The 72,089-nt window shown below is 43.4% G+C and overlaps 3 protein-coding genes across 6 annotated transcripts; 2 read left to right on the plus strand and 1 right to left on the minus strand.

Annotated features, from left to right (window-relative positions):
- The first annotated feature begins 286 nt into the window (after positions 1-286).
- On the plus strand, positions 287-24,047 carry ercc8 (excision repair cross-complementation group 8). The gene is given in 13 exon segments (XM_052479099.1): positions 287-650; positions 1,105-1,200; positions 1,451-1,552; positions 1,722-1,845; positions 7,326-7,407; positions 10,127-10,195; positions 10,671-10,737; positions 11,434-11,529; positions 11,768-11,784; positions 13,973-14,100; positions 15,165-15,362; positions 17,361-17,453; positions 21,506-24,047. Coding segments are annotated over 13 exon segments (1,212 nt in total). The 5' UTR covers positions 287-573; the 3' UTR covers positions 21,569-24,047.
- Positions 24,048-35,569: 11,522 nt separating this feature from the next.
- On the plus strand, positions 35,570-49,639 carry LOC118358518 (elongation of very long chain fatty acids protein 7-like). Of its 4 annotated transcripts, none has more exons than XM_035736442.2 (8): positions 35,570-35,770; positions 44,158-44,246; positions 44,871-45,061; positions 46,058-46,138; positions 46,596-46,652; positions 46,843-46,948; positions 47,183-47,319; positions 47,486-49,639. In XM_035736442.2, exons 1-8 carry the CDS (start codon positions 35,763-35,765, stop codon positions 47,759-47,761), a joined length of 945 nt encoding a protein of 314 aa, XP_035592335.1. In that variant the 5' UTR covers positions 35,570-35,762; the 3' UTR covers positions 47,762-49,639. The 4 variants fall into 4 exon arrangements, with proteins under 4 accessions (XP_035592335.1, XP_035592338.1, XP_035592336.1 ...); XM_035736445.2 differs by having other exon boundaries at positions 35,571-35,751; positions 44,163-44,246; XM_035736443.2 differs by having other exon boundaries at positions 35,572-35,751.
- A 9,992-nt stretch (positions 49,640-59,631) lies between these two features.
- Positions 59,632-64,608, minus strand: LOC118357947 (rapamycin-insensitive companion of mTOR-like). The gene is made up of 3 exons (XM_035735252.2): positions 63,439-64,608; positions 60,583-60,718; positions 59,632-59,875 (listed from the first exon to the last, which is right to left on the minus strand). Exons 1-3 carry the CDS (start codon positions 63,651-63,653, stop codon positions 59,795-59,797), a joined length of 432 nt encoding a protein of 143 aa, XP_035591145.1. The 5' UTR covers positions 63,654-64,608; the 3' UTR covers positions 59,632-59,794.
- Positions 64,609-72,089: the final 7,481 nt, after the last annotated feature.

Here is a 72,089-nt window from a genome sequence, read left to right on the forward strand (position 1 = left end):
TTATACAGGGGATGGTGTAATGTTAACGTTAGCCACAAGTATTTTCCTCTGGCTGCCAGTAGTATTTATTTCCTAAATGGTCAGTGCCCACAATATATGATATATGCAGCTATCGTTCTCGTATACTTCACCATACAACCAGTCCCATCAACGCACATTCAATTGGATTTGTTGTTTACGTAATCTAAAAACAGATAACAGTAAGATATGTTTTGATTGGATGACTGAATCAGAGTAACCAATGAGTGCACTTGTTATACCAGAGCGGTGTTCAAACATCCTGACGTAACAACATGGCCACCCACACGTCCCTTGTTGACTGGGACCCTGCTTGCTAAATGATGTTAAATAAGACAGTGGCATAAAATGATTCGATCGGGATTTTATCAATCCCAGATCACAAATATGTATTGTACACACAAAGCGTTTGAAAAACGAGTTCAGTAGCGAACGATATTGAACGTGTAGATGGGTAACCAACCCTCGAGCTAGCTGTGCTAGCTGGGCACAAACATAAACATTCCTTTAAAGCTAGCTAGCTTCGAAATTGAAAGATTCATTTATTGTGGGAAGATGTTGGGTTTTCTAACAGCAAGACAGGCTGGACTTGACGACCCACTTCGTCTGAGACGGGCAGAGTCAACACGGAGGTGAGGGGAAGTTGGCCATATCATTCCTGGGAACGCTAACGTTACTGTTACCAGTGTTTTGTTGGTATCACTAGCTGTCACAGTCAAAAATGGTCTATATCGTAAACATTTATGAAAACAACTATTTGCTTTGGGATCTTAATTTAAAGAGTGGCATAAGGTCAACAGTGTGTCTAAAATAACATTTTATGAAGATATATTGTAGACATAGGCGGGGTTTATGACGGTTGTGGTAATTAATTGGGCTTCCATGTTGGTGTGTGGGTGTTATGACGTAAACTCCGGGAACTCGGAAGTCTCCGACTTCAGTGCGTTCATCACAACTAGGAATTCGGTAAAAGTATTTTGAACGACCATCCAACTCGGAATTGAATTTTGGGAACTCGGGCAGCTCCTACTTTCCGACCTGAAGATCACTGACGTCATGACTCTGTCTTCTTTGTTTTCTCTTAAGGGTCCTCAATTTAGAGCTGAATCATGACAGAGATGTGGATCGAATCCATAGCAACGGCGTAAACACCATAGACATTGAAGTCATTGAGGGCAGATAGTAAGTATCATTAGTAGTAGGTCTGACAATATGTCAATTGAGGTCATAATTTGTTATGATTACCATATAGCCTAGACCTATAACATGTAACCTAATACATAGTTCCGTCATCACCTGATTTCAACATAACGTGATACATAAGCAACCTCCTATAATTCAACATACAGGTGTTGCCTGTATAGCACTTTTTTAGAATCCTTCTGGTGCTATCTCATTGGGAGATAACCCTCTCCTCTTGTCTGTTTTATAGCATGCTGTCTGGAGGGGCAGATGGGGTGATTGTGGTGTATGACCTGGAGAACAACAGCAGGAAACCCCAATACACCTGTAAAGCAGTCTGCACTGTAGGCAGGTGTGTGGCTCACATACCTGATGGCATCCACTAGATGGCAGCATCACTGTGTGTGTGTGTGTGTGTGTGTGTGTGTGTGTGTGTGTGTGTGTGTGTGTGTGTGTGTGTGTGTGTGTGTGTGTGTGTGAGAGAGGCTCTGGTGGTCACTGTTAGTCTGTTTGTGTTGCAGGTCCAGTCGGTATGTCCACAGGTTCAGTGTAGAGACAGTGCAGTGGTACCCACACGACACAGGCATGTTTGTCTCCAGTTCCTTTGACAAAACCATGAAGGTCTGGGACACTGAGACACTAAAGGTACACCTTACATTAACTCGGTCTCTCTCTCGCACTCTTATGGCCATATGGTGCTCTCTGTGATGAGCTAGAATCACGCTGTGCCATGGTTACCTCAGAGGCGGCTAGGGGACAGCAAAACTTGTTTGCAGAGGGATTTGCATTGTAACTGTCACTACTCTCGTCCTCCAGCTTCCTAGTCCCCTGCTCTGTTCTCCTCCACTCCCCTCCATTCCTCTCCTCTCCTCCTCCAGCTTCCTAGTCCCCTGCTCTGTTCTCCTCCACTCCCCTCCATTCCTCTCTTACTCCAGCTTCCTAGTCCCCTGCTCTGTTCTCCTCCATTCCTCTCCTCCAGCTTCCTAGTCCCTTGCTCTGTTCTCCCACACTGCCATGTCCTGCTCTGTTCCCCTCCACTCCCCTCCATTCCTCTCTTACTCCAGCTTCCTAGTCCCCTGCTCTGTTCTCCTCCACTCCCCTCCATTCCTCTCTTACTCCAGCTTCCTAGTCCCCTGCTCTGTTGTCCTCCACTCCCCTCCATTCCTCTCTTACTCCAGCTTCCTAGTCCCCTGCTCTGTTCTCCACCACTCCCCTCCTCTCCTCCTTCAGCTTCCTAGTCCCCTGCTCTTTTCTCCTCCACTCCCCTCCATTCCTCTCCTCCAGCTTCCTCGTCCCCTGCTCAGTTCTCCTCCACTCCCCTCCACTCTTCTCGTCCTCCAGCTTCCTAGTCCCCTGCTCAGTTCTCCTCCACTCCCCTCCACTCCTCTCCTCCTCCAGCTTCCTAGTCCCCTGCTCAGTTCTCCTCCACTCCCCTCCACTCCTCTCCTCCTCCAGCTTCCTAGTCCCCTGCTCTGTTTTTTTTTATTTTTTATTTCACCTTTATTTAACCAGGTAGGCTAGTTGAGAACAAGTTCTCATTTGCAACTGCGACCTGGCCAAGATAAAGCATAGCAGTGTGAACAGACAACACAGAGTTACACATGGAGTAAACAATTAGCAAGTCAATAACACAGTAGAAAAAAATGGGCAGTCTATATACAATGTGTGCAAAAGGCATGAGGAGGTAGGCGAATAATACAATTTTGCAGATTAACACTGGAGTGATAAATGATCAGATGGGCATGTACAGGTAGAGATATTGGTGTGCAAAAGAGCAGAAAAGTAAATAAATAAAAACAGTATAAAAACAGTATGGGAATGAGGTAGGTGAAAAAGGGTGAGCTATTTACCTATAGACTATGTACAGCTGCAGCGATCGGTTAGCTGCTCGGATAGCTGATGTTTGAAGTTGGAGAGGGAGATAAAAGTCTCCAACTTCAGCGATTTTTGCAATTCGTTCCAGTCACAGGCAGCAGAGTACTGGAACGAAAGGCGGCCAAATGAGGTGTTGCCTTTAGGGATGATCAGTGAGATACACCTGCTGGAGCGCGTGCTACGGATGGGTGTTGCCATCGTGACCAGTGAACTGAGATAAGGCGGAGCTTTACCTAGCATGGACTTGTAGATGACCTGGAGCCAGTGGGTCTGGCGACGAATATGTAGTGAGGGCCAGCCGACTAGAGCATACAAGTCGCAGTGGTGGGTGGTATAAGGTGCTTTAGTGACAAAACGGATGGCACTGTGATAGACTGCATCCAGTTTGCTGAGTAGAGTGTTGGAAGCCATTTTGTAGATGACATCGCCGAAGTCGAGGATCGGTAGGATAGTCAGTTTTACTAGGGTAAGCTTGGCAGCGTGAGTGAAGGAGGCTTTGTTGCGGAATAGAAAGCCGACTCTGGATTTGATTTTTGATTGGAGATGTTTGATGTGAGTCTGGAAGGAGAGTTTGCAGTCTAGCCAGACACCTAGGTACTTATAGATGTCCACATATTCAAGGTTGGAACCATCCAGGGTGGTGATGCTAGTCGGGCATGCGGGTGCAGGCAGCGATCGGTTGAAAAGCATGCATTTGGTTTTACTCGCGTTTAAGAGCAGTTGGAGGCCACGGAAGGAGTGCTGTATGGCATTGAAGCTCGTTTGGAGGTTTGATAGCACAGTGTCCAATGACGGGCCGAAAGTATATAGAATGGTGTCGTCTGCGTAGAGGTGGATCAGGGAATCGCCCGCAGCAAGAGCAACATCATTGATATATACAGAGAAAAGAGTCGGCCCGAGAATTGAACCCTGTGGCACCCCCATAGAGACTGCCAGAGGACCGGACAGCATGCCCTCTGATTTGACACACTGAACTCTGTCTGCAAAGTAATTGGTGAACCAGGCAAGGCAGTCATCCGAAAAACCGAGGCTGTTGAGTCTGCCGATAAGAATTTGGTGATTGACAGAGTCGAAAGCCTTGGCGAGGTCGATGAAGACGGCTGCACAGTACTGTCTTTTATCGATGGCGGTTATGATATCATTTAGTACCTTGAGTGTGGCTGAGGTGCACCCGTGACCGGCTCGGAAACCAGATTGCACAGCGGAGAAGGTACGGTGGGATTCGAGATGGTCAGTGACCTGTTTGTTGACTTGGCTTTCGAAGACCTTAGATAGGCAGGGCAGGATGGATATAGGTCTATAGCAGTTTGGGTCCAGGGTGTCTCCCCCTTTGAAGAGGGGGATGACTGCGGCAGCTTTCAATCCTTGGGGATCTCAGACGATAAGAAAGAGAGGTTGAACAGGCTGGTAATAGGGGTTGCGACAATGGCGGCAGATAGTTTCAGAAATAGCGGGTCCAGATTGTCAAGCCCAGCTGATTTGTACGGGTCCAGGTTTTGCAGCTCTTTCAGAACATCTGCTATCTGGATTTGGGTAAAGGAGAACCTGGAGAGGCTTGGGTGAGGAACTACGGGGGGCGGAGCTGTTGGCCGAGGTTGGAGTAGCCAGGCGGAAGGCATGGCCAGCCGTTGAGAAGTGCTTATTGAAGTTTTCGATAATCATGGATTTATCGGTGGAGACCGTGTTTCCTAGCCTCAGTGCAGTGGGCAGCTGGGAGGAGGTGCTCTTGTTCTCCATGGACTTCACAGTGTCCCAGAACTTTTGGAGTTGGAGCTACAGGATGCAAACTTCTGCCTGAAGAAGCTGGCCTTAGCTTTCCTGACTGACTGCGTGTATTGGTTCCTGACTTCCCTGAACAGTTGCATATCACGGGGCTATTCGATGCTATTGCAGTCCGCCACAGGATGTTTTTGTGCTGGTCGAGGGCAGTCAGGTCTGGAGTGAACCAAGGGCTGTATCTGTTCTTGGTTCTGCATTTTTTGAACGGAGCATGCTTATCTAAAATGGTGAGGAAGTTACTTTTAAAGAATGACCAGGCATCCTCAACTGACGGGATGAGGTCAATGTCCTTCCAGGATACACGGGCCAGGTCGATTAGAAAGGCCTGCTCACAGAAGTGTTTTAGGGAGCGTTTGACAGTGATGAGGGGTGGTCGTTTGACTGCGGCTCCGTGGCGGATACAGGCGATGAGGCAGTTATCGCTGAGATCCTGGTTGAAGACAGCGGAGGTATATTTGGAGGGCCAGTTGGTCAGGATGACGTCTATGAGGGTGCCCTTGTTTACAGAGTTAGGGTTGTACCTGGTGGGTTCCTTGATGATTTGAGTGAGATTGAGGGCATCTAGCTTAGATTGTAGGACTGCCGGGGTGTTAAGCATGTCCCAGTTTAGGTCACCTAACAGAACAAACTCTGAAGCTAGATGGGGGGCGATCAATTCACAAATGGTGTCCAGGGCACAGCTGGGAGCTGACGGGGGTCGGTAGCAGGCGGCAACAGTGAGAGACTTGTTTCTGGAGAGAGTAATTTTCAAAATTAGTAATTCAAACGGTTTGGGTATGGACCTGGAAAGTATGACATTACTTTGCAGGCTATCTCTGCAGTAGACTGCGACTCCGCCCCCTTTGGCAGTTCTATCTTGACGGAAGATGTTATAGTTGGGTATGGAAATCTCTGAATTTTTGGTGGCCTTCCTGAGCCAGGATTCAGACACGGCAAGGACATCAGGGTTAGCAGAGTGTGCTAAAGCAGTGAGTAAAACAAACTTAGGGAGGAGGCTTCTGATGTTGACATGCATAAAACCAAGACTTTTTCGATCACAGAAGTCAACAAATGAGGGTACCTGGGGACATGCAGGGCCTGGGTTTACCTCCACATCACCCGCGGAACAGAGAAGGAGTAGTATGAGGGTGCGGCTAAAGGCTATGTTCTCCTCCGCTCCCCTCCATTCCCCTCGTCCTCCAGCTTCCTAGTCCCCTGCTCTGTTCTCCTCCATTCCTCTCGTCCTCCAGCTTCCTAGTCCCCTGCTCTGTTCTCCTCCATTCCTCTCGTCCTCCAGCTTCCTAGTCCCCTGCTCTGTTCTCCTCCACTCCCCTCCACCCCTCTCGTCCTCCAGCTTCCTAGTCCCCTGCTCTGTTCTCCTCCACTCCCCTCCACTCCTATCCTCCTCCTCCAGCTTCCTAGTCCCCTGCTCTGTTCTCCTCCACTCCCTTCCACTCCTCTCCTCCTCCAGCTTCCTAGTCCCCTGCTCTGTTCTCCTCCACTCCCCTCCACTCCTCTCCTCCTCCAGCTTCCTAGTCCCCTGCTCAGTTCTCCTCCACTCCCCTCCACTCCTCTCCTCCTCCAGCTTCCTCGTCCCCTGCTCAGTTCTCCTCCACTCCCCTCCACTCCTCTCCTCCTCCAGCTTCCTCGTCCCCTGCTCTGTTCTCCTCCACTCCCCTCCACTCCTCTCCTCCTCCAGCTTCCTAGTCCCCTGCTCAGTTCTCCTCCACTCCCCTCCACTCCTCTCCTCCTCCAGCTTCCTAGTCCCCTGCTCTGTTCTCCTCCACTCCCCTCCACCCCTCTCGTCCTCCAGCTTCCTAGTCCCCTGCTCTGTTCTCCTCCACTCCCCTCCACTTCTCTCCTCCTCCAGCTTCCTAGTCCCCTGCTCTGTTCTCCTCCACTCCCCTCCACTCCTCTCCTCCTCCAGCTTCCTAGTCCCCTGCTCTGTTCTCCTCCACTCCCCTCCACTCCTCTCCTCCTCCAGCTTCCTAGTCCCCTGCTCAGGTCTCCTCCACTCCCCTCCATTCCTCTCCTCCTCCAGCTTCCTAGTCCCCTGCTCAGTTCTCCTCCACTCCTCTCCTCCTCCAGCTTCCTAGTCCCCTGCTCTGTTCTCATCCATTCCCCTCCACTCCTCTCTCCTCCTCCAGCTTCCTAGTCCCCTGCTCAGTTCTCCTCCACTCCCCTCCATTCCTCTCTTACTCCAGCTTCCTAGTCCCCTGCTCTGTTCTCCTCCACTCCCCTCCATTCCTCTCCCAGTCTCACAGCCGCATCCCTCATTTCTGTCTCCTGGTCCCATTGTGTCAGTCAGTCACGACAGTGTTCTTTCCTATCGTGCTGACCGACTGACTAAACAGTGGTATTCTATACATGTTTGATCTTCCCATGTAGTAGTGTTGTCTCTGTACAACACAGATATATCAAGTTAATCTTCATGTTGAACTAAAGCTGATAAAGTTTAGAGTCTGAAGTTCCTTCTTCTTGTGTGTCTGTAGCCCGCTGAAGTGTTCCAGTTTGAAGGAAACGTCTACTGTCATCACATGTCCCCCATTGCCAGGAAACATAGCCTCATCGCAGGTGTGTGTGTGTGTAGAAAGCTCTGTCTCACATCAGAATTAGACGTTCATCTATGTTTCTTAAACATCACATTTCGAAGTTGTTGTAAAAGTCACATTTTGAAGTGTTTTTAAGGTTAAGTTTTATGGTTAACCATTTTGAGTTAATGCCTAAGGTAAGGGTTAAGATTTGGGATAGGGTTAAAAAACAAAATCTCAAAAACAACTTTCTGTCGCTGGATTTGAGCATGCAACCTTTAGCACCAGAGGTAGATGCTTATGCCTATCCAGCATCCCTCATCCCTGTCCACAATGCCTTAGCAACACCTAAACCTACTTGAAGCCTAGTGGCCGGTTTCCACGTCATCTCCCGACGTCCTCAGACATGGATGGACGTCGAATTATGGCTTGTATCACGGGTGACCTGGCTGTGGGTGAAATTGTACGTGTGTCATGCTCGTAAAATATGATTTACTGTCTATGTCTTATTGATATAATCTAAGAATGAACAGGCCTCAGTAAATCAAACAAAATGAAAATGTTGATTGTGAAACAGCTGTATGGTACAGGGTGTATGCCCCTAGCGGTGTCAGGGGTTGGAACTGACTCAGGAAGAGTTTAGAGAGAGACATGCTGTTCTGGAGACATGACAGGAATCCAGGCTCTGCCCCCCTGCTGACAGAGCAGGACAGACTGGTTACACATACCTTCCCAATCACCCACACTGCTCTCACTCGCCCTGTTTTTTGTTTCTCTGAGATTCTTCCCAAATTCAAAACAAAATGCCATGAAGTCTTTCAATTACACATTTTACTAATAGCACAATCAACCTTTTTCTGGACAGTTCTGGTGGTGCTAGAATGATCAGAATTTGTCAGGCGAACCAGAATTATAATTTTATTTGTGTCTGGTTTCTAACAGATGGACTCAACCCGGGTTATTTTGTGTCCATCCCTGTCAGCTCTAACTCCCTGTCAGCTCTAACTCCCTGTCAGCTCTAACTCCCTGTCAGCTCTAACTCCCTGTCAGCTCTAACTCCCTGTCAGCTCTAACTCCCTGTCAGCTCTAACTCCCTGTCAGCTCTAACTCCCTGTCAGCTCTAACTCCCTGTCAGCTCTAACTCCCTGTCAGCTCTAACTCCCTGTCAGCTCTAACTCCCTGTCAGCTCTAACTCCCTGTCAGCTCTAACTCCCTGTCAGCTCTAACTCCCTGTCAGCTCTAACTCCCTGTCAGCTCTAACTCCCTGTCAGCTCTAACTCCCTGTCAGCTCTAACTCCCTGTCAGCTCTAACTCCCTGTCAGCTCTAACTCCCTGTCAGCTCTAACTCCCTGTCAGCTCTAACTCCCTGTCAGCTCTAACTCCTGTCAGCTCTAACTCCCTGTCAGCTCTAACTCCCTGTCAGCTCTAACTCCCTGTCAGCTCTAACTCCCTGTCAGCTCTAACTCCCAGCTGTCAGCTCTAACTCCCTGTCAGCTCTAACTCCCTGTCAGCTCTAACTCCCTGTCAGCTCTAACTCCCTGTCAGCTCTAACTCCCTGTCAGCTCTAACTCCCTGTCAGCTCTAACTCCCTGTCAGCTCTAACTCCCTGTCAGCTCTAACTCCCTGTCAGCTCTAACTCCCTGTCAGCTCTAACTCCCTGTCAGCTCTAACTCCCTGTCAGCTCTCCCTAACTCCCTCTAACTCCCTGTCAGCTCTAACTCCCTGTCAGCTCTAACTCCCTGTCAGCTCTAACTCCCTGTCAGCTCTAACTCCCTGTCAGCTCTAACTCCCTGTCAGCTCTAACTCCCTGTCAGCTCTAACTCCCTGTCAGCTCTAACTCCCTGTCAGCTCTAACTCCCTGTCAGCTCTAACTCCCTGTCAGCTCTAACTCCCTGTCAGCCCTCCCTGTCAGCTCTAACTCCCTGTCAGCTCTAACTCCCTGTCAGCTCTAACTCCCTGTCAGCTCTAACTCCCTGTCAGCTCTAACTCCCTGTCAGCTCTAACTCCCTGTCAGCTCTAACTCCCTGTCAGCTCTAACTCCCTGTCAGCTCTAACTCCCTGTCAGCTCTAACTCCCTGTCAGCTCTAACTCCCTGTCAGCTCTAACTCCCTGTCAGCTCTAACTCCCTGTCAGCTCTAACTCCCTGTCAGCTCTAACTCCCTGTCAGCTCTAACTCCCTGTCAGCTCTAACTCCCTGTCAGCTCTAACTCCCTGTCAGCTCTAACTCCCTGTCAGCTCTAACTCCCTGTCAGCTCTAACTCCCTGTCAGCTCTAACTCCCTGTCAGCTCTAACTCCCTGTCAGCTCTAACTCCCTGTCAGCTCTAACTCCCTGTCAGCTCTAACTCCCTGTCAGCTCTAACTCCCTGTCAGCTCTAGCTCCCTGTCAGCTCTAACTCCCTGTCAGCTCTAACTCCCTGTCAGCTCTAGCTCCCTGTCACCTCTAGCTCCCTGTCACCTCTAGCTCCCTGTCAGCTCTAGCTCCCTGTCAGCTCTAGCTCCCTGTCAGCTCTAGCTCCCTGTCAGCTCTAGCTCCCTGTCAGCTCTCATCCCCTATGTGAATGATGTGTGTTATTAGCTCATGTTTATCCAAAAGTAGAACTGCTCTCTTATACATTCCTATCTTATCTGAGAGAACCAGGGCCTCCAGTTTCTCCTCTGTCACAAAGCATTAACACACACAGTGAAAGTAGAGATGTTTTTCTTTGTGATAGTCGTACTGTATGTAACCTTTCAAGTAATCCATTGATCTGTGTGTTCTCAGTGGGTACCAAAGACCAGAAAGTACAGCTCTGTGACCTGAAGTCTGGCTCACGCATCCAGGTTTTGCAGGGTGAGAGCCACACACCCACCCCTATGTCTTACTATACTTGTGAGGACTTCAAAATCCTATTTTCCCTAAACCCAATTGAACCTTTATTTAACTAGGCAAGTCAGTTAAGAAACAAATTCTTATTTACAATGACAGCCTACCCCGGCCAAACCCGGACGATACTGGGCCAATTGTGCGCCGCCCTATGGGACTCCCAATCATGGCCGGATGTGATACAGCCTGGATTTGAACCAGGGATTGTAGTGACGCCTCTTGCACTGAGATGCAGTGCCTCAGACCACTGTGCCACTCGGGAGCGTAAACCTAACCCCCTAAGCCTAAAATAGCCTTTTTACAAGTGAGGCTTGGCAAAATGTCCTCACTTCTGAGTTTTATTTGGTTTACTTTTCTTGTGAGGACTTCTGGTACTCACAAGTATAGTAAAACGTGTCTACACTAACACACACTTCCACTGACTGTCCTTTCTATCCCTCAGGTCACAGAGGTGAGGTCCTATCTGTTCGATGGTCGCCAAGATATGAGCACATTTTAGCTACAGCCAGGTAGGCCGACCTACACCAAACCTGGAGAGATAAAACTACCTTGAAGGGCCATTAGATAAATGTCCCTCCCTCATTTCACGTCCAAGTATCATAGAAATTCCAATCAAGCTAGTGAAAGGGATTCCACTTTCTATTACCATAACTAGACTATCAGTATGTCACCTGAACTCATTAGCACACAGAGAGACTGAACCAGCCTCTATTCCCTGGAAATAACAATGCAGCATATGGCAGAGAGAGAGTACTCCGCTGGTTTATGCCAAATTAGATCTGATAATTAAACCGTTGGGATCAAATCACTGTCCCTTTGGACTGTAAGTGATTTGAAAAACAACTGAGCAGCATTTCAACTGCTACTGATAACAGTGAAGCACACTGTCTTTGAACATTTAGTATGGACTGAAATTCTTTTTTTTTTATATGGAGGACTGTTTTGAGGAAATTTGAGGCACTATTCTATAGCTGGATAATTTAAGGGATTGTGTTGTAGTGTTACGTTGTTGATGCCCAGTGACGTGAACCTTCATCTGCAGACCAATTAGGGGACGTTTATGTAAGGTTCATTTATATATCCCTATAAGGCCCCAGGGCACTGACACATGTCCCCTGAGGGATGGAAGGCTGTTGATTTTGGCTTCTCATGCGCTCTCTCTGTTGCTCTGTCTCTCTATCTCGATCTCTCGCTCTCTCTCTCAGTACTGACAGCAGGGTGTTGGTGTGGGATGTGCGTCGGGCCTCAGGGAGCCTGTCTCTGGATCAACAAGTCCAAGGCACATCAGACGGGGACAAGATGTCTCCAAGGCCTCATCAGAAGATGTCTACATGATAGTGAAAGCATCGTGATAACTGGGTCAAGAGAAGATGTCTACATGATAGTGAAAGCATCGTGATAACACTACATGATAGTGAAAGCATCCCGGGGTCTGAGAAGATGTCTACATGATAGTGAAAGCATCGTGATAACGGGGTCCTGAGAAGATGTCTACATGATAGTGAAAGCATCCCCAAGAGAAGATGTCTAACATGATAGGAAAGCATCCTGAGAAGATGTCTACATGATAGTGAAAGCATCGTGATAACTGGGTCAAGAGAAGATGTCTACATGATAGTGAAAGCATCGTGATAACGAGAAGATGTCTACATGATAGTGAAAGCATCGTGATAACGGGGTCCTGAGAAGATGTCTACATGATAGTGAAAGCATCGTGATAACTGGGTCAAGAGAAGATGTCCTGATAGAAGATGTCTCACTATGATAGTGAAAGCATCGTGATAACGGGTCAAGAGAAGATCTACATGAGAAGATGTCTACATGATAGTGAAAGCATCGTGATAACGGGGTCAAGAGAAGATGTCTACATGATAGTGAAAGCATCGTGATAACTGGGTCAAGAGAAGATGTCTACTGAGAAGATGTCTAACATGTCTATAGTGAAAGCATCGTGATAACGGGTCTACTGAGAAGATGTCTACATGATAGTGAAAGCATCGTGATGTCTACATGATAGTGAAAGCATCGTGATAACGGGGTCCTGAGAAGATGTCTACATGATAGTGAAAGCATCGTGATAACGGGGTCCTGAGAAGATGTCTACATGATAGTGAAAGCATCGTGATAACTGGGTCAAGAGAAGATGTCTACATGATAGTGAAAGCATCGTGATAACGGGGTCAAGAGAAGATGTCTACATGATAGTGAAAGCATCGTGATAACTGGGTCAAGAGAAGATGTCTACATGATAGTGAAAGCATCGTGATAACTGGGTCAAGAGAAGATGTCTACATGATAGTGAAAGCATCGTGATAACTGGGTCAAGAGAAGATGTCTACATGATAGTGAAAGCATCGTGATAACTGGGTCAAGAGAAGATGTCTACATGATAGTGAAAGCATCGTGATAACGGGGTCCTGAGAAGATGTCTACATGATAGTGAAAGCATCGTGATAACGGGGTCCTGAGAAGATGTCTACATGATAGTGAAAGCATCGTGATAACGGGGTCCTGAGAAGATGTCTACATGATAGTGAAAGCATCGTGATAACTGGGTCATGTCTAATGATAGTGAAAGCATCGGGATAACAAGAGAAGATGTCTACATGATGATATAACTGGGTCCTGAGAAGATGTCTAATGAGCATCGTGATAACGATGTCTAATGATAGTGAAAGCATCGTGGATAACTGGGTCAAGAGAAGATGTCTACATGATAGTGAAAGCATCGTGATAACGGGGTCAGAGAAGATGTCTACATGATAGTGAAAGCATCGTGATAACTCAGGGATGTCAAGATAGTGAAGATGTGATAACTGGGTCAAGAGAAGATGTCTACATGATAGTGAAAGCATCGTGATAACTGGGATCAAGAGAAGATGTCTACATGATAGTGAAAGCATTGTGATAACTGGGTCACAGAGAAGATGTCTACATGATAGTGAAAGCATCGTGATAACGGGTCCTGAGAAGATGTCTACATGATAGTGAAAGCATCGGGTAACAGAGATGTCTAATGATGTCTACATGATAGTGAAAGCATCGTGATAACTGGGTCAAGAGAAGATGTCTACATGATAGTGAAAGCATCGTGATGTCTAATGATAGTGAAAGCATCGGATAACTGGGTCAAGAGAAGATGTCTACATGATAGTGAAAGCATCGTGATAACTGAGGATCAAGAGAAGATGTCTCCTGAGAAGATGTCTATGATAGTGAAAGCATCGTGATAACGGGGTCCTGAGAAGATGTCTACATGATAGTGAAAGATGTCTATGATAGTGAAAGCATCGTGATAACTGGGTCAAGAGAAGATGTCTACATGATAGTGAAAGCATGATAACTGGGTCAAGATGTCTACATGATAGTGAAAGCATCGTGATAACTACATGATAGTGAAAGCATCGTGATAACTGGGTCAGAAAGATGTCTACATGATAGTGAAAGCATCGTGATAACTGGGTCATGTCTATGATAGTGAAAGCATCGTGATAACGAGAAGATGTCTACATGATATAACTGGGTCAAGAGAAGATGTCTACTATGATAGTGAAAGCATCGATGATAACGGGGTCAGAAGATGTCTACATGATGTCTGATAACGGGGTCATGTCTACATGATAGTGAAAGCTTCGTGATAACGGGGTCCTGAGAAGAGATAAAGGGTTGAGTGTCCTTTCCCCTTAAACAATAGCTATATTATCTCATTGGCATTTAATGACACGTGTGTGTGTGTGTATTTGCCAGTGAACACAGCCCATAATGGAAGGGTAAATGGCCTCTGCTTCACGGTCGACGGCCTCTACCTTCTCACCACGGGAACAGACGACCGCATGAGGCTGTGGAACAGTGCCAATGGAAAAAACACACTGGTAGGTTCTGTCTGTGTGTGTAAGAGGGTTACAGCGAGCGAGAGAGATGCAGAGAGTGAGAGAGGGTCAAAAATGTGTCTGGCGGGGATCCAATGGATGAGGGTGAGGACTAGGCTCTACCCCGAGGCCCTGTCCGAGTGTGCATACTTGTGTGTATGCACATTTCCTGCCCATCCCTGGAGTCCTTGTCTGGAACAGATAACATGGCGTGTGTGACTCTTCCAGGCCTTACCCTAAATGATCAGTAGCCATCCCTCTCTGTGACAGCGGCCTCCAGCACTAAGGGACATCATTGTGCCTCGAGCCCATTAACTTCCATACATAAACTTCCCCTCACTAACTGGGTCTGCAGGCGAAGGCCTCAAGCCTTTACATAATGGTCCTGTGCTGCTTTGGGTTAGGAGAAACAGTTTGCCTGCTTCCTGACTTGAAGACATATATCCCTTTTATACACTAAAATCCCACATGTCGGTATGTCTGAAGGGGGTAAGGAGTAAAAACATGGACAAATAAAAGCTAGCTGAAGACCAAGTCATGATTCCTGCATTTTCAGACCCTGTAACCAAAATACAGGAATGAATGGTGAATGGTTCTCTGCTTTTTTGCAGGTAAATTCATAAACACTTCCATTGTTTAATATTGCCCTAATTTGAACTGCAAACAGGTCCCATGGTTTAACAACACCCCCCACACCTCCCACTTATATTTATAAAAGGGGTATACCTGAAAATAAATGCTAAGGAAGGGGCTGTATGAAAGGGGGGTCATATAAACATTGCCTTATATTTTACAAGTAACATGCCACATCTTCTGCCTAAAATGAGTTATACAGTACATCTTTAAACAGTTCATCTCGACAAATCCGAGGGAAGCCCACTTTAGCTGGCGTGGTCCGTATCAGTACAACACATGTTGAGGTGTATATTTAACCGGGTTTATGAATTTTTCCATGCTTATCACCACTCTACATAATATTCTGTAGCAGGTTGATAGTTGAAGTGCTGTTCTACTGTTAGCTTGGTCATCTGTCCAACTGACCCTCCCAACTCCTCTCTGTCTCTCAGGTGAATTATGGGAAGGTGAGTAACGATAGCCGTAAGGGGTTAAAGATCACGGTGTCTCGTAGCTGCAGCCCGGAGTTTGTGTTTGTACCTTGTGGCAGCTCAGTGGCGGTGTACACTCTACACACCGGGGAACTCGTAACCATGCTAAGGGGACACTACAACAACGTGGACTGCTGCCAGTTCCACCCCGACTACCAGGTGACTGACTGTGTCTCTGTCTGCCCGTCTGTCTGTAGGTGCGTCCATCCTTTATGGCTATAGACTAATAAGAAATTACAGTGTTATTAACATCATTATGTTTGTTCATTATCAATACCTTACGTATGTTCATGTAAATCAGCTCATGTGACGTCATATTGTTCCTAAGTTGAACCAAGGTTTCTGAGGGTCCTATTCATTAGTGCACACTAGCAAACCATAGCAAAATGTTTTGTAATGGAAAACCCGGTAGGTCCCTCCCTGTTTTGACCCATTTGCTTCTGTTTCGTTCCCAATGAATATGACCCTAGCAGACCAGAGGCCTTGAAGGCCTTCTGTACATCACAGAGAATCATAACAAATTCCTATTCTACCCAGATTACCAGCGTCCTGCACGTAGATAGCTGACGCATTGTCAGTTTGTTATGGTACAGTTGGCACAGATATGACAACCTGCCTTGGGAGGTACGGAACACTGTGGCCTTTCACTAATGTTAATCGAAGAAGATACTGAATTGAGACAGCATCCCCTCTTTTGCATTTTCCTGTTAATGATTAAGGTTAGTATTTGTGACGAATGAGTGGATCTTTACATCTGTGTAGCGCAGGACGAGATCTGTTAGTTGCAGTGGGGGGTGTATTTGAGGTAGGCCACAGTAGGTAATTTACCCTCGAATAGATGATATATTAAAGTCAACATCCTCATGTAAAGCTATTAGCCATGGCCTAGTCACAGGGGTATGAAAAACAATTGGGCCTTAATGATTATAAAGGTGAAGGCCAGAAATTAGTTTGTTCTCTTTTATGGAGAGTTTTGTTTACTTGTCAAAGTACTGCAATGGGAGGTTTGTTGAAGAACGGGGTAGTGCTATGTCATATAATCCGATAATCTACTTTTACGAAGGCGTCTCTTTCTGTTCTTCACTCCAACTGCTATACCACATAAAGGCTAATAAATTCCCTAATACATTATTATACAGTTTCCGTAGTATCTCATTGTAATGCATATCTTACTCATGCACATCGCCTTTCATATCACAGTAGTATTTGTGTTAGACATTAGTTCTGCTGTTAGAGTATATCCGTCTAATGTTCTACTTATTAAACCTGTACGAATGTGGCAGAGCAACTTTGAGTGTTTGTTTATTGGAAAGAACCCATAGTTCTGGAATGTCTTTTTGCTTCTTGTCTTTTGAAGTAGGCTAATGCCACATTTGACATTTTAGTCATTTAGCAGACACGTTTATCCAGAGCGACTTACAGGAGTAATTAGGGTTGAGTGCCTTGCTCAAGGGCACATCGACTGATTTAATTTCATTTATTATAATATATATTTTTCTTCTTCACCTAGTCGGCTTAGGGATTCGAGCCAGCGACCTTTCGGTTATTGGCCCAACACTCTCAACCGCTAGGCTACCTGCCACGCAAAAATACACCTCTTCAAATGATTGGCACATTTGGACTTTATGAACTTCTATTGGTTGTTTTCCTGGATGATGATTGTCATTGTTTTGAGTCTAGTGTTTCATAAGGTAGACACTGCTGTAATAACTATGTACTTCCTCCCGCCATCAACACTGATACTTCCCCAACATGCTGCCATTGCAACAGTTTTCAGCTGTGCTATCATAATTGCAAAAGGGTTTTCTAATGATCAGTTAGCCTTTTAAAATGCTAAACTTGGATTAGCTAACACAACGTGCCATTGGAACACAGGACTGATGGTTGCTGATAATGGGCTTCTGTACACCTATGTAAATATTCCATAAACATTTTGCAGTTTCCAGCTACAATAGTCATTTACAACATTAACAATATCTACACTGTATTTCTGATCAATTTGATGTTATTATAATGGACAAAAAAATGTGCCTTTCTTTCAAAATCAAAGACATTTCTAAGTGACCCCAAACTTTTGAACGATAGTGTATATATAGATAAATATATGGCTCTGGCCAGGACGTAAAGAGCACAGAGTATTCTTCTGTGTGTTTCCAGGAGCTGTACAGCGGGGGTAAAGACTGTAACATCCTAGCCTGGGTTCCTGTTGTACGACCACCAGACGTGGAAGAAGAAGGGACAGCCGCCAAGGTAGGAGGCTGCATAGCAGGAACAATTTAAAGCACATTTGGGGGGTAGTAATTATACGCAGGTCCCTGTTCTTGTTCTAAAACGCTGTCACATTACCAGACTAATAGACAGGCATCTAGCCCTTTTTATTTGATACCAGTACATTTACATTTTAGACATTTAGCAGACGCTCTTTTCCGGAGTGATCAATCAATCAAATGTATTTATAAAGCCCTTTTTACATCAGCCCATGTCACAAAGTGCTATACAGAAACCCAGCCTAAAACCCCAATCCGCAAGGAATGCTGATGTAGAAGCACAGTGGCTAGGAAAATCTCCCTAGAAAGGCAGGAACCTAGAAAGAAACCTAGAGAGGAACCAGGCTCTGAGGGGTGGCCAGTTCTCTTCTGGCTGTGCCGGGTGGAGATTATAACGGTACATGGCCAAGATGTTCCAACGCTCATAGATAATCAGCAGGGTCAGATAATAATTACAGTGGTTGTAGAGGGTGCAACAGGTCAGCAGCTCAGGAGTAAATGTCAGTTGGCTTTTCTTAGCCAATTATTCAGAGTTAGAGACAGCAGGTGCGGTAGAGAGCGAGAGTCGAAAACAGCAGCTCCGGGACAAGGTAGCACGTCCAGTGAATAGGTCATGGCTCCATAGGTCAGGGTTCCATAGCCGCAGGTGACCCCGTCTGGCTATACCCCCGAGCAGGGCCAACCAGGCAGGATATAACCCCATCCATTTTGCCAAAGCACAGCCCGCACACCACTAGAGTATTACCCATGAAGATCTCCCCCACGGCACGAATCCGAGGGGGGCGCCAACCCAGACAGGAAGATCACATCAGAGACTCAACCCGCTCAAGTGGAAGGAGGTTTTCTCCTAGGGACGGCTTGGAAGAGCACCAGTAAGCCAGTGACTCAGCCCCCATAATAGGGTTAGAGGCAGAGAATCCCAGTGGAGAGAGGGGAACCGGCCAGGCAGAGACAGATGGTTCGTCGCTCCATTGCCTTTCCATTCACCTTCACACCACTGGGCCAGACTACACTCAATCATAGGACCTACTGAAGAGATCTCTTCAATAAAGACTTGAAGGTCGAGTCTGAGTCTGCGTTTCTCACATGGGTAGGCAGACCATTCCATTAAAATGGAGCTCTATAGGAGAAAGCCTTGCCTCCAGCTGTTTGCTTAAAAATTCTAGGGACAATAAGGAGGCCTGCATCTTGTGACCGTAGCGTACGTGTAGGTATGGCAGGACCAAATCGGAAATGTACAGTGGGGCAAAAAAGTATTTAGTCAGCCACCAATTGTGCAAGTTCTCCCACTTAAAAATATGAGAGAGGTCTGTAATTTTCATCATAGGTACACTTCAACTATGACAGACAAAATGAGAAAAAAAATCCAGAAAATCACATTGTAGGATTTTTAATGAATGTATTTGCAAATTATGGTGGAAAATAAACTTTTGTTATTGACCAAATACTTATCTCAATACTTTGTTATAGACCCTTTGTTGGCAATGACAGAGGTCAAACGTTTTCTGTAAGTCTTCACAAGGTTTTCACACACTGTTGCTGGTATTTTTTCCCATTCCTCCATGCAGATCTCCTCTAGAGCAGTGATGTTTTGGGGCTGTTGCTGGGCAACATTGTCATGCTGAAAGACCCAGCCACGTTTCATCTTCAATGCCCTTGCTGATGGAAGGAGGTTTTCACTCAAAATCTCACGATACATGGCCCCATTCATTCTTTCCTTTACACGGATCAGTCGTCCTGGTCTCTTTGCAGAAAAACAGCCCCAAAGCATGATGTTTCCACCCCCATGCTTCACAGTAGGTATGGTGTTCTTTGGATGCAACTCAGCATTCTTTGTCCTCCAAACACGACGAGTTGATTTTTACCAAAACGTTTTATTTTGGTTTCATCTGACCATATGACATTCTCCCAATCTTCTTCTGGATCATCCAAATGCTCCCTAGCAAACTTCAGACGGGCCTGGACATGTACTGGCTTAAGCAGGGGCACACGTCTGGCACTGCAGGATTTGAGTCCCTGCCGGCGTAGTGTGTTACTGATGGTAGGCTATGTTACTTTGGTCCCAGCTCTCTGCAGGTCATTCACTAGGTCCCCCCGCGTGGTTCTGGGATTTTTGCTCACCGTTCTTGTGATCATTTTGACCCCATGGGGTGAGATCTTGCGTGGAGCCCCAGATTGACGGAGATTATCAGTGGTCTTGTATGTCTTCCATTTCCTAATAATTGCTCCCACAGTTGATTTCTTCAAACCAAGCTGCTTACCTATTGCAGATTCAGTCTTCCCAGCCTGGTGCAGGTCTACAATTTTGTTTCTGGTGTCCTTTGACGGCTCTTTGGTCTTGGCCATAGTGGAGTTTGGAGTGTGACTGTTTGAGGTTGTGGACAGGTGTCTTTTATACTGATAACAAGTTCAAACAGGTGCCATTAATACAGGTAACGAGTGGAGGACAGAGGAGCCTCTTAAAGAAGTACAGGTCTTTGGGAGCCAGAAATCTTGCTAGGTGACCAAATACTTATACTTATTTCCCACCTTAATTTTTTTTCTTCTAATTTTGTCTGTCATAGTTGAAGTGTACCTATGATGAAAATTACAGGCCTCTCTCATCTTTTTAAGTGGGAGAACATGCACAATTGGTGGCTGACTAAATACTTTTTTGCCCCACTGTAGATAGGAGCAAGCCCATGTAATGCTTTGTAGGTTAGCAGTAAAACCTTGAAATCAGCCCTAGCCTTAACAGGAAGCCAGTGTAGAGAGGCTAGCACTGGAGTAATATGATCACAGTTTTTGGTTCTAGTCAAGATTCTAGCAGCCGTGTTTAGCACTAACTGAAGTTTATTTAGTGCTTTCTAGAAGTGACAAAAGCATGGATTAATGTTTCTGCATAATTTTTGGACAGAATGTTTCTGATTTTTACAATGTTACATAGATGGAAAAAAGCTGTCCTTGAAACAGTCTTGATATGTTCGTCAAAAGAGAGATCAGGGTCCAGAGTAACACAGAGGTCCTTCAGTTTTATTTGAGACGACTGTACAACCATCAAGATTAATTGTCAGATCCAACAGAATATCTCTGTTTCTTGGGACCTAGAACAAGCATCTCTGTTTTGTCCAAGTTTAAAAGTAAAACATTTGCCACCATCCACTTCCTAATGTCTGAAACACAGACTTCCAGGGAGTGCAATTTTGGGGCTTCACCATGTTTCATCAAAATGTACAGCTGTGTATTGTCCGCATAGCAGTGAAAGTTAACATTATGTTTCTGAATGACATCACCAAGAGGTAAAATATATAGTGAAAAGAATAGTGGTCCTAAAACGGAACCTTGAGGAACACCGAAATGTACAGTTGATTTGTCAAAGGACAAACCATCCACAGAGACAAACTAATATATTTCCGATAGATAATATCTAAACCAGATCAGAACTTGTCCGTGTAGACCAATTCGGGTTTCCAATCTCTCCAAAAGAATGTGGTGATAGATGGTATCAAAAGCAGCACTAAGGTCTAGGAGCCCGAGGACAGATACAGAGCCTTTGTCTGCCATTAAAAGGTAATTTACCACCTTCACGATTGCAGTCTCAGTGCGATGATGGGGTCTAAAACCTGACTGAAGCATTTCATATACATTGTCAGTTTTTAGGAAGGCAGTGAGTTGCTGCGTAACAGCTTTTCTACAATTTTTTTAGAGGAATAGCAGACAGACTTCACTTTTGTGCACACAGAAATTAGATCATAGGGGTTGTGGCTTGTGCTGCACCAAGCTAGGGTAACTCGGTACACACACAGCCAGGCTGGCTCAGCTTGGCTACATTCCCCAGGTGCTGATGAAATTATGTCTATAGGCATCTTCAGCCAGCTCCAAAAGCAGCTTCACCAGTTCTATTTAGTTTGGGAAACAGAATAATAATTGCTTGCTTGCACTTGGGAAATGTTTTTAATGCTTTCCTGATTACTCAATCGCTTTAACTCAAAACAACATGACAGCGAGAGAGTAGTGAGTTGAGAGTATTTTACTGAATGTATTTCTCCATCCCAGGGTGGGAGCCAGGCTACGGTGAATCCTGCTTTTGAAGACGCATGGAGCAGTGATGAGGACTGATGCATAAGCACAACTGTACAGCCCTACTCCATCGAACATAGCTTTAGGAATCTCATCATGGTGCTAGCTTTAGGAATCTCATCATGGTGCTAGCTTTAGGAATCTCATCATGGTGCTAGCTTTAGGAATCTCATCACGGTGCTAGCTTTAGGAATCTCATCATGGTGCTAGCTTCAGGAATCTCATGCAATACTTTTTTTTTTAAACTACAAATGCAGTTTAACATCTACTGTGGAGTTGGAGAATGAACCTTAATAGACTTTGAATCTCTGTTGTGATATCTGATTTATCTTTTATTTTTATAAACAAAATGGAAATCTACACTGAGTGTATGAAACATTAGGAACACCTTCCTAATATTCATTTGCATCCCCTTTTGCCCTCAGAACAGCCTCAATTTGTAGGGGCACCTCTACAGGTGTCGAAATCGTTTCACAGGGATGCTGGCTCATGTTGACTCCAACCCACAGTTGTGTTAATTTAGCTGGACGTCCTTTGGGTGTTGGACCATTCTTGATACACACGGGAAACTGTTAAGTGTGAAAACCCATCTGCGTTGCAGTTATTGACACACTCAAACCGGTGTGCCTGGCACCTACTGTCAGCAGCATACTGTCAGCAGCATACTGTCAGCAGCATACTGTCAGCAGCATACTGTCAGCAGCATACTGTCAGCAGCATACTGTCAGCAGCATACTGTCAGCAGCATACCATCCTGCATCCCACTGCTGCCTTGCCTCTGAAGCTAAGCAGGGTCGGTCCTGGTCAGTCCCTGGATGGGAGATCAGATGCTGCTGGAAGTGGTGTTGGAGGGCCAGTAGGGGGCACTCTTCCATCTGGTCTATCTATCCCAATACCACAGGGGAGTGATTGGGGACATTGCCCTGTGTAGGGTGCTGTCTTTCGGGTGGGACTTTAAATGGGTGTCCTGAATCTTTGTGGTCATTAAAAATCCCATGCACTTATCGTAAGAGTAGGGGTGTTAACCCTGTTGTTCTGACTAAATTCCCAACCTGGCCCCACCTAATCATCCCCCTCATTCCTAATTGGCAGATATCACTCCTCACCTCTCCAGCTGATGTGTGGTGCGCGTTCTGGCACAAAAATGGCCGCCGTGCATCACCCAGGTGGATTCTACACGTTGGTGGTAGATGAGGTGAGTTTCCCCATACTATGTGAAGAGCTTTGAGTAACTCTGTTTGTAGAAAAGCGCTATATAATTCCAATCAATTATTAATTACCATACCCCATTCAAAGGCACTTCAATCTTTTGTCTCCCCCATTCACCCTCTGAATGTTAAACGTACACAACCCATGTCTCAATTGTCTCAAGGCTTAAAAATCCTTCTTTAACCTGTCTCCTTCCCTTCATCTACACTGATTGAAGTGGATTTAACAGGTGACATCCATAAGGGCTCTTAGCTTTCAGCTGAATTTATCTGGTCAGTCTATGACATGGAAAGAGCAGGTGTCCCTAATGTTTTGTACACTCGGTGTATGGTGTTGATGATTTGTGCTTTAAAACCTATGGATGGGTATCTGCACTGTACATTGAGCTGTATAATCTGTTTCTATTGTCTGCCTTTGCCGCAACATGTACATTGTACTTTACATGGTGTTAAAATCAGCTTTCCATTATTCCAATGATGACCAGAGTAAAACCAGCTGAACTGGAGCCAAACCTTTCCTCATAGCGTCTTTGAACATGACGTTCAAGAGACCCACCTTTCCGTCATCAATTCACACAGAAATATTTGTCAGCCATGTCTCTCTGTCTCTCCCCTACATTTGCATGATTTATCCTGTTGTCATTGCTAAAACCAGCTCTGTATTGTTGTTGTTAGACGTGATACTGAAATCAGACTCACTTTCTCTCCTACTGGCAGCCTCATGTTTACATATGATTGGCTTGAAGGGCATTATTTCCCTATAACTCACGGCATATTTGCATGGTAGAATGTTCATGGTTCAATGGCCATAGTTCATCTATGGCAAAAGTCGAATTGAAAACATTGGTTTTGTTGTATTCCAAATGGCAAGCTAGGACGGATGATTTGGTTAGCTATAGTAAACTTGCTAGCTACTTCAGTGGATGTTGAACACATTTCTAGCGACAAATATGTTAAAGTATAGCCATTGTATAATGGAGATAATCAACTCGGGGCTCTATGCGTTCTCTGGATAATAACACAACTCTGTGGAAGGTCAGTTCCACTCTGCATGGAACACACCTGCCACGTCATTCTTTATTTTCCATAGAACGTATGGCCTCTCTTTGATAGGCCCTAGGAAACCCGACCTATCAGTCCCGAGATTCCAGCAAAAGTCAACTTTTCATTTATCTGACGTTAATTTATCTGTAGCCCTTATATTTAGCCTCACAATTAAGTGTTTTACAGTTTTCTTTTCAGGATAACCAGATCTACGGTTGCGTTCATGGGTTTTGTTGACATGTCAATAAAAAATATTCCGCCAAAAACATTGAAATGAATTTAAAAATGAATTGATATGAATGCTGTAAGTACTGAAATTGTTTGCTCACTGAGAAATTAATATAAATATCCAACCAGTCAGTGACAACTGTGTGGAGTTTGACAGCAATTGTAAGCTTATTACAGTATTATAAACACTATGTCCAAGGATTTGGTATGCTCTTCTATGTAGAACATTTGACACTTTTTCCTCATGCATGTATGATATAATTTCACTGCTTGAGACACCCAGAGGTGTTTGTTGTACACTATATATACAAAAGTTTGTGGAGCCCTTCAAATTAGTGGATTCATCCATTTCAGCCCCACCTGTTGCTGACAGTTGTTTGCATTGCTGTGTGCCCAATTTTAATCTCCATAGACAAACATTTGCAGTAGACTGGCCTTACTGAAGAGCTCAGTAACTTTTAATTTCAAAGTGGCACCATCATAGGATGCCACCTTTCCAACAAGTCAGTTCATAACATTTCTGCCCCGGTCAATTGTAAGTGCTGTTATTGGGAAGTGGAAACATCTAGGATCAACAACGGCTCAGCCATGAAGTGGAAGGCCACACAACAGGACCGGCGAGTGCTGAAACGTGTCCTCGGTTACAACACTACCCAGGCCCTGCGTGTCCCCAGGTACCCTCATTTGTTGACTTCTGTGATCAAAAAAGCCTTGGTTTCATGCATGATAACATCAGAAGCCTCCTCCCTAAGTTTGTTTTACTCACTGCTTTAGCACACTCTGCCAACCCTGATGTCCTTGCCGTGTCTGAATCCTGGCTTAGGAAGGCCACTAAAAATTCTGAGATTTCCATACCCAACTACAACATTTTCCGTCAAGATAGAACTGCCAAAGGGGGAGGAGTTGCAATCTACTGCAGAGATAGCCTGCAAAGTAATGTCATACTTTCCAGGTCTATGCCCAAACAGTTCGAACTTCTAATTGTAAAAATTAATCTCTCCAGAAATAAGTCTCTCACTGTTGCTGCCTGTTATCGACCCCCCAGCTGTGCCCTGGACACCATATGTGAATTCCTCGCCCCCAATCTAGCTTCAGAGTTCGTTCTGTTGGGTGGCCTAAACTGGGACATGCTTAACACCCCAGCAGTCCTACAATCTAAGCTAGATGCCCTCAATCTCACAGAAATCATCAAGGAACCCACCAGGTACAACCCTAAATCCGTAAACATGGCCACCCTCATAGACATTATCCTGACCAACTTGCCCTCCAAATATACCTCTGCTGTTTTCAATCAGGATCTGCGATCACTGCCTCATTGCCTGTATCCGCTATGGGTCTGCGGTCAAACGACCACCCCTCATCACTGTCAAACGCTCGGGTATCCTGGAAGAATATTGACCTCATCCCGTCAGTCGAGGATGCCTGGTCGTTCTTCAAAAGTAATTTCCTCACCATCTTAGATAAGCATGCCCCTTTCAAAAAAATGCAGAACTAAGAACAGATATAGCCCTTGGTTCACTCCAGGCCTGACGGCCCTTGACCAGCACAAAAACATCCTGTGGCGGACCGCAATGGCATCAAATGGTCCCTGCGATATGCAACTGTTCAGGGAAGTCAGGAACCAATACACACAGTCAGTCAGGAAAGCAAAGGCTAGCTTTTTTTAAGCAGAGATTTGCATCCTGTAGCCCCGACTCCAAAACATTTTGGGACACTGCAAAGTCCATGGAGAACAAGAGCACCTCCTCCCAGCTGCCCACTGCACAGAGGCTAGGTAACACGGTCACCACCGATAAATCCATGATAAACAAACATTTCGATAAGCATTTCTCTACGGCTGGCCATGCCTTCCTCCTTGCTACTCCAACCCTGGCCAACAGCTACACCCTCCCCCCGTAGCTACTCGCCCGAGCCTCTACGCAGACGACACCATTCTGTATATTTCTGGCTTTCCTTGGACACTGTGCTAACTAACCCTCAAACAAGCTTCAATGCCATACCACACTCCTTCCGTGGTCTCCAACTGCTCTTAAACGCTAGTAAAACCAAATGTGTGCTTTTTAACCGTTCGGTGCACGTACCTGCATGCCCGACAAGCATCATCACCCTGGACGGTTCTGAACCAGAATATGTGGACAACTATAAATACCTAGGTGTCTGGCTAGACTGTAAACTCTCCTTCCAGACTCATATTAAACATCTCCAATTCAAAATCAAATCTAGAATCAGCTTTCTATTTCACAACAAAGCCTCCTTCACTCATGCTGCCAAACTTACCCTCGTAAAACTGACTATCCTACCGATCCTCGACTTTGGCGATGTCATGTACAAAATAGCTTCCAATACTCTACTCAGCAAACTGGATGCAGTCTATCACCATCCGTTTTGTTACCAAAGCCCCTTATACCACCCACCACTTGTTGATAATAGGATATGTAGAAGGGCGAGCCGGTCAAGGATCGATTCAGACAAGGTGGTAAAATTGTACGACAAGCGACAGTTTATTCAGAGTGAAGATATCTGGTACTCGGAAATACGGCCCTTCCGTTAGCTCGACAGAACCAGCAGGAAAGAGAGCGAGTTAACCGCAACACACACAATTTATACAGAACAGAAAGTAGGTTGATTCTAGAAGATCGGTTCTTCGGATTGGTTCAGGCTGGGGGTAGTCTTCTTGCATTGGCTCAGCTGGGCCGTCCGTCACTCTAGAATCCCGCCGTCACACAATGTTCAGCTAACAAAGGAGATTTGGTGTGTGCGCTGTGTGAAAGCTATCCTGTATGGGACTTAACATGTTTCACTGTGAAAATACGTTGTCTCAGTTACAGCAATGTAATAGCAGCAAGCTGGTCACCTGCATAAGAAATAGCACTTCCTAACACACTGCAACCTGTATGCTCTGGAGATTTATATTTCCTTCGCTAACTTTAAACATCAGCTATCTGAGCTGCTAACCGATCGCTGCAGCTGTACATAGTCCATCTGTAAATAGCCCACCCAATCTACCTACCTCATCCCCATACTGTTTTTTATTTACTTCTCTATCTCTACTTGCACATCATCATCTGCTCATTTATCACTCGTGTTAATCTGCTAAATTGTAATTCTTCGCTATTATGGCCTATTTATTGCCTACCTCCTCATGCCTTTTGCACACACTGTATGTAGACTTTATTTCTTTCTACTGTGTCATTGACTTGTTTGTGTTATTGGCTTGTTTATTGTTTATTCCATGTGTAACTCTGCGTTGTTGTCTGTGTCACACTGCTTTGCTTTATCTTGGCCAGGTCACAGGTGTAAATGAGAACTTGTTCTCAACTAGCCTACCTGGTTAAATAAAGGTGAAATATATATATATATATATATATAAAATAATTTTTAAAAAGCTACCGAGTTCCAATCTGCCTCTGGAAGCAACGTCAGCACAATAACTGTTCGTCGGGAGTGCCACGTCTTGACATTAGTTCCTTTTTTATGTCTCTATTTTAGTGTGGTCAGGGCGTGAGTTGGGGTGGGCTTTTGATGTTTTTGTTTTGTATTTCTGCTTTTATCCTGGTATTGTTCCCAATCAGAGGTGGCTGTCAATCGTTGTCTCTGATTGAGAACCATACTAAGGTAGCCTGGGTTCCCACTATGATTTGTGGGTAGTTGTTTTGTGTATGTCACCTGACAGAACTGTTTCATTTCTTCCTTTCACTTTGTTATTTTGTTTTGTGTGTTCAGTTTAATAAATGAACATGGACACTTACCACGCTACATATTGGTCCGATCCTTCCTACTCCTCCTCAGACGACGAAGAGATTCGTTACAGGGAGCTTCATGAAATGGGTTTTCATGGCCCCAAGCATACTTCCAAAGTTGTGGTAAAATGGCTTAAGGACAACAAAGTCAAAGTATTGGAGTGGCTATCACAAAGCCCTGACCTCAATCCTATAGAAGATTTGTGGGCAGAACTGAAACAGCGTGTGCGAACAAGGATGCCTACAAACCTAACTCTGTTACACCAGCTCTGTCAGGAGGAATGGCCCAAAATTCACCCAACTTATTGTGGGAAGCTTGTGGAAAGCTACCCGAAACATTTGACACAAGTTAAACAATTTAAAGGCAATGCCACCAAATACTAATTGAGTGTGTAAGCTTATGACGCACTGGGAATGTGATGAAGGAAATAAAAGCTGAAAAAAATTATTCTCTACTATTATTCTGACATTTCACATTGTTAAAATAAAGTTGTGATCCTAACTGACCTAAGACAGGAAATGTTTACTAGAATTAAATGTCAGGAATTGTGAAAAACTGAGTTTAAATGTATTTGGCTAAGGTGTATGTAAACTTCCGACTTCAACTATAATATATATATATACTACCGTTCAAAAGTTTGGGGTTACTAAGAAATAAATAGTACCCACAAAACACCAGTCTCAACGTCAACAGTGAAGAGGCTACTCCGGGATCCTGGCCTTTTAGGCAGAGTTGCAAAGAAATAGCCATATCTCAGACTGGCCAATAAAAAGAAAAGATTAAGATAGGCAAAAGAACACAGCCATCGGACAGAGGAACTCTGACTAGAAGGCCAGCATCCCAGAGTCGCCTCTTCACTGTTGATGTTGAGACTGGTGTTTTTTTGCGGGTACTATTTAATGAAGCTGCCAGTTAAGGACTTGTGAGGTGTCTATTTTTCAAACTCGACACTCTAAGGTACTTGTCCTCTTGCTCAGGTGAACACCGGGGCCTTACCACTCCTCTTTCTATTCTGGTTAGAGCCAGTTTGCACTGTTCTGTGAAGGGAGTAGTACACAGCGTTGTACGAGATCTTCAGTTTCTTGGTAATTTCTTGCATGGAATAGCCTTCATTTTGCAGAACAAGAATAGACTAACGAGTTTCAGAGGAAAGTTTTATTTGTTTCTGGCCATTTTGAGCCTGTAATCGAACCCACAAATGCTGATGTGGCCAGTTTTATTGCCTCTAATCAGGACAACAGTTTTCAGCTGTGCTAACATCATTAGAAAACCCTGTAGCAATTATCAATTAGCTTTTTACAATTATAAACTTGGATTAGCTAACACAATGTGCTATTGGAACACAGGAGTGATGATTGCTGATAGTGGGCCTCTGTACGTCTATGTAGATATTCCATTAATAATAATCAGTTTCCAGCTACAATAGTCAGTTACAACATCAACAATGTCTACACTGTATTTCTGATCAATTTGATGTTAATGGACAAAAAATGTGCTGTTTTTAAAAAAACAAGGACAATTCTAAGTGACCCAGAACTTTTGAACAGTTGTGTATATATTTTTTAATAGCAATATATAAATCAAATTGATGTGAGCTCATTGGAAATACTTTTTGCGGTTGATCAGCTTCTGTTCTGTGGGTGACAGTGTGCTCTTATCGAAGGATGGGTCCTGGCCTTTCGAGGGCCTGTAGATCTGGGGGGGACGTGTGGTCTGCTGGTCACTGGGATGACAACCCAACTTGGGAGGGGCTTTGGTGGGTGGAGTAGAGAACATTTGGAGGGTTACTTAGTATCATTGCAAATATCATTGTACAGCTATATGGATACTCAATCACTATGGTACTTTTTAATGGTAAATTTACAAACATATATTATGATGAATAGATTTGACATATCTCATTATGGTGAAATAAGTCTAGCCAGTTATAATAGTAATGGCTTAGCAGATAGTAATAAAATCAATATTTACCTGGCTCAAAGAGAAGGAATATAATATATATTGTTTACAGGAAACTCATTCAACGATTTTAGATGGTGAGTGGAAAATGGACTGGAGGGGTGAAATATACTTCTCCCATGGGCAAAGAAACTCAAAAGGTGTGATGAAAATAATTAACAGTAAATTTGATCTGAATGTGCAAATAGTCCAAACAGATCCGCAAGGTAGATGGACCATTTTAAATATGTTATTGACCCATAAACTGATATGGCTCATTAACCTTTACAGACCAAACAATGATGATCCACGCTTCTTTTAAAATCTATATAATAAATGATCAACCCTGCAAGCAATACAAGACTAGTATTATGGTGGGAGATTATAATACTGTTTTAAATACCTCAATGGACCGTAAAGGAAATCACACTACAAACTATCACCCTCATGCTCTTAAGGAAATCATTAATTAATGGCATGGATATATTGGAACTAGTGGATATTTGGAGGCTTAAATATCCTGACCAAGTGAGATATACAGTACATGGCTGAGGCTCAATCAAGCTAGTCGTCTTGACTTATTTATTATGTCATCCTTGTTGGTACCAAAAGTGAAAAAAGTGTTGATAGGGGATAAAATGCGGTCGGACCATCAGATAATTGGCATATACATTACTCTACCTGAATTTCTACGTGGGCAGGGATATTGGAAATGTCATCAAAGCCTATTGGATGATAAAAACAAGTTAACTAGGACATAGGAATTTATAACTGAATTGTTCTAAATCCGCTTATTGTATGGGACACTTTTAAATGTGCATTTAGAGGTCATGCAATTCAGTACTAATTCATTAATAACCAAAAGCAATTTAGGTAAAAGGAGTCCATACCAACAAAGGAAATGGGTCTAATAGAACAGATAGATAGCAATAACAACTGTACCATAGAGGCTAAGAATAAGTTAGAGGAAAAACAAAAAAATGGAGGATAATAATAAATCAAACTGGATGGGATATGGGGAACAATTTAACATAGAAATGCTACCAAAAATAATTTACTGAAACTTGTTACAAATGACAGTCACCTATGATTCACCAAATTATATTTTGAAAGTGGAAGCAAAGTACTTTAACCATATGTTTTCATTTCAGTCTCCTCCATCTCCTCTAACCAAAACTATTTTTTCTATTAAATATGTCAAATGAACAGCCGTACAGAACGACTCATGTGAAGGTGAAATTACAGAGGATGAACTTCTTGATGCAATTAAAGCCTTTAAGTCTGGGAAAACTCCAGGGCTGGATGGCATATCAGTTGAGGTGTGAGGACCGTTTTAACCACTCCTTTGTAAATGGTAGATTATCAGACACCCAAGAAGGTCTGATATTGATTATTACTGAAACAGGATAGAAGTGCGAAATATTAAGAATCAGTCGACTTAAAAAATTGGAGTCCCCTTACACTTCAGTGTTGCGATGCAAAATGTATAGTGCATAGAATTAAGAAAGGTATTATCAGACATTATTCATTCTAATCAGACTGTTTTTTTTACATGGACATATATTGTAGATAATATAAGGCAAGTACTAGAAACAATAGATCACTATGAAAAATCTGGGAAACCAGGCCTGCTATTCATAGCAGACTTTGAAAAGGCTTTTGATAAAGTATCACTGGAGTTAATATATAAATGCCTGGAACATTTCAATTTTGGAGAATCTCTTATAAAATGGGTTAAAATCATGTATAGTAACCCTAGGTATAAAATAGTAAATAATGGCTACTTCTCAGAAAGTTTTAAAGTGTTGAGGAGTAAAACAAGGTTGTCCACTATCGGCATATCTATTTATTATGGCCCTCGAAATGTTAGCTATTAAAATCAGATCCAACAATAATATCAAGGGATTAGAAATACAGGGCTTAAAAACAAAGGTGTCATTGAAAACTGATGATTCGTGTTCTTTTAACTCCACAATTTGGATCATTCCACAGCCTCATAGAGGATCTACAAGTTAGGGGAAAAAGGTATTTGATCCCCTGATGATTTTGTATGTTTGCCCACTGACAAATAAATGATCAGTCTATCATTTTAATGGTAGGTTTATTTGAACAGTGAGAGACAGAATAACAACGAAGTCCAGAAAAAAACGCATGTCAAAAATTTTACAAATTGATTTGCATTTTAATGAGAGAAATAAGTATTTGACTCCTCTGCAAAACATGACTTAGTACTTGGTGGCAAAACCCTTGTTGGCAATCAGAGGTCAGACGTTTCTTGTAGTTAGCCACCAGGTTTGCACATCTCAGGAGGGATTTTGTCCCACTCCTCTTTGCAGATCTTCTCCAAGTCATTAAGGTTTCGAGGCTGACGTTTGTCAACTCGAACCTTCCACAGATTCTCTATGGCATTAAGGTCTGGAGACTGGCTAGGTAACTCCAGGACCTTAATGTGCTTCTTCTTGAACCACTCCTTTGTTGCCTTGGCCGTGTGTTTTGGGTCATTGTCATGCTGGAATACCCACCCACGACCCATTTTCAATGCCCTGGCTGAGGGAAGGAGGTTCTCACCCAAGATTTGACGGTACATGGCCCCGTCCATCGTCCCTTTGATGTGGTGAAGTTGTCCTGTCCCCTTAGCAGAGAAACACCCCAAAGAATAATGTTTCCACCTCCATGTTTGACAGTGTGGATGGTGTTCTTGGGGTCATAAGGTAGCATTCCTCCTCCTCCAAACATGGCGAGTTGAGTTGATGCCAAAGAGCTCCATTTTGGTCTCATCTGACCACAACACTTTCACTCAGTTGTCCTCTGAATCATTCAGAAGTTCATTGGAAAACTTCAGACGGGTATGTATATGTGCTTTCTTGAGCAGGGGGAAACCTTGCGGGCGCTGCAGGATTTCAGTCCTTCATGGAGTAGTGTTACCAATTGTTTTCTTGGTGACTATGGTCCCAGCTGCCTTGAGATCATTGACAAGATCCTCCCGTGTAGTCCTGGGCTGATTCCTCACCGTTCTCATGATCATTCCAACTCCACGAGGTGAGATCTTGCACGGAGCCCCAGGCCGAGGCAGATTGACAATTATTTTGTGTTTCTTCCATTTGTGAATAATCGCACCAACTGTTGTCACCTTCTCAACAAGCTGCTTGGCGATGGTCTTGTAGCCCATTCCATCCTTGTGTAGGTCTACAATCTTGTCCCTGACATCCTTGGAGAGCTCTTTGGTCTTGGCCATGGTGGAGAGTTTGGAATCTAATTGATTGCTTCTGTGGACAGGTGTCTTTTATACAGGTAACAAACTGAGATAAGGAGCACTCCCTTTAAGAGTATGCTCCTAATCTCAGCTCGTTACCTGTATAAAAGACACCTGGGAGACAGAAATCTTTCTGATTGAGGGGGGGTCAAATACTTATTTCCCTCATTAAAATGCAAGTCAATTTATAACATTTTTGACATGCGTTTTTCTGGATTTTTTTGGTTATATTGTCTCTTACTGTTCAAATAAACCTCCCATTAAAATTATAGACATTTCTTTTGTCAGTGGGAAAACGTACAAAATCAGCAGGGGATCAAATATTTTTTTTCCCTCACTGTAAATCTGGATTACAACCAAATTATGATAAATGTATTACATATTGGATCACAAAAAAATAATACTTTTACTTTACCATGTAGTTTACCAATAAAATGATCTGATGGTGATGTGGAAAGACTCGGTATACATATCCTGAAATAAATAAATGATCTCACTCCAATACATTTTAATAGAAAGTTAGCAAAAATAGATAAGATCTTGCTACCATGGAAAGGTGAATACCTTTGTATTTGTGTAAAAATCACCCTGATGAACTCTTTAGTCATATCACAGTTGACCTATTTGCTTATGGTCTTGCCTACACCTGTGAACTGTTTTTTTTCTCCATTATAAAAGAAAAAAGATTACATTTGATTTGGAATGGCAAAATTAAATGGGCCTGTTTATAATAAATATGAATTCGGAGGGCAGAAATTATTAAAGCATTAGACCTCTCACTAAAGGGTTCAGTCATACAAAAGTGGTACTTCAATCCGAACTGGTTCTCTAGCAAATTAATAAGAATGTTTCACCCTATGTTCAAGAAATGCATTTTTACTTTTATTCAGATTACACCTACTCACTTTCAGTTATTTGAAAAGGAAATAATCTCCCAAATATCGCTTTTTTTAAAAACAAGCCATAGAAAATTAATTGCAATTTCAATTTAATCCACCAGAAAAACAAATAATACAACAAATATTGTGGTTAAACTCAAATATACTAATTGATTAAAAAAACATTTTTAAAAAATCGTAAATTATGTTATAAATATGACTGGTGGAGTTATGTCATCCATGCAGCTAACTAAAACGTGGACTTTTTTCATTTAAATTATTATACAAATCAAATTGACTTATAAAGCCCTTCTTACATCAGCTGATATCTCAAAGTGCTGTACAGAAACCCAGCCTACAACCCCAAACAGCAAGCAATGCAGGTGTAGAAGCACGGTGGCTAGGAAAAACTCCCTAGAAAGGCCAAAACCTAGGAAGAAACCTAGAGAGGAACCAGGCTATGAGGGGTGGCCAGTCCTATTCTGGCTGTGCCGGCGGAGATTATAACAGAACATGGCCAAGATGTTCAAATGTTCATAGATGACCAGCATGGTCAAATTATAATATACAGAATTCTTGCAACCAAAATAATGTTATTTATATGGGGGATACAACCTTCCCAGCTCTGCGGTATTTGCTGCGAAGAGGCAGGAATCATTAGATTGTTTGTTTGTTTTGGTACTGTCCATATGAAGCTTGTTTTTGGTCACAAGTCCAGGAAGGGCTGAAGAATTGCAATATTTATCTGGTGCTAACCCTTCAGATAGCATTACTGGGCGATCTGAAAAGTCATAGTCAAATCGATCAATAATAAAATAATACTTTTAGCAAAAATGTTTATTTTCAATTTACAATCTTTAGAAACAATGAGAATGGAAAGGTTCAGAGCTTTTGTGAAACAGCACAGTTGAAAAATATATGGCAAGTAGAAATCCAATATGGATGGTGTTAAGAGATAAATGGGAGGGGCTGATGGAGCTGAAGGTCGAGACTAATAACAAGATAACTAATATAAAACATACAGTGCCTGTAAAACGTATATAGGTTCTGAACTTTTTAGAAACAGTAGTTTGAAAGATGTGGCAAATGGAAATCAAATGGGATGGACATCATACATATATGGGAAAGGTTGAGGGTAGAGGAAGGACAATAGTTCAAATAAAACTCATTTAAAAAACGGTTGTAAAATAGACTGTGACCATAAAAATGTATAAACTGGAAATACAGGCCTAAGTTGTTGTTCACTAGTTTGTTCCAATTGGCAATTGGGGGAGGCGTTGGAGGGTAATAAAGGAAATATATATATTTTTAAATGTGTATGTGTGTGTCTATGTATGTATATATCTAAAAGTGTGTATCTATATATATGTGTGTGTGTGTGTGTGTATCTTTATATATATAAGCAAAGTTATATTAACTTGAAGCGTGGGGCACCAATTTTTGGCCCTTGACGTGAACGGGCAAATGTTGTCAAGATGGCAGTACATATCATCCAGAAACATAAAACATATATTTTCTCATTCGTTTTCATTGGGAGGCAGATAAAGCGTGTTCATCAAAAGCAATCACTTTTGTATGTGAAAACACACACACACACATACAAAAGTGATTTGTCTGCCTCCCGCTTTATCTGCCTCCCAATGAAAACGAATTAGAAAAGATATGTTTTATGTTTCTGGACGATATGTACTGCCATCTTGACAACATGACCGAGCGGCGCTCCTCCCTCACCGATTTTGCCCGTTCACGTCAAGGGCCAAAGACAGGTGCCCCACGCTTCAAGTTAAAATAACTCACTCATTGGACGGTAGTTGCACAGTAGGGAAGCGACTCCCTGGAAATTACATTTGACACACCTGTCGTCAATTGCTTACAGCTGAGCCGGAGTAGTAACACAAGACCGAGTAGGATACTTCTCTCACAACATTGGAGGTTTGTGAATTATGTTCAGGTAGCCTATACCATATTGTGTTGCTACATTATTCATACACTGAATAATAACTTCTTCCTTGTGTACGCAGTCTCAGCAGGATGAAGGTGTCATATTAACGTAGGCTATATACAGTAGGCTAAACGCCCTCACTTATTTTTTACCTTTGTCACACATTGTCCGGCATTTTCTCTTAAGTGTAAACTGAGGTTGAAGGGATTTGCTTGAAGTCCGTGTTATGCGGCATCCATCTTTGCACCTGTTTCGATGCCTGGTCTGTGCTGCTGCAGCCCTGATCGATTCCTGTTTTTATCAGGTATCGTGCCTTTGTATCGGCTGTTGAATCTAACCTGGTCTTCAGGGGTGGCGATAAGGGAGGAAACATTTTATTTTACTAAATTAAATACTTTTGTAATCTTGCTTCCCTAATTTATTTTAGATGTAATGTCGAGAGTGTGGCGCATAATTCATCGCAACCCATTGTTGTGGGAAATTAGGAGTTATAAACGTTGTGGCAATATTCCAAATGATCAGCGGTGGTTTTATTGGTATTTTCTCCTCGAGCCTTCAGGTCAATTTTATAATTCAGGTGTTGCGCATGCTGTTAGTTTTACCTTGCTTTCTAGCTGCGAATTTCTTCTCTAGAAAGTAGGCCTATGATAAAAATACAGATCTATATTGTTTTCTCCAAACAATGATAATCATTATTTTAGATTTACGAATACAATTGTTCAGAAAGATATTTACGTAATACTTTTCTCCCAAAAAGATCAGTGTCAATTCTTTGTACCTGTTTTTTCCCAATATTTTGTGCACCCTCTCCTTGCAAGGAAAATGGCACTATATAAATATTGGCGAACACATTTGGGTGGGTCATAATGCCATTCCTCCATACAGAATCTTCCCAGATTATTGACATCCTTCAGTCAGTGTTTATGGATTAGATTACCCCCAAAGACCTATATTTTAGTTTCATAAAATTATGTCCATAGCGCCTGATTCCAGTCTAAGTGCCAATACTGTTTAACAAGCTAAATTGATCCTTCAATCATAAAATACATCATAGCATGGATCTTATTTAGGTCTAAACAAATTACTAAATAATTTGCTTGTACAGTTGTTTCCAGATGTTTTGTGCTGTGACCCCCTATTTCTTTTCATGCCTTTACATGTCAATATGCCTCTCTGGACAAATGAAACAATGCTTTAGGAACCTTTGCTGGTTCCTCTCAATATTTTTTTATCTTTCTGGCAATCCTTCCAAAGAGCCTATTGGCAGGTGGCATCTAATTATGGCTTAACCAAGTACTGTGATTCTCCAACTAGCCAATATTCCGTGGAGTGTCTGGATACAGCATGGCCAAAAGTATGTGGGCACCCTTTCAAATGAGTGGATTTGGCTAATTCAACCACACCCATGCTGACAGGTATATTAAATCTAGCATACAGCCATGCAATCACCACAGACAGACATTGTCAGTAGAATGGCCTGTACTGAAGAGCTCAGTGACTCAACGTGGTACCGTTATGGCATGCCACCTTTCCAACAAGTCAGTTTGTCAAATGTCTGCCCTGCTAGAGGTGCCCCAGTCAACTGTTAGTGCTGTTATTGTGAAGTGGAAATGTCTAGAAGCAACAACGGCTCGGCCATGAAGTGGTAGGCCACACAAGCTCACAGAACGGGACCGCCAAGTACTGAATCGCTCGGTTGTAACACTAACTAGTTCCAAACTGCCTCCGGACGTAACGTCAGCACAATAAATGTTGTCCGGGAGCTTCGTGAAATGGGTTTCCATGGCCGAGCAGCCACACAAGCCTAAGATCACCATGCACAATGCCAAGCGTCGGCTAGAGGTGTAAAGCTTGCCGCCATTAGACTTGGGAGCAGTGGAAACGCTTTCTCTGGAGTGATAAATCACACTTCACCATCTGACAGACAAATCTGGGGTTAGCGAATGCCAGGAGAATGCTACCTGTCCTAATGTATAGTGCCAACTGTAAAGATTGGTGGAGGAGGAATAATTGTCTGGGGCTGTTCTTCATGGTTTGGGCAAGAACCTCTAGCTCCAGTAAAGGGGAAACCTTAATGCTACAGCATACATTCTAGATGATTCTGTGCTTCCAACTTTGTGGCAACAGTTTGGGAAGGCCATTACCTGTTTCAGCATGACAATACCCCTGTGCACAAAGCGAGGTACAGAAATTGTTTGTCGAGATCGGTGTGGAAGAACTTGACTGGCCTGCACAGAGCCCTGACCTCAACCCCATCGAACACCTTTGGGATGAATTGGAACGCAGACTGCGAGACAGCCTTAATCAACATCAATGCCCTACCTTACTAATGCTCTTGTGGCTGAAAAGAAGCAAGTCCCCACATAAATGTTCCAACAGCTAACGTAAACTCACCCCATTCTATACATAATAATGGTGTTCAACCACGACATTCAAACGAGGCTGCAAAGAAAACTAATTGGACTGTAACGACTGTGTTGACTTCAAAATCTGGGGTGTGAACTACGTTTCTATTCAAGCGTTGATTGACATGGTAATGGCTGTATAGTATTGGAGAAAAGTTGAAAAAACGGACCCTCCGTTACATCGTGACGTGTCATGCTGTAACATACAGCACGCATAAAGCAACTATTTCTGTCTTACAATCTCTCTCCACCAGGTGTAGCACTTCTTTCATTGTTTAAAAACAAGAAATGGACAGTGACTGGGGTAAGTCATTTTTGCAGGCGATCATGAATCTCAAAGCCGCTGTTTACTTCTGAAGGTCACTTTAGCACCGCACTAAAAACCCGATTCAAATTCGACACAAACCTTCAAATAGGTATGTAATGACACATTATATAAGCTCTTTATAGTGTTTTATTTATATTTTAAAGGTGATAAGTTGGACAGATCGAGTGGGGGGAAAAAAAAGTTTTCCCACACATCTCTCCTCACTATCACGCCTTAGTTTCGCTTCCCCACCCACCATTTTTAAAAACACCCAACGGAGCTCATTGCCTTCTTGAAACATACAGAAATGGGCAGCGTAGAGGTCATGTAATTGATTATGTTGGAAAGGGGAGAAACTGCTTTACAATGGTATTGACATTACAGTTGATCTGGAAGTATTACGTTTTTGGGGCACTAAAATAAGGTCAATTGTACGGACCAAGGCGATGTCCAAAAGTGAGTGTGTTTACGTTAGTAGAAAGCCTTCCCAGAATAGTGGAGGTGGTTATAGCAGCAAAGGAGTGGACCAACTCCATATTAATTCTCATGATGTTGGAATGAGATGTTCGACGAGCAGGTATCCACATACTTTTGGTCGTGTAGTTTAATTTAGTTTGGAGTACTGTAGTTTAATTGGGTATATTTGATGGCTTCATCAGTGTGGGAGCTGTCAGACAGGAAAGGTGTGTCAGAGTTGCATAAACTGAAACAAACATGTCAAAGCGTGCGTCTAATGGGGTCACCATGTCACCCACATTTCTGAATGACTCTGACTAGAGTGCTATCCTCTTGTGTGTAGTCAAGACACCATGTCAAAAGAGAAACTTGCATGATCTGACCTTTTAAAGTGCCATGTGTAGATCCATGTAGTGTATTATCTCAAGTAATCACCTACTACACTATACACTGCATCCGGAAAGTATTCAGACCCCTTGACTTTTCCACATTGTTACGTTACAGCCTTATTCTAAAACTGATTGAATAAAACATTTTCAATCCACACACAAAACATAATGACTAAGTGAAAACTGTAATGTAAATGTATAAAAAATAAGTATTCAGACCCTTTGCTTTGAGACCTGAAGTTGCGCCTGTTTCCATTCATCATCCTTGATGTTTCTACAATTTGGTTGGACATGATTTGGAAAGGCACACACATGTCCTATATAAGTTCACACAGTTGACAGTGCATGTCAGAGCAAAAACGAAGCCATGAGGTCAAAGGAATTGGCCGTAGAGCTCTGAGACAGGATTGTGTTGAGACACAGAGCTGAGGAAGGGTACCAAAACATTTCTGCAGCATTGATGGTCCCCAAGAACACACTGGCCTCCATCATTCTTAAATGGATCAAGTTTGGAACCAGCAAGACTCTTCCTAGAGCTGGCCTCCCGGCCAAACTGAGCAATCGGTGGAGAAAGGGCCCTGGTCAGGGAGGTGACCAAGAACCCGATGGTAAATCTGACAGCACTCCTCAGTGGAGATGGGAGAACTTTCCAAAAGGACAACCATCGCTGCAGTACTCCACCAATCAGGCCTTTATGTTAGAGTTGCCAGACAGAAGCCAACTCTCAGTAAAAGGCACTTGACAATCCGCTTGGTGTTTGCCAAAAGTCACCTAAAGCACTCAGACCGTGAGAAAAAAGACTCTCTGGTCTAATGAAACCAAGATTGAACTCTTTAGCCTGAATGCCAAGCGTCACATCTGGAGGAAACCAGGCACCATCCCTACGGTGAAGCATGGTGGTAGCAGCATCATGCCATGGGGATGTTATTCAGGGAGTGGGAGACAAGTCAGGATTGAGGGAAAGATGAATGGAGTCAAGTACAGAGAGATCCTTGCTCCAGAGTGTTCAGGACCTCCGACTGGGGGCAAACGTTCACCTTCCAACAGGACAACAACCCTAACCACACAGCCAAGACAATGCTAGGGTTGCATTTCTCAGACTTGAACCCTATCGAACATCTCGGGAGAGACCTGAAAATAGCTGTGTAGTGATGCTCCCCATCCAACCTGACAGAGCTTGAGAGGATCTGCAGAGAAGAATGGGAGAAACTCCCCCTCAAGAAGACTTGAGGCTGTAATCAAAGCCAAAGGTTCTTCTGCAAAGTATTGAGTAAAGGGTCTGAATACTTTAGCAAATGTGATTTTATTTTATTGTCATGGGGGTATTGTGTGTTATGGCAGCAAAGCGGGGACGTTAGTTCAGCGTTTGGATCTATTGCTTGCGGTAGTTTAAATAAAATAAAATGTATTTTAAATGTTTAATCCCAGCCCCCGTCCCCTTAGGAGGCCTTTTGGTAGGCTGTTATTGTAAATACGAATTTGTTATTAACTGACTTGCCTAGTTAAATAAACATTATTTGCCCTCGGCTCAACTCATATGATTTGAGTTTTATACAGGGCAACTCTGTGCTTGAACACTTAATGCCAGTTCAGGCATATCCTGTAGACTTACTAGTACTCTGATCTATGTTTTATATAGGGAAATCTAGTTTTGAATGTTCCATGCATCCCCTTACTTGGGTGAGAAGGCCCTGGATAGGGTTGAGGTTTGTGCTGAAATGGGAGCTGCTCCCTTTCCCCTCTTACTGTATACTGTTCCCTTAAACCAGTCAGACAGCATTTGATTGTTAAAGCTTACGTTCTTATCTTAAGGTAGTTTCACGCGGTAGGCTTTGTCAGATAACACTGTGTATCCAATACTCTGGAACTTTACACGGGTCTGTTAGATTTCATAACCACCTTGTATACTGTGGTGTTGATTTACACGTTTGAGTCTCTTCTGTACACAATACTGTATTCAGTAAATTTATTGGGTGTTTTTTTGTGTGTTTTGGAATACTTTAAAGTCAAATACTTCCAAAGGACAATGTGTAGTTTTCAGGCAGATTTGATCTTGCATTGTGTGGATCTTTAGAATTAAGTTTCTTGGTGTCCCCAGTGATGAGTTCTGTTTGTCTTCTCTTATTGATGCCCCTCACAAATCAGACCTTTAACTCAATTATTCAGTTAATTTGAATGGCCTGGGAGGAACTTTGCGTACTTGTGAATATCAAGAGAACTGAAGTTCCTATTCAAAAAGCCCTACCCCTCTAGGAATTTTAAAGCGACTGCTTCACGTGGTTTGTCTAAATGCAGGCTTGTTGTACTAGCCATTACTTGGGCCTACATGTTATGCTGATTCTTGAAGAGCATTTATAAAATTAACCCTCCTCTCCTGCTTGAGATGTATGGCATGATGGCTTAGATATCTACTGGTTTAGTATGCAGGAAACCGTTTGAAAGGAAATCTGACTTGGACATGGTGAACATGTCAGACAGCAATCCAGTTGTGTTGAGTGTTGGCCTAATTGTTATACAATGCAGCTTTGTTCCATGGCTTGGCATTCTGTGTCTTCGGGCTGTGGTATTATTGAATAGAGAGATGATGACAGGATAGTAATGCTCGCCGCATGTAGCTGTTCTCTCTGTAAATGCATGGCATTTATCCTTACCCATTAACAGGGAGGGAGCTTTCCTTGATTTACCCACTTCATATGTATATACTGTATTCTAGCCTCATCCTATATAACTACTGCTGTATACACCTTTTACTATTACAATACTGTCTATACAGACCATTTGTGTGTATTACCTTGCAGACAGAACGAAAGAGTATCGTGGTCAAGCAACAACACCATGCGCTCCTTGAGTGACGGGTGGGACAGGGTCTGTGTGGAAAGCGGCATGGAGGGAGAGAGCGGAGAAGGATGACTCAAGTAGCGGAGTAAACTATAAAAATTGACGTTACACATGGCGTATCACATTTACCAAACATTCAAATACCGTTATAGAAGCTAAAGTAAAAACAAACCTGTCCGTGCATAAATACCGGTGTGTATAGCCCTACACCCGCAATAATATCTTCAAAATATTTTTACGCAACCAATACCATTTTCTTTGACCGATTCAGTTGTGGTCTTTATCGTCTGTAGCCTAGTGGTTAAGAGCAAGGAGCCAGTAGCCAAAAATAATCCCGTGAAAAATCGGTCTGTACCCAAGAGCAAGGCAATTAACCCTAATTGCTTCTGTAAATCGCTCTGGATAAGAGCAACTGCTAAATTACTCAAATGAAATGTGTGTAACCTTCCCCCCTGCCTAGCAACAGGTATGTTGTCTTGGGAATGGTATACTTGAGCAATAAGGCCAGAGGAGGTGTGGTATATGGCCAATATACCACAGCTAAGGGCTGTTCTTAGGCACAACACCAATGTAATTAGAGCAGTATAATTAAATGTTTTGTCATACCCGTGGTATACGGTCTGATATACCATGGCCTTCAGCCAATAAGAATTCATGGCTCAAAGTTTTATAATGATATTTAGAAAACAGGCCATCTTAAATAAGAGAAAATGTTGAGTAGAATAGATGGGTGATACTGATACTCAACTGAGTTGTAATAACATAATTATTATATTCTCTTAATTGAGTGAAGCTTGCGTGTGTGAAACTGACTTTGTCCCAATGTGAACGTGTGCCACACACTCCAGTCAATGAGTGTTTTGCTGCTCCCTGCATGCTGACCATGTCTGCGTTTCCAAATGGCACCCTATTTAGTGCACTACTTTTGACCAGAGCCCTATGTGTGCGGAACCCTGACTGATGGCCATTGTACTATCAACACTCCTTCCCTAGTCTCCCTCTGAGCTACTGACCGAAGCAGAGAAATGCTGATCCGATTCTTTTCACTTCAACAATAGTATTTCGCGCATGGCTGGTATATTGTGTTATATGACCCGTCCACTTTGGGTCACCATATTTGAATATGTATATTTATTAGAGGCAAATTGGTTATCTAGGACACGGTGGCAGTTTTCAAGGGATCCTTCTGTATTTTGGCAATCGGGCCCTTTATCTACTTCCCCAGAGTCAGATGAACTCGTGGATACCATTTTTATGTATACGTGTGGTTTGAAGGAAGTTTCTGATTAGCATTAGCACAATGACTGGAGGTCTATGGGTATCTGCTAGCATATACCCATAGACTTATAGTAATTGTGCTAACGCTAGTTAGCATTGGCTCTCAAAACTACCTCCAAGTGATATCCACAAGTTAATCTGACTCAGGAAGTAGATCAAAGCCTCGGTGTCAAAGTCCCGAAGTATCCCTTCATGTGGATCATCCCTGTAGGACTGCCTAAAATGTGTAGCTCTGTATTACCTCTGTCAAATGTGAATCCCCCCCCCCCAGTGTTTTATATCTATTTCCACAATTACGTTGGAATAATACTGTGAAATGGTGAAAATTCTGGTCTTTTTAGTGTAAGAATGGTTTGAAAAGACTGCCTAAAATTTCAGCCTGTTTGGTGTGATGGAGTTTTGGCCTGCCTGCTTGACACCAGGTGGTAAATAGACTAATAAGAACAAGTTTTCTGAACCTCTCTGCCAATAACAGCTAATTTTTGGTTTTCCTCTCCCCGCTCAAACCACTCCCAGACAATCCAAGCAAAACCATTCTTGCTTGAGAAATTGCCCTTTGCTAAGAAGCCATTTTTGTTTATTTTTTACAATTTTAATTGAAAACACAGTAAGGTAACGGTTTACCTTAATGTATTTTCTGTTAGCCATAAATTATTTGATTATTGAGATATAAAAAAACAGCTGTATTGGGCCTTTAACCTATGACCCCAGTGTTTCCTCCAGGACAGCTGAAGGAGCTCCGGGAGACATGGAGTTCAGGGATCTAACGACCAGGGTCGGACTCTGGTATGGGAACTTCATGAATAATGCAGGTGAGGATCCATCACTAACTGCTGTCCGACAACAATGAATAGATTGAGTTTTTGTATTAAAAAGGAAAAATGGGTTTTAGGCTACATGTTTCAGGCAAATGGGTCTCCCGAGTGCCGCTGCGGTCCAAGGCACTGCACTCAGTGCTAGAGGTGTCACTACAGTCCCTGGTTGGAATCCAGGCTGTATCACATCCGGCCATGATTGGGAGTCCCATAGGGCGGCGCACAATTGGCCCAGCGTCGTCCGGGTTTGACCGGGGTAGGCCGTCATTGTAAATAAGAAATTGTTCTGAACTGACTTGTCTGGTTAAATAACTAAAAAATCTATATATTTTTGTATGTTTTCAGTAGAAGCCAGAGTATAACGAATGAAAGCATTATGCAACATTCTCTTCCTATGTTTTCCTTGGTGGAAGTAGACAGATATTGGCTGTGTATCTAGCCGAGGTTGGTCTTCTGGGGTTGATGAAATAGCGCTGATCATCATTACAAGCCATGAGAATCAACTGTAACCTACCCTCTTAAACATATTGTTGGTGCATCACAGTTGAATGCTTGGCTAGATGGCATGATGTACTGATATATTTTATTGAATCATATACTCAACCCTTCTCTGCTGTCAAGACCCCAGGACAGAAGACTGGTTTCTCATGTCATCGCCGCTCCCTCAGACCGTAGTAATCGTGGCGTACATCTACTTTGTGACGCGGCTGGGGCCCCGGCTCATGGAGAAACGCAAGGCCTTCCACCTCAAAGAAGTTCTCATCATCTACAACTTCAGTGTCGTTGCCTTGTCCCTCTACATGTGCTATGAGGTGAGTCTCTTTCTCAATGGACTGACAGGCTCTAGTGTTTTATACTGCCTCGTCAAGCAGGACAGTCTGAGGCGAGAGGCAAAGAAATGAAGCAGTTGGGATTTCTCAAGTTTAATATGAAGAAGGATATGCTTCAGGATCACATTTCATACTTAATTACTTCTGATCATTACATTGTCAGCGGCAAGACAAACTTAATCTCAAAATAGTTGGAGGTGTTTTTATACCAATGGTTCAAAATCAAATCACATACGGTACACATTTAGCAGTTGTTATTGCGAGTGTAGCGAAATGCTTATGTTCAAATATAATTTTATTTGTCACATACACATGGTTAGCAGATGTTAATACAAGTGTAGCGAAATGCTTGCGCTTCTAGTTCCGACAATGGAGTAATAACCAACGAGTAATCTAACCTAACAATTTCACAACAACTACCTTATACACACAAGTGTAAAGGGATGAAGAATATGTACATAAAGATGTGTCCTGGAGGGCAGGTAGTTTGCCCTCGGTGATGCGTTGGGCAGACTGCACCACCCTCTGGGTTCATATAACACATGCGTGAAACGGGAGTAGATTGAGGGTTTTCCCATTGACACTAGTTCATTGTAGGGGCACAGATCAGTGATTTACCTCAAGGAAACAGGAAAGGATGCCTTTTGGTGACAAATTCCTCCCCGTTGACTGGTGTGCAGAACCTGTCTTGAGCAGGAAATGCAGGTCATGATCCATAGGCCATATAGTGAAATGTCTTTTTTGTTCCACTCTTTTGTCAGACTGTCAAGGTTTAATGGTTGTCACCAAACACCAACTTGTACTAGGTGTTAAGAAACGTGTGTGGGGGAGGGGGGTGCCGTCATACTTTCTTTAGTTTCAGTGTGAAGACGATACATTTTTATTGATGTCTAATCTTTGCATAAAGGAGAGCCATGCAACAACTAGTGTGTTGTGATTTGGAGTATGTTTTTAATTCATTGCCTCTCCTTCCTGTAGTATGTGATGTCGGGCTGGGGGACGGGCTACACGTTCCACTGTGACCTAGTGGACTACTCGGACTCGCCGCAGGCAGTGAGGGTAAGAGCTGTGGAATGTGACTCTACCTGCAACAGTCAGGCAGAGAACTACTACTGGTCGTTCCTCTCTTCTTATGAGCACTTATTCACCTGTGGAATCCCCCACTGACTCTAGCATGCCAACAAGCTGTTGGAACAAAGAAGCATTGAGAGCAGGTCATTCCATGGGAGTGATTCACACCACGTTTCCTGTGTTGCATAATATCATTGTGTGGTGAGGCCTGTTAGGCCGCCACCATCCTACCAAAGCAGGCTGACTATTCCGGCAGTCTTTTCAAACCGCTCTTACACTGAAAGGGCATTATTATTTTCACAGTATTATTCTAACCTCATATTGTGTAAATGCATATAAAACAGGAAACTCATATTATTTACCTTAAAAATTCAGTGCTGTGACAGTTTTGCTTATCTGTAAGTAACGTAATTATACTTGTCACTAATAACCTCTCTCTCCTTAGATGGCAGGGACGTGTTGGCTCTACTACTTCTCAAAGTTCATAGAGATGTTGGATACGGTAAGTTGGTTCTTTTTAGAACAGCTTTCTGACTATCTGTGTCTCGCTTGTTCAGAGGGTTTGGGTTAAATGCGGAACACACATTTTGGTTGACTGCATTCAGTTGTACAACTGACTAGGTTTCCCCTTTTCCCTTCTGTCATTTTCACTCTTGTTCTGTTCTAAATGGCTGAATTCTCCCTCCTGTCAGATCTTTTTTGTTCTGAGGAAGAAGAACAGCCAGATTACGTTCCTCCATGTCTACCATCACTCCATAATGCCCTTTACCTGGTGGTTTGGTGTCCGCTTCGCTGCAGGTACAGTAGACAAGAACTTGAGTTACTCCCATGACTGTATTAAACTACTTACAAATGGGCATACTACCAGATGTATATAGTGATCGACTGTCCCAGAAAAATTTCAGTATTCAGCAGGTCATCTTCCTTAGGAGCTGTTGTAGGAAGTGGAACCTGGAAACCTGTCCATCTAGGGTTAGCATTGCCCAATAGAACAGCAAACCATGACTGCTAATTGCTGGTGTCGTCCTCCAGGTGGCCAGGGGACATTCCATGCCCTGTTGAACTGTGTGGTCCATGTCATCATGTACTCTTACTACGGCCTGTCTGCCCTGGGCCCCGCCTACCAGAAGTACCTCTGGTGGAAGAAGTATCTCACCACCATTCAGCTGGTTCGTACTGCACTTCACTACTACACTAGTGGGGGAGTTGAATTTGAACCAATACGAGAGAGCCACCCATAAGTTTTTATGGACAAGGATATTCTGTTGGGCCTCTTGGGATGGTCTCCTTATATGTTCAAAACAAGTAATATATAACCTTCCTGTCTGTCCTCAGATCCAGTTTGTGATCGTGACCACCCACATCTGGCAGTATTTCTTCATGAAGGACTGTCCCTACCAGTTCCCAATCTTCATCTACATAATAGGCCTCTACGGCCTGGTCTTTCTCCTCCTCTTCCTCAACTTCTGGTACCACGCCTACACCAAGGGCAAGAGGCTGCCCAAGGTCCTTCAAGCCAAAACTTGGGCCCACCCCTACAATAAAACTAATGGCCAATACAATAGTGAAATAACCAATGGGAATGGTTTCCATCACGACAAGAATGAGTGACAGGGTGTCCAGCAAATCAGGCTAAGGATTGGGGGTTGAATGCATTTGAATATCAGCCTATTCAGCAACTGAAATTAGACATGGAATTCCAATATAAAAGTCAGCGCACCTTTGAATTCAAAGAGAATTGACACCAACCCTCTGGACCTTCTGATCTCTTCTGTTCTCTCTGCCAAGGCAATCTCTTCTGTTCTCTCTGCCAAGGCAATCTCTTCTGTTCTCTCTGCCAAGGCAATCTCTTCTGTTCTCTCTGCTAAGGCGCAATCTCTTCTGTTCTCTCTGCTAAGGCGCAATCTCTTCTGTTCTCTCTGCTAAGGCGCAATCTCTTCTGTTCTCTCTGCTAAGGCGCAATCTCTTCTGTTCTCTCTGCTAAGGCGCAATCTCTTCTGTTCTCTCTGCTAAGGCGCAATCTCTTCTGTTCTCTCTGCTAAGGCGCAATCTCTTCTGTTCTCTCTGCTAAGGCGCAATCTCTTCTGTTCTCTCTGCTAAGGCGCAATCTCTTCTGTTCTCTCTGCTAAGGCGCAATCTCTTCTGTTCTCTCTGCTAAGGCGCAATCTCTTCTGTTCTCTCTGCTAAGGCGCAATCTCTCAAAGCTTTGACCCAAAGCTGTACTGTACTTTTGTATTGCATATTTTCCATTTTTATACCTGTGCATTCCTTTCCTGTTCAGGGTGAGTCTGTGTTTTTAATAAACAGATTTTGAATGTTAGATAAGTGTTAGGTTAGCCAATGGTGAGACCGTTCAGTAGCTCTGTCTAGTTCTGTCAAACCAGCCTGAATAACCCACACTTCCTATGACCTGTTCTCCTCTGCTGTTTAGAATTGGTGCTGAAGAAGCTCTCTAGTTTTGGCTGCAGGATTCAGCTTTGTGACCTTGCGTTCAGCTGTTTTTTATTTTTCAATACCTGTAGTTTTTATACATTTGTTTGTACATTTAATCATAAACATTTCTATATTATGTTATTGGAGTCTAGCCTTGAGGATGATTTTGTCTATCGGCCATCTCCCAGTAAGGGCCTGAATTATTTCCTGGGCCTGTTCTCATGGATGGGAAAAACTCTGGGCCCTACCCATAGTACACCTGTAATGGTGGAGGGGTATAGGAAAACCATTGTGCCAGTAAGAACTGATGTTTACATGTATACTGAGTGGAGAATATTCGTGGTGACCCCCTCTTTTGTAAATTCCTCACCCACTTCTCTGGTTTGAGCCACAGCCTCTACTGGTGCTGAGAAATGTTCAATGCCAACCTGCTCCTGATGACAGTTGTTGGTCTACTTTAAAAACTGTATTTATGTCCAACAGAAATGACGGTGTGAATTTGAAGCCAGATAGGAAGGAGGTGGTGCAGTACTGTTCTTGCAGGATCCGGAGCAGAGCACAAGTTTAGCTTTAGCTCTGTCACAAGCATGGCACAATATTTGAAAAACAGTAGCCATTGTTTACCACTACATGCATATTCGTTAAATCTTCTGTTCCAAATTGAGTTCAGTTCAGTTATGACTTGCTATGCCATGCTTATGACAGTTTAAAGTGGACTTTCTCATTGAGTGTGTTCATATTTGGTGCTCCCCTGGTGATTGAGGACACAGCATTAGCTGAGTGTAGGATGGGCCTCCACAGGTGTAGTAAAACCCCAGTGCCTTGGGTGCAGGCTGAGTCCAATAAGCAACAGCGATCTAGCTGATCTGCAAATGATTTGCTGATGTTACCCATGTGGGTTACGTACCGTTCAGTGCCTTTGTCAGAGCCCCTCCAGCTCCTTGATGTAGTTATGAGTGTCCTCCAGACATGATGCCACAATAATTCTGTATAAAAAGTCATTTGTAAATGTAATATTTGTATTTATGATAAAAATAAATGCTCTTTATACTGTTATTATACATCACCTGTGTGATTTTTCTATTCCTGGGGCTTAATTCCTAGCAAGGATAGAAATTCCCTTCAAGGCTTTGCTTGAGCATATTTAACTGTCTATTAAGCGGGACAGATATTAGTGGTAGTAAGAACTCTTTAAAATGGGTGAATGTAACAGTATAATTTTAAACCGTCCCCTCGCCCATACCCGGGCGCGAACCAGGGACCTTCTGCGCACAACGACAACAGTCACCCTCGAAGCATCGTTACCCATCGCTCCACAAAAGCCGCGGCCCTTGCAGAGCAAGGGGAACCACTACTTCAAGGTCTCAGAGCAAGTGACGTAACCGATTGAAACGCTATTTAGCGCACACCGCTAACTAAGCTAGCCGTTTCACATCCGTTACATGAATCTTGACCTTTTACAAGGCAGCATTATCAACGTGACATTCTACCTGACACACCAGATGCCAGCTATTGAGCATTAAACCTTGGGGATCCTTGAGTTTGGACGCTGCCATTGGACGTGATGCAATGCGGGCAGTATCGCAGCTTTTCACTGCTTTCAAAAGGAGTGTTCCCTCGATGGCTGAAGCACAGAACAATGAGACCGATAATTCAGCGGATGTATAAAGTTTGTGTTTCCACTCACTACCAAAGATGGTGGTGAGAGGAAGCTGGTGGCCTGCAGTGGGAGAATGAATGACATTCTGCTAATCTTCTCATCAATGAAACATTTGATCTCAATACAGTTTTGTTTCTAAAATGAAAATCTGTTACGAACAGAGTGGACACATTTTTGTAGACTTTACCCTTTGCACTTCCCAGAGTAGACGTTCCCTAACGCAAATACATGCTAGAATGCTCCAATAGGCTCGTGTTTGTCTCTGCCCACAACAGGAGGTTGGTGGCAACTTAATTGGAGAGGTCTGGTTGTAATGGCTGTTACTGAATGGTATCAAATACACCAAACACATGGTTTCATGCCATTCCATTACCTCCCTTGCAGCATGAACTAACATGTTGTCCACCCAATCAAAGGACCAGAGAATTAATATAGTACTGAAAGCATAAGGTACTGCATAAAAAGTGGTGAGTAGTTGACATGGCGAGAGAAGACAATAGTTGAACAGTTTTGAACAAAAAATTAAGAGCGAGAGCTATATTTAGTTGTATTTTCTTTTTTACTTTCAATTACCTAACTTAGCCTACTCAAACAAAATCAAATCAAATTGTATTCGTCACATGCGCCGAATACAACCGGTGTAGTAGACCTTACAGTGAAATGCTTACTTACGAGCCCCTAACCAACACTCCAGTTTTAAAAAATACAGATATTAATAAGAAATAAAAGCAACAAGTAATTAAAGAGCAGCAGTAAAATAACAATAGCAAGACTATATACAGGGGGGTACCGGTACAGAGTCAATGTGCTTCTGGTTAGTTGAGGTAGTATGTACATGTAGGTAGAGTTATTAAAGTGACTATACATAGATGATAACAGAGTAGCAGCGGTGTAAAAGGTGGGGAGGGCAATGCAAATAGTCTGGGTAGTCATTTGAGTGGCAGGGAGCTTGGTCCCAGTGATGTACTGGGCCATACGCACTACCCTCTGTAGTGCCTTGTGATCGGAGGCCGAGCAGTTGCCATACCAGGCAGTGATGCAACCAGTCAGGATGCTCTTGATGGTGCAGCTGCAGAACCTTTTGATGATCTGAGGACCCATGTAAAATCTTTTCAGTCTCCTGAGCGGGAATAGGTTTTGTCGTGCCCTCTTCACAACTGTCTTGGCTACAACTGTAGCCTTTTGTTATGATTTTTATTTTGGCGTAATGTATTGAGACACTTATTTTGTACCTTCCATACTTTTATTTTGAAAGCAATAGCATTCCCAGGGCCACCTGCACCTGTCGGGTGAGGGTGGGGAAAAAGAAAGAAACAAAAGGCGGGTCATCCAAGAAAACCAAATCTCCTTCCTTGTACAAGCAAGAACACCAACTTTCCATCGTAATTATGTTTCTGTTGCAGTTTTGCCATTGTAGACTGCTGGTCCGCCTCCATATGAGGGCCTGTGTGAGTCATGTGGTCAGGTCCTGGGCATAAGCAGCAGGTGTGGTGGGGGCTGTTGGTTATGAAAGAGGAGTTACAGTTTTAAAAAACGACTGGCAGAAGAGGCTCTCTGCCACAAGCTATAAAGTAAGGGGTGAAGCCTGTACTTGAGTGCACACTTGAATTGTAGGCCAGCTCCACCTGAGGGATATACTTGTCCCATTCCCCACCGTATTGACTAATGTACTTGCAAGGTGGTCCTTCAGAGTCCTGTTCATGCCATCACATGTAGAGATACGTGATACGGGGATTTGCATGTTTTTTCAATGCCCAGTAGTTTGCATAATTGTTTTACGAGATCAGTATGAATGGACGCAAAAATTCCATGCTGGCGTATGTAGTCTTCAAAGATGCAATAAGCTACACTAGTGGCATGCTTTAAGGGGGTAAAGATTAACAAAGCGTGTGAAAGTCTGTTAAAACTAAGACATACCTATTGCATTGGGAGGTGATGGGCAGGTCAGTGATGTCAGCTGCGACCTTCTGGAATGTCCGTCCAGCATTGACATGGTGTCTGCGTGTCATTTTCCTTCCCTGTGTACCATGACAAAGTAATACACATCCAATTCCAAGATCAAATGTCCTGTCCTTCCTGTGGGGTCACTATCCACTGGACATTTCTTGAGCCTGAGTAAAGGCTTGTGGTCTGTTATAACTGAATGAACTGCCGGACAGGAAATGCATAACATTTCTGACAGTCCACACAACAGGCCATAACTCACGGTCATAGGTGGCCAAATTTCTGATGATGAGAGGGTGTGACTGGCGTATGCTATGACACACCCCCGGTTGTCTTGGCAATGTGCAAGCACTGCCCCAACGGCAGCCTGTGATGTGTCAGCGTAGAGTAGGAATGGCTCTGTAAACACTGGGTGTGCCACAATGGGGGGGTTAGTGAGAGTGTTTTTAAGTGTGTGAAATGCTTCCTCACACTCAGAGCTCCAGTGTAATCTAACCCCTTTCTGTGTCAGAGCATTCGATGGAAGCACAACAGAAAGCAAAGTTCTTAACAAACCTTGTGTAGTAGGAGCAGAAACCTGTGAAGGCTTGCACTTCAGAAGACGTTCTGGGTGTGGGCCAGTCTTTGAACTTGTCCAGGTTCTTTCAGTCAGGCTGCAAGCCATCCACGGATATGACATGTCCAAGGAATGTGACTTAGGTGTGTGCAAGATGACACTTGCTTGTCTTGAGCTTCAAGCCAGCCTTTTGGAACCAGATCAACACTTCTTCCAGAGTCCTGTAGGTGTGCCATGAAGGTCCTGTTGAAAACCAACATTTAAAAAAAAAATTTTTAACCTTTATTTAACTAGGCAAGTCAGTTAAGAACAAATTCTTATTTTCAATGACGGCCTAGGAACAGTGGGTTAACTGCCTGTTCAGAACGACAGATTTGTACCTTGTCAGCTCGGGGATATGACGTTCCTCATTGGTGGGGTTCATTACACAAATGAATGTGACACCTTTTTTGACAAAGTATGTGCCACATACAGATCTGGGAAGCTGCTAAGTTCAGGTCCAAGTAGAACAACGTAGTTGGAGGACATTGACTGATGCTCAGTTGGGGGTCGTACTTTAGCTAAAATGTTCATCTGGAACATGGTGGGGATGCACAGGGGAGCTAAAGTAACAGCATTGCATCTGAGTGGGGCATTGTGTCTAGAACACAGCAAGGGACCAGTCCAATTCCACAGCCGTAACTGTTTCTCTCCCAGATCTATTACAGCGTGACGTGAGCAAAAAGTCCCATCCCAGGACTAGTTTCTGACTACTTGTACATTAAGGGTGAACATTTCTTCTCCTATTCTAACAGCAATGGAGAGGGTACCTAGGGTATCAAGACACTCGCCAGTCACTGACTGTGCTAACACATGGGATTTTTGGGGTGGTTTCTTCCTACGTGAGGGGATTGACATGCGGAGGCTCTCACTAATAAGGGAGATATCTGAGCCTGTATCAAGGAATGCTCGTACTGCAGCGTCCTCAATAACAGCAAAAACATAGGACGTAAGCTTGTCAGGCCCATTTTCTTCAACAGCAGACTCGATGCTCCTGCTTCCTGGTGGGTCGTCACTGGTGTGAAGTCTCCTCTGAGTTGAAGCAGACTCGATGCTCCTGCTTCCTAGTGGGTCGTCACTGGTGTGAAGTCTCCTCTGCGTTGAAGCAGACTCGATGCTCCTGCTTCCTGGCGGGTCGTCACTGGTGTGAAGTCTCCTCTGCGTTGAAGCAGACTCGATGCTCCTGCTTCCTAGTGGGTCGTCACTGGTGTGAAGTCTCCTCTGCGTTGAAGCAGACTCGATGCTCCTGCTTCCTAGTGGGTCGTCACTGGTGTGAAGTCTCCTCTGCATTGAAGCAGACTCGATGCTCCTGCTTCCTGGTGGGTCGTCACTGTGTGAAGTCTCCTCTGCGTTGAAGCAGACTTGATGCTCCTGCTTCCTGGCGGGTCATCACTGGTTTGAAGTCTCCTCTGCGTTGAAGCAGACTCGATGCTCCTGCTTCCTAGTGGGTCGTCACTGGTGTGAAGTCTCCTCTGAGTTGAAGCAGACTTGATGCTCCTGCTTCCTGGCGGGTCATCACTGGTTTGAAGTCTCCTCTGCGTTGAAGCAGACTCGATGCTCCTGCTTCCTAGTGGGTCGTCACTGGTGTGAAGTCTCCTCTGCTTGAAGCTGAGTTGAAGCAGACTTGAGTTGAAGCAGACTCGATCCTGCTTCCTGGCGGGTCATCACTGGTTTGAAGTCTCCTCTGCGTTGAAACAGACTCGATGCTCCTGCTTCCTAGTGGGTCGTCACTGGTGTGAAGTCTCCTCTGCGTTGAAGCAGACTCGATGCTCCTGCTTCCTAGTGGTGTGAAGTCTCCTCTGTCACTGGTGTGAAGTCTCCTCTGCGTTGAAGCAGACTTGATGCTCCTGCTTCCTGCTTCCTGGTGTGAAGTCTCCTCTGGTTGTCGTCACTGGTTTGAAGTCTCCCTCTGCATTGAAGCAGACTCGATGCTCCTGCTTCCTAGTGGGTCGTCACTGGTGTGAAGTCTCCTCTGCGTTGAAGCAGACTCGATGCTCCTGCTTCCTAGTGGGTCGTCACTGGTGTGAAGTCTCCTGCTTGAAGCAGACTCTCCTGCTTCCTAGTCACTGGGTGGGTTCCTAGTCACTGGTGTGAAGTCTCCTCTGAGTTGAAGCAGACTCGATGCTCCTGCTTCCTAGTGGGTTGTCACTGGTGTGAAGTCTCCTCTGAGTTGAAGCAGACTCGATGCTCCTGCTTCCTAGTGGGTCGTCACTGGTGTGAAGTCTCCTCTGAGTTGAAGCAGACTCGATGCTCCTGCTTCCTAGTGGGTCGTCACTGGTGTGAAGTCTCCTCTGAGTTGAAGCAGACTCGATGCTCCTGCTTCCTGGCGGGTCGTCACTGGTGTGAAGTCTCCTCTGCATTGAAGCAGACTCGATGCTCCTGCTTCCTAGTGGGTCGTCACTGGTGTGAAGTCTCCTTTGCGTTGAAGCAGACTCGATGCTCCTGCTCTTGTGGGTCGTCACTGCCTGGAGGAGGGGCTGGATGATCAGTGAGTGTCCTCAGCTGATTGAGAGTATCAGGCACATTCAAACCGCTCCGAGTACATGGAGTAGCGTCGGTGATCAGGACTGTAATGTCTACAGTCATTGTAGTTGGAAGAACTTCTCCCCTCCCTCGGTCTCTTGAAGTGTAGCGGCTGTGAGGAGAGCCGTCCTGGCGAGGGGACCAGTACTGGGGCCTGGAGGCCCGACTCTGCCCCTCTCTGAACAGAACCAGTCAGGAGAGTGACGTCTGACTCGTTCTGGTGACTGGGTGCAGAGGGCAGTCGTTACTGTGTTTGTTTCAGATGACTCACATCAAGTCAGTGCTTTTAACGTCAGCTGTGAGATCCTGCCTGCATTATTCCAGGGGATTGGTCAGTGTGAGATCCTGAATGGCCTGCATTATTCCAGGGGATTGGTCAGTATGAGCTGTGGAGGACACCAGGGTAGACAGCGGTTGTGAATAGTCAGGCAATGTCTCTAGTGTGAGTAGTGTTGTGGGGCTGGCCTGATTGACTGGGGCCCTTTTCAGTGGCTCTTGAGCACGTTCACACTTACATGTCACAGCCAAGGCCAGCTCTAAGGTAGCAGCTCTAAGGTAGCAGCTCTAAGGTAGAAGCTCTAAGGTAGCAGCTATAAGGTAGCAGCTCTAAGGTAGAAGCTCTAAGGTAGCAGCTCTAAAGTAGCAGCTCTAAGGTAGCAGCTCTAAGGTAGAAGCTCTAAGGTAGAAGCTCTAAGGTAGAAGCTCTAAGGTAGCAGCTATAAGGTAGCAGCTCTAAGGTAGAAGCTATAAGGTAGCAGCTCTAAGGTAGCAGCTCTAAGGTAGAAGCTCTAAGGTAGCAGCTCTAAAGTAGCAGCTCCATGTTCATAACATTTTGATTGCAACACTTGGTCAAGACTTACTATGAACTTTCTGAAAAGTTCTGTTTCCCTTGTTGACTGGCCATGGTCAGGAAATGCCTCTAGCACAAGACTAGTTATTTATGCTGCATTTACCTCTAGGAGTTCTCTGGGCTGACCCTGCCAGGCATTGATTAATATTTTAAAGTGATGCAAAAATTCCTTTCTTCCAGAAACCCGATTCAGTTTAGTTACAGCCACTTTGTAGTCACCCTGCGTATCTGGGGGTCGTGAGAGCCAATAGCATCCCCACTTAGCTGTGTTGGTAATAATATTGCCAGGACCTGTCCGTGAGCATCATTGAATGCCTTGACAGCTAGATCTAAACTTCATTTGCACAGAGACCAACTTTCCTTATATTTGCCATGTCCATGAAAACTAGAGGGGAGTGGAACCCAGGGGTTGTAAGGGCTCGTAAGTAAGCAATTCACGGTTGTTGTATTCCGCACATGTAACAAGTATAATTTGATTTGATTACCCGTGTGGTATTATCAAGTGGAGCCAGAGGCACATGTCCCTCCACATGCAGCTCGCCATCCCCACCTTGTGGTTGATTGTAATTGTCGGCTTCTTCCACGGTTAAAATAGTGCTGGTGTTCACTACTTGACAACTAAATTCTTGCCTTGAAACAAACACTCTGGGTGATGTATTTCCAATGTCCACTCACCACTAGCTAACGGAGACGGTCAGATAATGCAATCAGTGTTGATGCTGCCTTGGTTGGAGAGAATGCTAACTTAGCCTAGCCAAGTACCGCTGTCACCAGTCTGTAAACCTTATTTCTTGTTGAAGGTATTCAACACAATCTCCACCCGAGGAATTGTGGCTTCGAAGGAAACAAATAAAACAGGAGTTACAACGGAAAACTATTACATGTGGTTGTATTTCTCCTGGACAAAGAGTTACAGCCAAGCAGTCTCGGTGATAGTCTTGTTTTGTTCCCACCCTCTCTCGACAGGCGCAGGTGGCCCTGTGAATACTATTGCTTTCAAAGGAGAAGTCCCCAGGTACAAAAGAAGTGCCTCAATACATTACGCCAAAATAAGTCTCAACAAAAGGCTACACAATGATGTAGGCTGTATGCAGCGGTTAGCGTTTATGATATGAAACTTTGACTTGGACATTTTTTTTTTCGACTGGTCACAAAAAGCTGATCCACAAGCGAAGGAAAATGTGCGTGGAGGAGAGCCTGTAGATGTGTGAAGGAATACAACGATCAAAGGGATCATGCTTTTATGTGGCTGCTGTGAAAGTGAACTTTTGGCATGTGATCAGGGGTGGATTCATTCTGACTTTTCTGTTAACGGAAGAAGAAACGGAAGCAAACAGAACGAAACGGGGTTAAACATACCTGAATTTTTCCAATAGAAACTCTAGTTTGCAACTGTGGGACTAATAATTACACCCTAGATCAGCTAGATGCAGGCAAAGCAGAATTGAATGTGTCAATGTCTCTTACCTTGATTACTCAAATTTCTCTCGACCTGTGCACCTACTTTATAGCAACCTCATGATGGGTACAGGGAAAATGCAAGTGTCATGTTGTAGCCTAAAGCTATCGACGTTACATTGAACTGGGTGAATGGAATATGAGTCATCCAATATGCTGTAATAGACATACGGCCATGTTCATAAAAAATAACGATGATCCTCATCACCTACCGCCACTGATTTATATCTGCAACGTTCAGCGTGCTATGGATTTGAGGTGTGTGACGTCAACTCATATAGGGTCTACTCAAACAACAAAATCATTCCTGAAAATAAGTAGAACTAGGACATCAACTTTGAATATATTCTAAAATGTCCTTAGTCTATCAGCTAGGCTACTTGAAGTGTACATTGAGGATATATTTATAACCCATCATAAGTGAGCATCAGTGAGATCTCTAGAATTGGCTGAATGTTGGAGCTGTCCTTCAGCACCAATAAGTTCACCATGACAACTGCCATGTCTATACATGTCGTTTAGCGGCGCTGTCCTTTCAGCACCCCACATACTCATACTAAGGATACACACGATATGAACAGAATTGTTTGAGAAAAATGTGTATGTAAAAGCTGATTCAAATGTATAATATCTTTCAACATTTCCAACTTGTTCCTCACATCTCAAATGACTACAATGAAAGTATTAGAAGCATTTGGAAGAAATACATGAATAATTTCCAGAAGAAAAGTGACAATGATGTAATATTTCAATATGCTCTTTGCACATGCAGTGAGAACAAAGCACAGAGGTAGGGTTTGGGAAGGGCAACTAGGTACTGTAGCTTCTCTCTCTTTGAATATGTACAATCAATGAAACAATAATAAACTACACATCACGTACCAGCATATTTCATGGCAGTTTAACATAAAACTAACCAATGAAATGTGAGAGAAAACAGCTGTTGGCATTGTCAGAAGCAGTGTGTTTCCAGACCAGGGTCAGAGACAGAGGAATTACACAAGGCTTGACAAAACAGCAAGGCACAGAAGTTATGTTTTGTGTCCAGATGGGAAGAGAGTGATGGTTAAATCATTTTAAAAAACACTACTGATGTTTGATTGTCTGTAGAAATGAATAGAAAAACAGTTGTTTGAACTAGAATGAGTCTTTTGAGCAGAGTTGAAATTGATAAACTCATGGGGACAGACGGAGGGTATGACTATGAGGGAGGCTCCTGGAACCTTCTGTAGTGTTTCCATATGGAGGGAGAAGAGGATGGGACCAGCACTGACTGGGATGGACTAAACATCCCCTTTTCATTTCATATCAGCATGCACCAGAGCAAAGGTACACTGAAAACACAGACAGACTTCGTCATGATTCATCCAATGTGTGTTTAGGTCAATGGGATGTGAGTAGTCTGGTAGTCTGTTGCTCAGGATTGTGTGTCACCGGGTTGAGCGTCGTCAGTGAGCGTCGTCAGGTTGAGCTTCTGAAAATACTATTTTGGGAAAACTGCTCCCCCTGTTGGAGATGAGCAGGAACAGGACTAGGTGTGTCAGGTTTCATTTGTTCTCAGACAGTTCATTTCCTCTTTGTCAAGCGATGGGAGGGAGACAACCCTTTTCCTCTTTCTCGTTCTTTAACTTCCATGACCCTCCACTCCTCTCATCCGTGCTCCCTCCATCCTAAACTTCAGCAACATACTCTGAGTATCTCATCCTGTTTTAGCCCCGTCCCCCATACTCTTCATCCCTTTTTTTAATTTAACCTTTATTTTACTAGGCACGTCAGTTAAGAACAAATTCCTATTTTCAATGACGGCCTAAGAACAGTGGGTTAACTGCCTTGTTCAGGGGCAGAAAGACAGATTTTTACCTTGTCAGCTTTCAAACATTTACATTTAAGTTTATACCAGCACTTGCATCTAAATCTTGTTGGGGGGGAGAAGGGGGTGAGAAGGATTACTTACCCTTACTTACCTATCCTAGGTATTCCCTTGAAGAGGTGGGGTTTCAGGTTGTCAGCTCGGGATTCAAACTAGCAACCTTCCGGTTAATAGTCCCAACGCTCTAACCACCAGGCTACCTGCTGCTCCCTCTATTCTCCCACCCCATTGCTCTCGTTATCTCTATGTGAAGGTTGGAGGGAGGGGGGGTCGTCTAAACAGGGAGAGGGGGAAGAGGATGGGGACAATGATCAGGATTCCGTGGGACGGTCTATATCCACTCCGACAGGCTTTGGTGGCATCGACAGGATCGCTTCTGCTTCCTTGTACATCTAAGGGGGCAGGATGTGACATCAGCATGAGGTCAGTCAGAGATCATATGAGATACATATTTCTGATGTAATCACAAGTGTGTCAGAGGGGAGACAGTTGCTCCTCGACCCTTACAACACACCGACAGCGTCATTGCATTTCAGTACACCAGAATTACATTCATTTCCAATGAAACGCTGCTTTTGCCTTGCAGCATTGCGTTGCAGAGGCAGTTGCAGTATGTTCTGTGTGGTGCATACATTGGATGTATACAACTTATGCATCAAACTGTATGCGTAGACGGCTTGACAAATGGTAGCAGAAAGTAAATGTTGAACTTCTGTTGCATACATATCCAGATGATGCTGCGTACTATTTTGCTCAATGACGCTGTAGGTGTGTTCAAAGCGTTAATCGACGTATACACTATGAAAGTCCCGCCTACTTCCTGGTTCAAGTCCTGAACTGTTTTAGAATGGCTTCAAGCTTATATCAAATTCATGAAAACATGGCCATTTGAGATATACGTAAAATTATATTTGTATTCGTGGAGTAATTTACTTTTACCTGATGCCTTTGATTGCATAAAGTTTTTTTCATAATTGAAAACCTTGGATAAAGATAAATGAATCCACACATACAAATATAGTTTACCATATCTTAAATCACCCAATTTTCATTAATTTGATGATATAAGTGTAGAGAGAGCGAGTATAGAGGACCTTACTGGTATGAAGTGTACATCCTGAAAGAGTTCTTGTATGAAGCGTCGAGATGGCAGGCGGAACATAGTGGGCCAGAAGTGAGACACCTCAGAGTACAAACAGATATCATCAAACGCATAGGGAAACTTCTCCTTTATCCTAGAGAGAAAGGGAGAGAAGGCAGAATGAGTAAAGACAGACACCATAAAACACAGTAAGGCCAGGTGTTGCCAGGGACATTACGATACAACCACGACACTTAGAGTAGGTGCCGATAACACAGTGCCTTCTGAAAGTATTCAGACCCCTTTAATTTTCCACATTTTTTTATGTTACAGCCTTAGTCTAAAATGGATTATTCCCCCCCCCCTCATCAATACACACACAATAATACCCCATAATCACAAAGCAAAAACAGTTTAGATTTTTTTGCAAAATAAATCAATAAAAAACGTAAATATTACATTCACATAAGTATTCAGACCCTTTAATCGGTGCCTTGTTGAAGAACCTTTGGCAGCGATTACAGCCTCGAGGCTTCTTGGATATGACGCTACAAGCTTGGCACACCTGTATTTGGGTAGTTTCTTCCATTCATCTCTGCAGATCCTCTCAAGCTCTGTCAGATTGGATGGGGAGTGTCGCTGCACAGCTATTTTCAGGTCTCTCCAGAGATTTTAGATCGGGTTCAAGTCTGGGTTATGGCTGGGCATTCAATCAATCAAATGTATTTATAAAGCCTTTTTACAGCAGCAGAGACTTGTCCCGAAGCCACTCCTGGGTTGTCTTGGCTGTTTGACTTGGGTCGTTATCCTGTTGGAAGGTGAACCTTTGCCCCAGTCTGAGGTTCTGAGCGCTCTGGATCAAGAAACTCTGTACTTTGCGCCGTTCATCTTTCCCTCGATCCTGACTAGTCTCCCAGTCCCTGCCGATGAAAAACATTCCCACAGCATGCTGCTGCCACCACCATGCTTCACCATAGCGGTAGTGCCAGGTTTCCTTCAGACGTGACGCCTGACATTCAGGCCAAAGAGTTCCATCTTGGTTTCATCAGACCATAGAATCTTGTTTCTCATGGTCTGAGTCTCCTTTAGGTGCCTTTTGGCAAACTCCAAGCGGGCTGTCATGTGCCTTTTACTGAAGAGTGGCTTCAGTCTGGCTACTCTACCATAAAGGCTTGATTGGTGGAGTACTACAGCGATGGTTGTCCTTCTGGAAGGTTCTCCCATCACCACAGAGGAACTCTGGAGCTCTGTCAGAGTGACCATTGGGTTCTTGGTCACCTCCCTGACCAAGGCCCTTCTCCCCGATTACTCAGTTTGGCCGGGCGGCCAGCTCTAGCAAGAGTCTTGTTGGTTCCAAACTTCTTCCATTTAAGAATGATGGAGGCCACTGTGTTCTTGGGGACCTTCAATGCTGCAGACATTCTGTACCTCGACACAATCCTGTCTCAGAGCTCGATGGACAATTCCTTCGATCTCATGGCTTGGTTTTTGCTCTGACATGCACTGTCAACCGTGGGACCTTGTATAGACAGGTGTGGGCCTTTCTAAATCATGTCCAATCAATAGAATTTACCACAGTTGGAGTCCAATCAAGTTGTAGAAACATCTCAAGGATGATCAATGGAAACAGGATGCACCTGAGCTCAATTTAGAATCTCATAGCAAAGGGTCTGAATACTTATGTAAACAAGGTATTTGTTTTTTCATTTTTAATAAATTTGCACAAAAAAAACATTTCTCACTGTCATTATGGGGAATTGTGTGTAGATTGATGAGGAAAAAATGTTAATATATTTTAAACGCTGTAACATAACAAAACGTGGAAAAAGTCAAGGGGTCTGCAACACTGGAGAGAAACTGCTCTACAAATGGGTTGGAGAGGTGCTCTATAAGCACAGGGGTTAAATGTATCTATGAGGGGGTCTACCCACCAAGGCATAGAGATGGACATCCTGCAGTGTGGCTGGACAGCTGACCCTCTTAGCAGACAGACTGCTCTGAACCAGCAGACACACACCGTTGCTGCTTAAGAGGACTAATAACCGGTGGCGATACAACACACACACACACCAGTGTTGCTACTAGAGACTACAGCTAACCCTTTCTCAGACAAGCTGACAGCACCATCACATCCAGGTATCTAAACGTGGGGTGGGTGGAGAGGTCCACCCACCGAGGGATGTAGACTCTGGATGGCCTGTGGTGTGCATCAGCGAGGCTGGAGCCTGGACAGCTCACTCTCTTAGCAGACAACCTGAGGTACTCCACCTCAGTCTGCTTCTCTCTGTCTACCGACCAAGACTGGGCTGTAAGGGAAGAACCCCTCAGGAGCCCAATCTGAGCTAGAACGAATGGAGAGTTCAATGTCTTCACAAACAAGCACACCCAAACGCACACACACCTGGCCACAATAAAGACACACAGATGAAAAGGAGAGTGGAGAATGATTAAACAGAGCAGGAGAACATTGATTTGACCAGACACAGAGACAGACAATCATGTACGATTGAGAAAAGCATCTGAGCTGACAGCTAGCAGCCAAGATGACAGCTAGCAGCCAAGATGACAGCTAGCAGCCATGATGACAGCTAGCAGCCAAGATGACAGCTAGCAGCCAAGATGACATTGAAAACCCAACAGGAGAAGTTGTGTATTACCTGTCTATGTTAATGTGTGTTTGTGCGCATCTATTGCATTACCCATACATGTATGTGTGTGTGCAGCACGAGTTACCCTATGTGCATTAGTGTGTGTGTGTGTGTGTGTGTGTGTGTGTGTGTGTGTGTGTGTGTGTGTGTGTGTGTGTGTGTGTGTGTGTGTGTGTGTGTGTGTGTGTGTGCGTGTGCGTGTGCGTGTGTGTGAGACCGAACTGACCTGCGCACCATCAGCCTCGAGTCCAGACTACCAGTCTTCATAGTGATAGCGTCAGTGAACAGTACGTCTTTAGCAGGCAACGCTAACACCTTGCTATGAGACAGAGACGGGTGGATCCTCTGCTGCTGCAGCTTCTTCAGAGTAGCATAGCCTAGTGCATCCCGCGGGCTGGTGTACATGAAACTGCAGTCCGCCAGGCTATTAATAGCCGCCATGGAGGGAGACTTGAGACTCTGGGCTCTACGGGGGAGGGTATGTGAGTAGCCAGCGGGGAACAGGGAGACTTGGAAAGGGGCAGGTGGTTAGTCTGGGCCTGGGTTGGGCTGAGGGAGTACAGCGTTTTCACGGTCTTGGCCGAGACCACTGTGTAAAGGCTGACGCAGTCCGAGGAGTCTGGTTCGGGCTCAGGGTTTCCAGTGGTCTCACAGGAGGGGCTGGAGCTCATGGAGTTGATGCCACTGTGGTGGTGTCCGTGTTGAAGCTCTGACTGCGGCTTTTAAAATGAGTCCCTCCCCCTTCAGAGGAAGAGGAACCACCATCTCCTGCCGCTAGACGTTCCCGGCTACTCTGATCCCTGGAGGGAGGCTCTCCAGGACCCCCCAGCTCAGTACCTCCTCCACCAGCCTGGTCTAGCCTCCTCTCTGCCAGCTGCTCCTCTGACCCCTCCACCGAGCCGCTGATCACCACAAAGGAGGTTTCCAGGCTGACTGTGGGACTCTTGGGTAAGCCTCTCCCATTGAATACAGATGTAAACACATCTCCCTGCGACGAGGAGTAGATAGAGGGCTCTGTGACCGTCCTGTTCCTTCTCAGCCCCCCCAGTTTGGGCTCGGTGGGGGTGCAACTTCTTGCTGGGGAGGGTCAGGGAGTTGAGGAAGCGGTTGCGTACGAAGCGGGTGGAGGCCAGGATGGTGAAGGGGCTGCGGTCCTTCCCGGGTTTGGAGTGCAGATAGGCATCGTTTGATTGGTCCAACATGTCACACTTGTAAGGTACATGTCTGAGGACACACACACAGCAATGATTTTTCTGCCTAAGAACACATATCCATAGTATATAAAAGTAGAATAAAAAAACTAGGAAAGCAAGAGCTGCCGAGGATGTACTTGAAGGAAAACTATCTTTTGGTATTTGTGTCATTAGTCCATTGCTCATGTGATGCTGTGTTTTGTATCATACGATGTATTTTAGGTCATATAACGCAGTGTTTTGTATCATACGATGTATTTTAGGTCATATAACGCAGTGTTTTGTATCATACGATGTATTTTAGGTCATATAACGCAGTATTTTGTATCATACGATGTATTTTAGGTCATATAACGCAGTGTTTTGTATCATACGATGTATTTTAGGTCATATAACGCAGTGTTTTGTATCATACGATGTATTTTAGGTCATATAACGCAGTATTTTGTATCATACGATGTATTTTAGGTCATATAACGCAGTGTTTTGTATCATATGATGTATTTTAGGTCATATAACGCAGTGTTTTGTATCATACGATGTATTTTAGGTCATATAACGCAGTGTTTTGTATCATACGATGTATTTTAGGTCATAAAACACAGTGTTTTGTATCATACGATGTATTTTAGGTCATAAAACACAGTGTTTTGTATCATACAATGTATTTTAGGTCATATAACGCAGTGTTTTGTATCAGCAGCAGTAGTGGCAGTAATAGTAGGAGTAGTGGTAATAGTAGTAGTAGCAGCAGCAGCAGTAGTGGCAGTAATAGTAGGAGTAGTAGTGGTAATAGTAGGAGTAGTGGTAATAGTAGTAGTATCAGCAGCAGTAGTGGCAGTAATAGTAGGAGTAGTGGTAATAGTAATAGTAGCAGCAGCAGCAGTAGTGGCAGTAATAGTAGGAGTAGTAGTGGTAATAGTAGTAGTAGTTGTAATAGTAGCAGCAGCAGCAGTAGTGGCAGTAATAATAGGAGTAGTGGTAATAGTAGTAGTAGTTGTAATAGTAGCAGCAGCAGCAGTAGTGACAGTGACAGTAATAGTAGGAGTAGTGGTAATAGTAGTAGTAGTTGTAATAGTAGCAGCAGCAGCAGTAGTGGCAGTAATAGTAGGAGTAGTGGTAATAGTAGTAGTATCAGCAGCAGTAGTGGCAGTAATAGTAGGAGTAGTAGTGGTAATAGTAGTAGTAGTTGTAATAGTAGCAGCAGCAGTAGTGGCAGTAATAGTAGGAGTAGTAGTGGTAATAGTAGGAGTAGTGGTAATAGTAGTAGTATCAGCAGCAGTAGTGGCAGTAATAGTAGGAGTAGTGGTAATAGTAATAGTAGCAGCAGCAGCAGTAGTGGCAGTAATAGTAGGAGTAGTAGTGGTAATAGTAGTAGTAGTTGTAATAGTAGCAGCAGCAGCAGTAGTGGCAGTAATAGTAGGAGTAGTGGTAATAGTAGTAGTAGTTGTAATAGTAGCAGCAGTAGTGGCAGTAATAGTAGGAGTAGTGGTATTAGTAGTAGTTGTAATAGTAGCAGCAGTAGTGGCAGTAATAGTAGGAGTAGTGGTAATAGTAGTAGTAGTTGTAATAGTAGCAGCAGTAGTGGCAGTAATAGTAGGAGTAGTGGTAATAGTAGTAGTAGTTGTAATAGTAGCAGCAGTAGTGGCAGTAATAGTAGGAGTAGTGGTAATAGTAGTAGTAGCAGCAGCAGAAATAGTAGGAGTAGTGGTAATAGTGGTAGTAGTAGTGGTAATAGTAGTAGTAGTTGTAATAGTAGCAGCAGTAGTGGCAGTAATAGTAGGAGTAGTGGTAATAGTAGTAGTAGTTGTAATAGTAGCAGCAGTAGTGGCAGTAATAGTAGTAGTGGTAATAGTAGTAGTAGCAGCAGCATAAATAGTAGGAGTAGTGGTAATAGTGGTAGTAGTAGTGGTAATAGTAGTAGTAGCAGCAGCAGTAGTGGCAGTAATAGTAGGAGTAGTGGTATTAGTAGTAGTTGTAATAGTAGCAGCAGTAGTGGCAGTAATAGTAGGAGTAGTGGTAATAGTAGTAGTAGCAGCAGCAGAAATAGTAGGAGTAGTGGTAATAGTGGTAGTAGTAGTGGTAATAGTAGTAGTAGCAGCAGCAGTGGCAGTAATGTCCGACAGATCTCAACTCATTAAAAGGAGGAAATGGCCACCGCCCGACCTCACTGCTTTCTCTCCCCTAACTAAATCTAATGCAGCCCACAAGTCCGCTGAATCTTTCATCTGAAGTATGTTGCGCTCGGGAGAGCAGGCCATCAGTTATTGTTTATAGTTCTAGTTATTTTGGGACATTTTACCCCTTTTTCTCTCCAATTTCGTGAGATCCAATTGATAGTTAGTCTCCCCACAAGGAGTCGTCAGAGCGCAATGGGACAAGGAATTCCCAGCCAGCCAAACCCTCCCCTAACCCGGACGATGCTGGGCCAATTGTGTGCCGCCTCATGGGTCTCCCGGTTACGGCCGCATGTGACACAGCCTGGGATCGAACCCTGGGCTGTAGTTACGTCTCAAGCACTGAGATGCATTGTGCCTTAGACCGCTGCCTGTTAGGACTGATTTATTACTGGAGTGGCCCTGCTACAGGTATGAAGGAAGGGGGAGGAGTATCAGTTTGCTGGAGACGGTGAAAGAAAGCCACCATAGATTGACAAAGTGTGATGTGTTGGGTGTGAACCTCGAGCTCGATGCCTGTGTGTAGATACTGGCACATGACTGTGTGTGTGTGTGTGTGTCTCTCTCTCTCTCTCCATAATACCACCACACCGGTGGTCAACGAATCACGACCAGAGTTAAATTGACCGTTTACTCACGGTAACTAAATGGTCATCAGTAACCTACCAAACATTCTAACTGCCTGATGCTCAGCACTCCATTGTCCCTCTAATCACTCTGACATCAATGCAAATGTAATAAAAAATCATATCCAACACTTCATGAGAACCCATGAGCTCATGTTGCGTAACCTTTCTATGGGCTATGCAATTACATGAAAAAGAGTATTGATGGCCTCTATTAAAAAGAGTAGGAACCCATCAGCTTTCTATAGGCTAGGCATAGTATATTTATTTTTCAACTTTCCTAAATATTAAGCACATTGCTTCGCTTTAAAACAGGAGTATAGCCTACCTGGCTGGCATTAAAATGAACCACGGAAAAAGCGTCCTCCATTCGCTATTAAGTGCATAGATGACATGTATTTTTTCCCCAGCCCCTGATCCGAGACAGGTGCATGATAATGGTCCATTCTAAATCAAAACTAATTTCACTAATTTATTATTTAGAATATGTAAAGACAAAATAAAATTAAGACTGAAAATATTCTCACTTTTGAATGATGTCTTTATTATCACTTGTGAATGATGCCCAGGGTGTGCATGAAGTCAAGAAACAGCGCATGCCTTTTTTTAAGCAACTTATCAAAACATGTGCGACTATAATTTGAAAAGGTTTGTATCACAACTGAAGTGGTCAAATAACTTCTTAAAAATAAACAAATTAATCTTCTTTACAACAGGTGTAGAGCCTAACTTGCATTCATAGGCTGCAAGTGTGTTTTAAGTTTGGGGAAGAATTTTGGGGATGCACCTTTATAATAAAAGAGTCCCATCACGCTGCCTCAGATTGTATTAAAAGTCTAAACAGTCAAACGTTTGTATCACAACCAAAGTTGCAGAAATAACTCTAAGTTAAGCATATAGGAGGACCTGTTTCTTTGTTAACCATTTTACACAGAATAGCCTAATTTGCGCACTCCCTCGGAAATTGTTTGGGGAAAATATCCTTTCTATTTTCTTCAGATATGCTAAATTGTATTCATCATACTATAAAATAATGGCATGAATTTTAAGCAAATCTTGTCTGCTAAACTAGTGTAGCCCACAGCCATAGCTAGATCAGGGCCTAACATCAAATCAAATGTTATTTGTCACATGTGCTGAATACAACAGGTGCTTACTTACAAGCCCTTAATCAACAATGCAGTTCAAGAAATGGAGTTAAGAAAATATTTACAAAATAAACTAAAGTAAAAAAGAATAATAAAAAGTAACAGGTAGTGTCTGACTATGATTCAATTATATGACATGCTATTTTATCAAATCGATTATCTAACGTTTAATTGATCATGTGATTGAATTAAACCATGAAACAATTAAACCATTAATAACCTGGGGCACCAAGGAAGCATTCATTTATATAGAGCGGTTACCTCCTGAATCCACTCTCTTAAAGATCTTTAATATCAATAGAAGTAAATTATTAATCGTCACCTCGATTGGTCTCATTCTGATTGTCGTAAGTACTTGGTTATCTGCACGAACCCTAGATAATAAGTTGAATTAGCAATACACAAATTGGCTTAATTATTTATTTACTAAAATACCTAAACAATCACGCAGAATTACACACACATACATAATACACATACAATTTACATATACACACACACTTGAAGTCGTAAGATTACATACACTTAGGTTGGAGTCATTGAAACTCGTTTTTCAACCACCACAAATTTCATGTTAAAACCTCTTTGGGCTGCAATCCCGTTAACGGGATGATATGACAACAGCCAGTGAAAGTGCAGGACGCCAAATTCAAAACAACAGAAATCTCATAATTAGAATTCCTCAAACATACATGTTTCTTATACCGTTTTAAAGGTATTATTGTTGTTAATCCCACCACAGTGTCCGATTTCAAATAGGATTTACGGCAAAAGCACCACAAACGATTATATTAGGTCACCAAGCCACAGAAAAACACAGCCATTTTCCCAGCCAAAGAGAGGAGTCATAAAAAGCACACATAGAGATAAAAAGAATCACTAACCTTTGATGATCTTCATCATATAACACTCATAGGACTTCATGTTACACAACACATCTTTGTTTTGTTTGATAAAGCTCATATTTATATAAAAAAATCTGAGTTTACATTGGCGCGTTACATTCACTAGTTCCAAAAACATCCAGGGATTTTGCATAGCCACATCGATTCAACAGAAATACTCATCATAAATGTAGATGATAATACAAGTTATACACATGGAATTATAGATATACCTGTCCTTAATGCAACCGCTGTGTAAGATTTCAAAATAACTTTACGGAAAAAGCAAACCATGCAATAATCTGAGACGGCGCTCAGAACAATCAAGTCAAAATAGCAGCCATGTTGTAGTCAACATAAACCATAAATCACATGCTAAATATTCCCTTACCTTTGATGATCTTCATCAGAATGCACTCCAAGGAATCCCTAGTCCACAATAAAAGCTTGATTTGTTCGATAATGTCCGTTATTTATGTCCAATTAGCTACTTTTGTTAGCGCGTTTGGTATACATATCCAAACGCTCGTTCTGGCCAGCATTACGTCGGACAAAAAAAATTAAAAAGTTAAATTACAGGTCGAAGAAACATTTCAAACTAAGTACAGAATCAATCATTAGGATGTTTTTAACATTAATCTTCAATAAAGTTCCAACCGGAGTATTCCTTTGTGTCTTCAGGAGCCATGGAACGCAGGTCGCTATCATGTGCAATGCGCGTGACCAGAAAATGGCTGATTGCCAGACACCTGATTCATTCTGCTATCATTCAGTCCCACAACACAGTAGAAGCCTCATTCAAATTTCTATCGGTTGACATCTAGTGGAAGCCGTAAATCTTTAATGTCTCAAGGGGATTTCAATGAGAACTGTGGTGAGTACATACCAGCCTCAGATTTCTCACTTCCTGTTTTGATTTCTCCTCAGGTTTTTGCCTGCCATATGAGTTCTGTTATAGTCACAGACATCATTCAAACAGTTTCAGAAACTTCAGAGTGTTTTCTATCAAATACTGTAATAATAATAATACTAATAATAATATGCATATATTAGCAACTGAGACTGAGGAGCAGGCCGTTTACTTTGGGCACCTTATTCATCCAAGCTACTCAATACTGCCCCTCAGCCATAAGAAGGTCAAACTATAGTTTCGGCAAGTCGGTTAGGACATCTACTTTGTGCATGACACAAATGATTTTTCCAACAATTGTTTACAAACAGATTATTTTAGTTATAATTCACTGCACCACAATTCCAGTGGGTCAGAAGTTTACATACACTAAGGTGACTGTGCCTTTAAACAGCTTGGAAAATTCCAAAACATTATGTCATGGCTTTAGAAGCTTCTTATATGCTAATTGACATCATTTGAGTCAATTAAAGGTGTAACTGTGGATGTATTTCAAGGTCTACCTTCTAAATCAGTGCCTCTTTGCTTGACATCATGGGAAATCAAAAGAAATCAGCCAAGACTTCAGAAAAAAATTGTAGACCTCCACAAGTCTGGTTCATCCTTGGGAACAATTTCCAAACGCCTTAAGGTACCACGGTCATCTCCACAAACAATAGATTGCAAGTATAAACAACATGTGACCACACAGCCGTCATAGCGCTCAGGAAGAATACGTGTTCGGTCTCCTACGGATGAACATACTTTGGTGCGAAAAGTGCAAATCAATCCCAGAACAACAGCAAAGGACCTTGTGAAGAGGCTGGAGGAAACAGGTACAAAAGTATCTATATCCACAGTAAAAACGAGTCCTATATCGACATAATTTGAAAGGCGCTCAGCAAGAAAGAAGCCACTGCTCCAAAACCGCCATAAAAAGCACAGACTACGGTTTTCAACTGCACATGGGGACAAAGGTTGTACTTTTTGGAGAAATGTCCTCTGGTCTGATGAAACAAAAATAGAACTGTTTGGCCATAATTACCATTGTTATGTTTGGAGGAAAAAGGGGGAGGCTTGCAAGCCGAAGAACACCATCCCAACCGTGGAGCACAGGGGTGGCAGAATCATGTTGTGGGGGTGCTTTGCTGCAGGAGGGACTGGTGCACTTCACAAAATAGATGGCATAATGAGGAAAGAAAATTATGTGGATGTATTGAAGCAACATCAAGACATCAGTCAGCAAATTAAAGCTTGGTCACAAATGGGTCTTCCAAATGGACAATTACCCCAAGCATACTTCCAAAGTTGTGGCAAAATGGCTTAAGGACAACAAAGTAAAGGTATTGGAGTGGCCATCAGAAAGTCCTGACCACGATCCTATAGAAGATTTGTGGGCAGAACTGAAAAAGCGTGTGCGAGCAAGGATGCTTACAAACCTGACTCAGTTGCACCAGCTCTGTCTGGAGGAATGGGCCAAAATTCCCCCAACTTATTGTGGGAAGCTTGTGGAAGGCTACCCGAAATGTTTGACCCAAGTTAAACCATTTAAAGGCAATGCTACCAAATACTAAGAGTGTATGTACACTTCTGACCCACTGGGAATGTGATGAAAGAAATAAAAGCTTAAATAAATCACTCTACTATTATTTCACATTCTTAAAATAAAGTGGTGATCCTAATTGACCTAAGACAGGGAATTTTTACTTGGATTAACTGTCAGGAATTGTGAAAAACTGAGTTTAAATGAATTTGGCTAAGGTGTATGTAAACTTCCGACTTCAACTGTAATGTCCCAGATAACAACTGATCTGACACGTTCTTTAAGTACCAACAGACAATTTCACCTGGTTGAGAAAGGGAAATATTGTTCCATTCCCCAACCTTTTGATGTTACCATACTCTCTCTATTATCAAAGGGCTTTCCAAGAGACCATTCTGTAGAGTGGAGAGAAAAGGG

Source organism: Oncorhynchus keta, chromosome 25 (assembly GCF_023373465.1).
Source record: "Oncorhynchus keta strain PuntledgeMale-10-30-2019 chromosome 25, Oket_V2, whole genome shotgun sequence".
Taxonomy (NCBI): Eukaryota; Metazoa; Chordata; class Actinopteri; order Salmoniformes; family Salmonidae; genus Oncorhynchus; species Oncorhynchus keta.

Coding starts and splice junctions, on each gene's coding strand:
- LOC118358518 (XM_035736442.2), top strand. Junction 44,247..44,870: donor GAACTTCATGAATAATGCAG/GTGAGGATCCAT, acceptor TCTGCTGTCAAG/ACCCCAGGACAGAAGACTGG. Junction 46,653..46,842: donor TCATAGAGATGTTGGATACG/GTAAGTTGGTTC, acceptor CCCTCCTGTCAG/ATCTTTTTTGTTCTGAGGAA.
- LOC118357947 (XM_035735252.2), bottom strand. CDS start 63,653: ATGGCGGCTATTAATAGCCTGGCGGACTGCAGTTTCATGTACACCAGC. Junction 60,719..63,438: donor TCGAGGCTGATGGTGCGCAG/GTCAGTTCGGTC, acceptor CTTTCTCTCTAG/GATAAAGGAGAAGTTTCCCT. Junction 59,876..60,582: donor AGGATGTACACTTCATACCA/GTAAGGTCCTCT, acceptor CTGCCCCCTTAG/ATGTACAAGGAAGCAGAAGC.